This window comes from Zootoca vivipara, chromosome 2, assembly GCF_965207765.1.
Source record: "Zootoca vivipara chromosome 2, rZooViv2.hap1.1, whole genome shotgun sequence".
Taxonomy (NCBI): Eukaryota; Metazoa; Chordata; class Lepidosauria; order Squamata; family Lacertidae; genus Zootoca; species Zootoca vivipara.
The window spans coordinates 7,208,716-7,278,353 of NC_142584.1; the positions used below are offsets into that span (position 1 = coordinate 7,208,716).

The 69,638-nt window shown below is 45.2% G+C and overlaps 1 protein-coding gene across 1 annotated transcript; it reads left to right on the plus strand.

The window, feature by feature from the left end:
* The first annotated feature begins 4,398 nt into the window (after positions 1-4,398).
* LOC118077436 (uncharacterized) lies at positions 4,399-54,441 on the plus strand. Its single transcript, XM_035101053.3, has 9 exons — positions 4,399-4,971; positions 19,631-19,845; positions 31,174-31,234; positions 33,879-33,974; positions 40,879-41,046; positions 42,680-42,805; positions 45,445-45,665; positions 47,362-47,417; positions 48,682-54,441. Exons 1-9 carry the CDS (start codon positions 4,633-4,635, stop codon positions 51,084-51,086), a joined length of 3,687 nt encoding a protein of 1,228 aa, XP_034956944.3. The 5' UTR covers positions 4,399-4,632; the 3' UTR covers positions 51,087-54,441.
* Positions 54,442-69,638: the final 15,197 nt, after the last annotated feature.

Consider the following 69,638-nt stretch of genomic DNA (forward strand, 5'->3'; position numbering starts at 1 on the left):
CTTTCTTGAGGAAAAACTAAAAACCAATACTGTTTATTAACATATTGTTGGAGCTATCAGTTTGAAGGACCCATTATGGGACAAGAGGCCTGACCAATTTGGCCTACTGACCTGGTTTCATAAGTGCTGCTGTGCAGGGCTTCTGCGGGTGCCAAGCCACAAATGGCTAACCATGCTTGCCTTTGGAAAGCTATTGGCCTGCCAAACTTCGTTCAAATCTTTACAACGAGTATTAATTATAATTGGTTCGAGACAGCTTTGGGCCATAGTTTTGCAAAAAGAGAGATAATCCCCTCCTTTCTTTGCAAGTTCAAACTGGCAAGACAAAAAAAATTAATGTGCCCAGTTTTGCGGTTGAGAGAAACAGAGGGCGTTTTCACAGGGAAGAGTTGTGGCCATTTCTTTTCCTTCTCATTCTACTTTAATCAGAATCTGGGATAGGAGGGCAGCTTCCACACACTTCTGAATTTTATGGGAGGAATTCAACGTGGTGCTATGGTGGAATCATCAGCACAAGAATTTCCACTTGCCAGAAGGAATGAATGCTCTTCTCTCTCTGCACGCTGTTCTGTTGGTTCTCCAAACACACACCCAAAGCCAGTTTGGGGAAATATGTGAAGGCCAAGGGGGAAGAGCAAGGGGGGGGGAGCCTGGCTGTGCTATCGGAAGTCCTTGTACGGGCTTCCACCACTATGACCCACTAGTTGAATTTGCCCCTAAGGATTAACATCCTCTGTATCTCATTCAGACCAATGGGTGGTAAATGACTGGAATGTGCTTACTTTGTAATCTGCAAAGACCCTTCCGTTTCTCCACCTGCTTCACCTCACTGAGCATGCACAGAAATCACAAAGTGCGGCAGGACTTTTGGAACTGTGCACCCACAGAAAATGTAGTGTTGTGCAATTGCTGCTATCTGTCCGCATGTCTAATTCCTGCAGCACCTGTGGATGGTGGGATGACAGCATCTGGAATTTTGTTTTCATAGCGCAACAGGGCCTGTGCTCCTTTAAAAAAAAGCTGACATACATCTATGATCTGTTGTACAGATCTGTGGACAATAATTCTTGCAGAACTTCACTTGAGGGTTGTATTCAAAGCAGTGCAAGTACCCTGTTCTGTCAGCACCAGGATTTCTGCTTGCACAATGGAACTAACCCACCTCCCTCAATGTGCCCCCTAAATCTCTTCTCAGGGTTCCCCCAAGCTTCCAGAGTAGATGTGGGCTGTGGGGCATGTGTGGGGTGGGAGAAGGGAAGATTCTGTTCTACAAATGGAAATCCTTGTACTGATAGGATGTGCTAGTTGGATACTGCCCTTGTGGTGGTGGTGGTGGTGGTGGTTGTTAGTAGAAAAGGCAATAATATCGAAAACTGGTAAGATTGGTTTTTCAGTTGTGTGGGAGACCTGGCTCAGGGCCGTCTTAAGCGCCCCTGGCGCCGTGGTGCGCCGGATCTCTCCGACGCCCTCCCGCCCCGTTTCCCAGCGCGGTGGGCGGGTGGGCGCAGCGCGCAGTGCGGCTGCCACAGGCGCTGCTGCGTGGCGGGCAGACACAGTGTGATCTCTCTGGCGCCCTCCCGCCCTGTTTCCCTGTGCGGTGGGCGGGTGGGCGCAGCGCGCAGCGTGGCTGCCACAGGCGCAGCTGTGCGGCGGACCGGCGGGCGCCGTGGTGCCCTGCGCCACCCAGCCTGGCCATAGGGCCGGCCCTGACCTGGCTTGCTAGTAAGATTTTTTAAAAGAAGCTTTGGTAACTGTGAGGGTTTGCATACTTTTCCAATGCAATGAACAAAGGTTGGGGGAGCAGCACTGAAATCTGATAGGACTGGCTTTTCAGTCGTGCTGGAGACCTGCACTCTCCCTCTCTCTCTATATATATGTATGGTAACTGAGGATCGAGCTTCTCTAGACATCTCTTGATGCTCAAAACAATCAAATACTTATGTGGCTACTTCAAAGCTGTTCATGAATTTTTTTTGTCATTCCCCCTGCCATAACAAAGAAATCAAAGATCTCTCGTTGTCACCATGATAAAACTCCTCGATCATTGCTTGCAGCAGTTTTTTTTCAGGGCCTTTTTTCAGTGCCTTCTGGCGGTTCCCTCACTGCGAGAAGCAAAGCTACAGGGAACCAGGCAGAGGGCCTACTCGGTAGTGGCACCCGCCCTGTGGAGATAAACAGCTACCTGACATTTAGAAAACACCTAAAGGCAGCCCTGTTTAGGGAAGTTTTTAAGCTGTGATATTTTAATGTATTTCAGTATTTGTTGGAAGCCGCCCAGAGTGGTGGGGGAAACCCAGCCAGATGGGCAGGGTATAAATAAATAAATAAATAAATAAATAAATAAATAATAAAGTGAAAGCAAAAAAGTTAACTTGCTATGGCTGCCCATGAAAATAAAATGGTGATGAACCAAACTGGGCCAGAGGAGGCATGATCATAAGCCACACTGCCAAGAAGCATCACATAAGATGTCATAAAAGAACCCCTTGCTGATCAGTTTTGCTTTGGATCGGATTTGAAACAGCCAATTTTTTGACCATACTGGTCATTACTATACTCTCTCCCCCCCCCCCACTTTAGGAGAAGCTCATGCAATGCTAGGCCTGCGTGGTGGGGGCCCTGGGATATGTTCAACTCCAGCAGGATGTTGTGATGATACACAAAAAATGAATGCCTAAAACACTGCAAATATGAAATAAATGCCTGGAATGGCAGTGCCCAGAGGGATAAGCAGTGCAAATAATATTCGTCCTATGTCATCAGAATTTACCAAACTAATTTGGAACATCCCAAACTCGGGCATCTGATACCAGTCCAACGGAGGAACCAGTTCACACTCCTCCTCAGCAATATGCCTAATAGTTGTTTTCCTCTTAAATATTTCCTAGCCACTTCATAAGTGTTGGCAGACATTTCCCCTTAAATACCACAGCAGTGAAGTGAATGTAAACAGGTAATTACATATATTTCTTATACTACAAAGGGCTAGACAGAACGAGATTAGCTTCTCCAACGAAGTGTAGCTCTGGTTTGGCCTACCCTTCATGTAATTGACTGTCCCCCTTAATAATATCCAAGCACTTAACAGACCCCCCCTCCCAATGTCTCTATTTTCCAGGGACAATGCTGGATTAACAGAACCTGTCCTGGTTTCTGATTTAATCCCAGAATGTCCCACTTTCCCCTATTTTCATCTGAGAAATGTTGGTGGGTATGGAATAGGATTTCCCCAGGGCTTCCCCCCCCCCAATCTGGAACTCACAGAAATTCAATTCTGGCCCCTCTCAGGTGGGTGCCATTGCCATTATAAGAGAACAAGGGAAATTCACTTAAACCACCTAATTTCAATAGGAAGAGATGTGGGCGTAGACGTGCGCCAGATTGTGGCCACTGAAATCACATGCTTGAGATTGAAATGGCATCTTCATCCGGAAAAACCAGCACCTTCTAATTGTGGCAAGTGCGCTACACAAGCCAAAGTATTACATAGTGCTGTGGTGGGCTACACTACGATATGCACTCTTGGCTTGCCTTTGCATTTTGCTATGTGCATTTTATATCTATATATCTATATCTAATCTACATTTCTCATATTTCTATTTTTTTAAATGCCTTTTGACACTTTAATTGAGCCAAAAATGGAAAAGTGCAAAATCTGCCCATTAGTCCAAGAGGTGCGACTCAGGCCAGTTTGTACAGGCATTTGCAAAGATTGAATTCCTAACCCCTAGTGTATGTTGGCTAGTGGCTGTGTGCTAGTACCAGTGCTTTTTTTTCAAAAAAAAAAAGTTTTGGGTTACTCTCATTTTCCTACTCATAATGAAATACTGCCCCTCAATGAAGCCAAACTTAGATTCACAAAATGTTTAAGGGTATGCGTAACCCTGCCCACCCCCTTGGGGAAAAAAACACCACTGGCTATCACCTATCCCCTTGCATGGAATAATTCTCTACTTTTCACTTTGGTGCATTTAAAATGAACTCACAACCACCTTGTTTTAACTATTAGACAAAAGGAGATAGAAGGCCCTTGTGATATCTCTTAGCATTCAAACAGCCTGAAAAGGAATGAACTGGAAATGCTAAATCACCCCTTAACCAGTGTATAGTTTTTACCACGTGTTTCTTTTGATTCACTCGGTTTGGGTCATTATTGAGAAAACATCCTGACATGCTGTCCTCTCAGCCGGTCGCTCTTCTGTGATCTTTCACTCAACCTTTCAAAGCTCCCTTTTGCCATTTAAGGCTGAGGAAGCCTCTCCACCCTTACTGTGTGTGCATCTAGATGGCTGCAAAGTGAGTAATTTTTTGCTTTGAGTTGTTTTTCTTTTTCTTTTTCAACTACAAGTGCCTGAGCATGTGCGCTCACCTCACAAACAAAACTACAAAAGGCAGGCGGGAAGGAGGAAGGGAGGGGGAGAGAGAGAAAGCCAACAGGTTGATCTGGATTACATCAACAGTCACACCCTCCTTACTTTATGAACATAGCAGAACAGGTGTTTGTAATTCATTAGCTAAACTGAGCTCAGCACAGAGAGGAATTGAAATCTACGCTGCTCCCCGGTGTGCTTCTTCTCTTTTGCAGTAGTACCTAGAAGGGCTTGTGCTTCATCCGGCCTCCTTGTAGCCACAATGACTAGCCACTCGAGGGACTTCCGGAGCCGTAGCAACAGCAGCTCCTTCGCTTCGCCAGGAGGCTCTTTTAGCATGCGGAGAGAGCGTTCGTGCTCCCCTTCTTCAAGGTACGGGGCCTGCAGCAGCCCCACCATGGGTGTGAGCACCAGCAGAAACAACTTCAGCTCTTCGAGCCTCACCGGACACAGCCGCTGCTCTTACCCAAAGGTTTCGGTCAACAAACGGCTCCTGACTCCGCTACACCTGGATATAGATCCCTCCTTGCAGGAGATCAAGACCAAGGAGAAAGATGAGATCAGGACACTCAATAACCAATTCGCCGCCTTAATTGGAAAGGTAAGATTGCATACTATTATTTGAATGGGAAGGTAAGATGATGCCTCTCTTTGTATTGACCAATGTGCAAAACAGTGTGAGAGAGAGCTCCTTTAGGTGGTTGATTCAGGTGGCTACTTCTTGTGGCAGCTTTAGTTTAGAGTACCATTGGAGGGTGGCAAGTTATCACCTGCCTATGTTGCTGTTAATTGCTGTAATTTCAGTTCTCTGCTTCAGGTTACCAGGACAGCTCTGGCACAATCCAAAGACTATCAATATCTAATGCCACACAATATAAGCTTCAAGATTTTGTTTCTAGACTTCCTAGTCCAAAGCCAACAGCAGTTGTGAAGTCCTGTTGTCAGTCCTCAGGTGTAATAGGTGGGGATAGCCTTGGTCTCTGTGTTTATCGGGGATGGATGGTAGCCGTTTACAGGTTTTTAAATGAATGAAATAAGAACAAATATGTTCTCCAGCTTAGGAGACTTAAAGTGTAGAGCTTCAAAGGAATATAATTGGGTTTGCAATAATGGCTAAGCATCAATAAGAACCCTGCTGGTCCAGGCCAAAGTCTAGCATCTAGTCTAGCATCCTGTTCTCGCAGTAGCCAATCAGAGGCCTGTGGGAGACTCATAAGCAGAATCTGAGTGCAACAGCATCCTGCCTGCTTGTGATCCCCAGCAACTGGTATTGAGAGGCAGATTTGCCTGCAATAGCGGAAGTAGAACATAGCTAACGTAAGTAGCCACTGATAGCCTTTTTCTCCACGCCGTTGATTTCCTTATGTTCCTCTTCTGAAGCTGTCAAAGTTGGTGGCCTTTGACACATCGTGCGGCAGTGGATTCCATCGTTTAACTATAGACTCTGTGCAAAAGTACGGTACTTCCTTTTGCCTGTGCTCCCACCATTGACCTTCACCGGATGATCCCCTGGCTCTAATGTTATGAGAGAGGGGTGACAGACTTCTCTCTATCCACTTCCTTCATAGCATGCATAATTTTTGTTATGATAATGTGCTCCTTTACTTGCCTTTTTCCCGCCCCGCCCCCCAGAACTAAGGAAGGCCCAAGCATCATGACCTTTCCTCATAGGGGAGTTGCTCCAGCCCCTCGATAGCCTTAAAAGTTGTCCACAATTTTTTTTGAGGGCTACATAAACACACCCACAGTGGGATGGTACAGAAGAGGAAGCATGGGGAGGGGGGAATATTTGCAGACGGGACAAAAGGTCACAATCCTGCAGACACATGGGGAGAGTGGCTACGTCACTCACTATTCACAAGTAACATTGCAGGCATTATGTAATACGTGACCATAGTCACATGCACATTTAAAGCACATTTATACCATGGCTTCCATCAAGGAATCATGAGAGCTGTGTTTTCCCCTTTAAATATATGTTTTGGATATGATTCATGTTGCATAAAGTAAAATTTCAGTCTGAATGGAGATGAAATGTGATGCAACCACATTTTCCTTAAAAGGAGATGACGAGGTGTTATGTGACGAATGTTAACAACTGTCTATTAGTGAATAGTCACATGAAAGGCCCCCAGGGTGACAAAAATGCACTTCTGAGGATCTCTGTTGAGAAGCTTCCCAGGGAATTGTGGGGACTGTAGTTTCAGGAGAATTCTGTTAAAGATCGTAACCATCCCGCACACAGAGCTACAGCAACTCCATACCCTCCAACATGCAGCTGTGACACTATGGGTTCTGGGAGAAGGTAATGTCTATTAAACAAGTTTTCCGTCAGCAGGGTAGGTTCAGCCTCGTTGTTTGTACCTTGTCCGCTGCTCTATTAGCATATGAACGATTTGCAGAGAAGAGCAAAGAGGACTCAAAAGTTGCCATTCAGCCATCCCTTCCTGCCCTCTAACTAGCCCTTCATCCCTCACTGTTGCCACTGGTAATAAAAAGAGGCATGAAGATACAGTCATACCTTGGGTTACAGATGCTTCGAGTTGCGCGTTTTCAGGTTGTGCACTGCGCCGAACCCAGAAGTACCAGAATGGGTTACTTCCGGGTTTCAGCGCTCGCGCATGCACAGAAACACAAAATGATGTCATGCGCAGAAGCACCGAATCACGGCCTGAGCAGGCGCAGGCATGGCACTATGGGTTGCGAACGCTGCAGGTCGCGAATGTGCCTCCTGCACGGATCACGTTTGCAACCCGAGCGTCCACTGTAAAAGATAACAGAATTCTAGACTGCACCACTTTGGAATGCGGTGGGGTGCCGTATTCCCAAATGCATTCCAAAGTTAAAAGTTCCAAACATGTAATAAACTAACACATCCTAGAGAATATTCCTGGTGTCCTAGTTTACTTCATAGAGGGAGCTTTTTATTTGTGTTGGTGGGGAGAGCTTTCAAAAACATGTCCCCCACATACCACCCTACTGTCTGAAGTGGATTTTAAAAAAGGTTTCATTCATTCATTTATTCATTCATCATGCTTTTCTGCAGACGGTTCTAGGCGCCTAACAAAATTGTCAGGACTATAATAATTATAATACTACAAACATGATACAAACAGCAGAAGCAGCAAATGAACAAAGTCCATGCATTCATAATGCAAAAAAAACACAAAGGCAGTGGGTGAATAAAACCCATGAGCTCCCCAAAAATACCATTCAATCAAAACAATTAATATTTATTTATTGCCTATATATTCCATCTTTCCTCCAAGAAGCACAAGGATGGCATACATAGGTCCCTCCCCACTCACAGCAGCCCTATGAGGTAGCTTAGTCTAACAGCTGGTAGGTGGCCCAAGGTGGCCCAGAATGCAGATCCTGGTTTCCCAGGTTCTAGTGCTTGAGAGTATGGAACAGCCATTATCTGATGCCAAAATATAGTAAGTACCTAGGGAAGGAGTTCCACAGTATTGGTGCTACCACCAAGAAGACACCTTCTCTCTCTGTTAGCCATGATTTGCCTAATGTCAGAGGGCAACAGCATCTGGAACAGAAGGGCCTGTGACGATCTTTGCCGAGGGGCAGCTTCATGTAGGTGGAGATGGTATTTCAGATACTCGAACCTATGCCATTTCCGGCTGAACTGGCAAGCGCAACCCGAGTGTTTTGATGCAAACACCTTTGTCTTCCAGCACATTCTGCTCAATGTGTACAATAGGTACAAGGCCCTACCTCTGATTGACAGGAAGGTCCTTTGGCAGGCACCACATATAGCCTTATGAAGTTAGGCAAACACCAAGAGATCTTCCTTGGCACTTTAAGCACATGGATACTTTTCATAGATCACTGGAGATGTCCTTTAGATTTGAGTGGAATGAAAGTCCTAAAGACTTTGAAGTTTGAAGAAGAAATGTCATTGCAGCAGCATACAGTTTTCTCCCAACCACCTCTCTCCTGTGGTGTACTAAGACCTCATAGGGAAGGCAGAAGGTTGTTTTCAAAGTGAAACAGTTGAACTACCCAAGGCAGGTTCCTGCAAAGCCCTCATGTTCTGTAAACAGATGGTAATCTCCTCAAGGATTGCTTCACTGAAGTGTCTAACGTAGGCAGCGAGTGCCAATCTGAAAACCAAAAAAAATTACACACACACACACACACACACACACACACACACACACACTGGCAGCACTGTGATTTAATTTTAAGAGACACTGTTTATTCCTCAGTTATGTGAATACTACACCCAGTGTTTATGACATGCAAATGGATAAATGTGCAGGCATGTTCTCTGTTGTGTGAGCTACTGGAGACAAATTCAACTGAACTTTGATCTGGCTTTTTGACCATATATGGATTTTTAAACTCATCCCTGAAGAAGCAGGAGGCACACTGGGAGCCAAAGTGGCCATCCTCAATGGTGTCAAACTGTGCTAAGAAACATTCTGGTCCTTGGTTCCATGGAGTTGTATCTAGGATTACTCCATGAAAAATGAACAATGGTTGACAGTTGTCCTTGAAAGGCAGCTTGCCCACCACTAGAGATCTTTCCCTGGAATGTAAAACTACAAGGGGAGGGGTGCTGGGAATGTTTTAGGGTGCAATCACAGCTCATCAAGGGCAGGTCTGGACACCAGCCTGCATGTATAACACTCACCAGAGAATCCTCTGCAACACACATTGTTTTTGTAGGTCTGGAAGTCAAAGTACATGTTAATATGGACTGTAAGGCAGCTGCCAAGCAAAGTCTTTCCTCCCGTGCCTCTCTACTACAACTTTTGTTAACCTGGTGCCCTCCTGATGTTTTGGGCTAAGGCTGTTGGGAGTTGTAACCCAAAATTTCTGGGGGAAACTATGCTGGAAAAGGGTGATCTGCTGTAATCTTTAGAAAATGCATAACACAATAGACCAGGCATCCCCAAACTGCGGCCCTCCAGATGTTTTAGCCTACAACTCCCATGATCCCTAGCTAACAGGACCAGTGGTCAGGGGTGATGGGAATTGTAGTCCGAAACATCTGGAGGGCCGAAGTTTGGGGGTGCCTGCAATAGACGATGCTCAGAGCTTCCCTGCCCCAGCATCCCTTCATCAACTGCTGCTTTTTCTGCAGGGGGGTGGATAGGAAAACTGAGCATGACAACAAGGCAGGCATCTTCTTTAAATGTTATGGGCAGTATGAGAGAAAAGAGAGATGTAGCTGCAGCTCTCACTGGCAAAAGATGCACATTCTGCCCAACATGTAGTTTGGGGTCCTTAAGTTCAAATTGTAGCAGCTCGTTCCCTGGAGGCCAGTTCCCATAATCATTTCTTGCACACAAGTGCTCACATGGAGAACAGAAACAAATCGGCTGAACCAGCCAATCACTGATTTAGTGGACAGCTATTTCTATGATTGGAGAAGTCACCCTGTCCACCTTCCACCTCTTGTGACTAAGATTTCAAAGTGTCGGTGCTGACCTTTAAAGCCCTAAATGGCCTCGGTCCAGTATACCTGAAGGAGCGTCTCCACCTCCATCATTCTGCCCGGACACTGAGGTCCAGCACCAAGGGCCTTCTGGCGGTTCCCTCGTTGCGAGAAGCCAAGTTGCAGGGAACTAGGCAGAGGGCCTTCTCGGTGGTGGCTGGGGAGACCCGGCCAGATGGGCGGGGTATAAATAAATTATTATTATTATTATTATTATTATTATTATTATTATTATTATTTGTGTGCTATATCTGAGATCAGCCAGTTCATATGCCTTTACGCAAAAGTGCATGGCTGGAATTCTTTAAGTTTCGGGAAGTGGGAGGGATGAGCCCTGGGTTATTTTGGCAAGCCAATCTTTCTCAATCTCTGTTTGCCATGTATAAAATGAGTATACTTGCCACCAGGAGTTGTTGTAGGAGATAAAAGAATTGTAAAGCATTTTGCACATTTAAATTACCATAAAAACTATTCACTCTAATACTGCCCCCCCCTCGCCAAATAGGCATGATACAAATGACTTTGTAATCCAACGCTCAGCACTGCTGCACCAGCAAAACAGTACATGATGCCCTTCAGCTACATTGCAGTATCACAGTGCTAGGCAGAATCACTTTGGGGTTGGCGCTTAAGCCCAGTCTCAGCATGTCAGTGTTGAAAAAATTCTCCCGTCTCCAATGTGGCACCAAGCAACATCAGTTCTGCAGCCGTATTAGGGCTGGGCACTAGCTATGCTATGAGACAGTCCATCTTCATAGGAAAGAAATGGTTGGTGAAATTCTGCCAACCTCATGTAACAGTAAGGTAAAGGGTAAAGGGACCGCTGACCTTTAAGTCCAGTCGCGGACGACTCTGGGGTTGCAATGCTCATCTCGCTTTACTGGCCGAGGGAGCTGACGTTTGTCCGCAGACAGCTTCCGGGTCATGTGGCCAGCATGACTAAGCTGCTTCTGGCAAACCAGAGCAGCGCATGGAAACACCATTTACCTTCCCGCCAGAGTGGTACCTATTTATCTACTAGCACTTTGACATGCTTCCGAACTGCTAGGTTGGCAGGAGCACGGACCGAGCAACAGGAGCTCACCCTGTCGCGGGGATTTGAACCGCCGACCTTCTGATTGGCAAGCCCTAGGCTCAGTGGTTTAGACCACAGCACCACCCACATCCATGTAACAGTAGCAGGGTTATAAGTATGGATGCAAATTTACAAATAATTACTTACATTTCAGAGAAAGTAAGCCGATTAATATCCCAGCTAAATCTCCCCAAATAAATTCCCCCGTTAATTTCCTTTCCCAGATTACCCAAATCTCCTTTAATTAATTAAAATCCCAGTTAGTTCCCTGCCCTGCTCCTGTTCCAAAATCACTTTCCATTTTGCTTTGTACCCCTATTCATTGGCAGTCATCTCACTGTTATCCCTTCTGCTGTTTTAAAAATTGAATTAATAAGAAATAGGTTGCATGATTCCTTTCAGGTGGAGGGAGGAATTGTGCTATGAGACAAGTTGGCTGGTGGGTGTCTGTCTATCTTTTTAAACTTAATGAAGCAAAAGGAAAGCCTTCAGCCAGGGACCAGCCTACCATTTAGTCAGAGTGAGGGAGCTGCCTCAGGTAGTAGATGCTGGAGAACAGGGAGCACCAGGAAGCTGCTGGAGACCAGAGACATGTAGGTCAAGTAGTCTGTGAGATAAGCTGCTGCTCTCAGGAACAGACTGCCCTGCCCTGTTGCCAGTGTTGAAATGGGATTCAGGTGGTAGCCCTATTGGTTTTTGTATGTGGAGTAGAGGGGGGGGCTTCTTGTTCTTTGCCAAGAGCATCAAAATGTCTCGGGGCAGCATTGCCACTGTCAGCTTTCCGCTGCACTGTGTGAATTGTCATAGAATTGTAGAGTTGGAAGAATACCCCCCGAGGGTCATCTAGTCCAACCCCCTGCAATGCAGGATTCTTAGCTAATGCATCCATGACAGATGGCCACCCAACCTCTGCCTAAAAACCTCCAATGAAAGAGACCCCAGCACCTTCTAAGGGAGTCCGTTCCACTGTCTAGCAGCATAGCTGCCAAGTACCCCGTTTTCTCCGGGAAAACCCCGATTTTACTTACCTTTTCCCGGTGGCCCCCCGTATCACTTCGTCTCCCGTTTTTCTCCGTTATTTTCTCCTGCCGGCGGCCATTTTTTTTCTTTCCAATTTGCCCTTCTATGGACACCAAAAATGGCCACCGCCGGCTTCAAAAGTCGCATCTATGCATGTCCGGAAGTGCGTAGACGCGACTTCCGGTGTTGGCTGCGGCCATTTTTGGTGCCCATAGATGGGCGGAGCGACACCGGAAGTTGTGTCGACGCACTTCCTGACATGCGTACAAGCGACTTTTGAAGCCGCCGGTGGCCATTTTTGGTGCCCATAGAAGGGCAAAGCGACACCGGAAGTTACGTCGACGCAACTTCCGGTGTCACACAGCTGCCGGTCCCAGATTCTGCAGTCTGGGACTTGGAAGGTAAGGTCTAGCAGCGCTTACCAACAGAAAATTATCCCTTTCAAATTGAAACCTCAAAGGTAGAATCTCCTTTCTGATTGAAACCTCAAAGGCTCCCAAGAAACAATGCTGCTTCCTTTTCCTTCCCTCGACCCTGGAAATGAAACTGAAATGGGTTGTTTCCCCCACCCAGGGCACTTTGAGGCTGCATTTGTGGCTTTCCTATTAAGGTGACCACTTATCTGGTCCCCTTTTCTCATTCTGTATTTCCAGTGTTGGCCACATGGAAAGAGGGCATCTCCCTGGGCACCCCTCGAAATACAGGGCTGTCTGATATGAAAAGAGACTGCTTGGCCATACTGGGTGGCAACACTCAAAGCATCCTTCTCTGAAGCGCTGGAGAGCCTTGTAGATCTCCTACCAGCAGGCTAGACAGACCAGCAGCCTGAGTCATACAAGGCAGCTATGTGTATTAAGAGAAGCATTTGGGGAGAGTTGTTCATGCCAGAATCAGGCGTATATTAAGGCTGTTAAACCCAAAGCATAACAGATCAGTAATGCATCAAGTTTGGGCAAGGGTTAGAATGTTACACTGCCTAAGTAAGGGCATGCCACTGCTAAGTCGTCATAGAATGCACTACTCTTTGGCTAGAAACTCAGAAAATCTGAATTTTATCTTCTATAAATCAGCTAGGTAAAGGTAAAGGGACCCCTTGACCATTAGGTCCAGTCGTGACCGACTCTGGGGTTGTGCGCTCATCTCGCATTATTGGCCGAGGGAGCCGGCGTATAGTTTCCAGGTCATGTGGCCAGCATGACAAAGCCACTTCTGGCGAACCAGAGCAGCACACGGAAATGCCGTTTACCTTCCCGCTGTAGGTATTTATCTACTTGCATTTTGATGTGCTTTCGAACTGCTAGGTTGGCAGGAGCTGGGACCGAGCAACAGGAGCTCACCCCACCACAGGGATTCGAACTGCTGACCTTCTGATCAGCAAGCCCTAGGCTCAGTGGTTTAACCCACAGAGCCACCTGGGTCCCGATAAATCAGCTAGCTGTATGATAATGATCATAGGCTGGATTCACTAAAGGTAGGATAAATTAACTCTGGAATTGGAGCCGTTTCCCTTTTCTTTCTCTTGGTCTATATGTGTACTCCATTTCCTTCCAAGTTTGTGTCTTTCTTTAACAGGAGCTGTTTTTGAACTTGTGCTCTCTTTATGCCTGCACAAGAGATTGCTCAATAGGTCAGCCATCTTCTTTGGAGCCTCTAGGTGCTGTATAATAATGTTATCAGACATATCTCCTTGGTTGTTCATTGACAGTTCCAAACAAACATTGGAAGCAGGAACCAATGGTGGTAATTAAGTAAGGAAGAGGTTGCCAAAAGAGGGGGTGAATTCTCTATCATATGCAATCTTTGGATTAAGAGCGGCAGATGCTCTTCAGAAAGATAATACTCTCTAAGCACAGGTTGGCAGGCTTGTTATCACAGCAGCTTGAGCTAAAGCCAATAATCAAGAAATGTGGATGTGTTTTGATGAAAACTTAACATGTGAGGCTTGCAATGAATTTATAGGGGCTGCCATTTTCGTTCTTGACTCATTGTAAACTTCTTCAAATCTTCATCTGTTGAACTCAATGTGGGTTGTTATTTATAGAGGCTTGTTTAATACATTTTTATTGTTTGCTGTTCACAAACGAGGGTTTTTGTTTTTTCCCTAGAGAAGAAAGGGGGAAACTAGGAGGAGGGTGTTTGATGGAGTAGAACTGGTGCTCCTTTGAGGAGGCTCAGTGCATGGATTTTGATTTAGCTATGCACAGTCCATTTCACCTCTGCTGATTTCCTTTCACTTCAATTTGCGGAGAGGAGTCACTGATACAGATGGGGAGAAAATAGTTTGAGTTTGCATGTGAATCCACTTAATTCAAACTTCCTTAACTGAAATACAGTGGAATCTCGGTTGCATATGTAGACCTTTCAGACCCCCCCCCCCAAATAAATCCAGACAGGACTCAAATATTGGTTTGGTTTTTGGAAGAATTTAGGCCACAACTTTATTGATTACAATCAAGTGAGCATAGGCTCTGGTTCGACTAGCTCCCTGTACCCTTGCAGGTAGCGCTGACCCTGGGCACAGTGGCATACAAGTGGAGGAGCTGCACGGCAGGCTCCCTTTTCCCTCCGCCAGCTGCGCTGCTCAGGATCTCTGCTCAGGGAGGTAAGCGAGCGGAACAGGGGCACTAGGACCCTGTTCCGCTCTGCAGCGCCGGGGTTATCCCTCAGCCCGGCGCTGCTTTTCATTGGCATTCCTGTTGGCAGGAAGGCTCGAATGCCTTCCCACAGTCTAGGACTCTCCCCGCGGCCCGCTGGCTCCATGGCGCCCATCTGGCCTCCGCTGCCGGCGGGAGGGCTCCGGACTGCAGGAGCGGGGCTGTCCCTGCTGGCGCCGCAGGGCCAGGACGCCAGGCCTCTCTGCAGGCCGTGCTCTCTCCTTCCCGGCCCTGTGGCTCTCGGCTCAGCCGAGGCGTCACCCCGAGGCCTTCCGGCCCGGGGGAGACAGCAAGCTCCTCCAGGGAAGGTAAGAGCTTTCCTTTAAAAAAAATGGAGGGGAAGAGCTGGAGGTGCAGAGGTTTTTTTAAAAAAAGAGTGGGGGCAGGGGGGCGCCCGAGGGATCCCTGCACCAGGGCGCCCGATGTGCTAAAGACGGCCCTGCCTGGGCACCAACCATAGGTCAGCAGGGGAGTCTGCTAGGCCTCCACCCAGATGTCCCCTGGACTCAGGCTCAGGGCACAACCCCTCACAGGGAAGACCAACCATGAGTCCGTGGATTCCTTTAGAAGAATACCCAACACATAGGGATGGCTAGGCATCCTGCCACCCCTATCACCTGAACCAGAACCTATCCACAACCTTACAAGTTGTGACGATTTGCTACGTGGCAGGCAAAACCCAAATGGCACCAGTCAATCCTCCAAGTGGGAAAAATTCCTGCCATGCCCCTGTCCCAACGACAGATGACACATGACGGCATAGCAAGGTCATGCATGCAAGTCCTAAATATAGGGAGAGGTGGGCGGGTTCCGATGCACTGACCCAAAAGAGGAAGCTCAGGGACACGTGCATGGGCTTAAATAGAGGTCCCTTGATAGCATTTAGCTGGCATCCCATTGGTCTGATTGCACCCAGCATCGAGGGACCTCCAATAGGGTGTTGTGGCCATTCCCACCCACAACACAGGTTTTTGGTTGCCAGGTCACACCGCAACACGTGCCCTCTTGTTAGGGAGGACCCGATTTATAGAGGCTTGTTTAATACATTTTTATTGTTTGCTGTGTAGCAGTATGTTCACAAACTAGGGTTTTGGTTTTCTCCCTGGAGAAGAAAGGGGGAAACTAGGAGGAGGGCGTTTGATGGAGTAGAACTGCAGCTCCTTTGAGGAGGCTCAGTGAATGGATTTTGATTTAGCTATGCACAGTCATGGCTAACTAAGAACATATCACCTCTGTTGATTTCCTTTCACTTCAGTTTGTGGGGAGGAGTCACTGATACAGATGGGGAGAAAATAGTTTGAGCTTGCATGTGAATCCCCTTAATTCAAACTTCCTTAACTGAAACACAGTGGAATCTCGGTTGTCAAACGTTTCAGAAGTCAAACGTTTCGGCTTGCAAATGCCGACAACCTGGAAGTGAATGCTTCCATATTTGAACACGCCTCTGAAGTCAAACAGCTTCTGAGGCATGTTTCTCCATTTTTTCAATGGATTTTGCCAACCGAGGTTCCACTGTACAGCAATCCTTCAACTTCTTATTTCTCTGAATTTTGCAACTTAGTTCTCCAACTGAGAAATGTAAACATTTTTCTGGATTAGGTGGAAGTGTGTGTACTGATGCACCTGTTGGTGACAATGACACACAGAAATGCATTATACTGGGGAAAATTGCATGCAAAAATGTGTACAGTGGTACCTCGACTTAAGAACGACTCGACAACCGAATTTTTCAACTTACGAGTGGGGCAAATGGGGCAAACATTTACGAATTTCTCGACATCCGAACCGCAAACCGTGGCGGTTTTAGATAGGGTTTTTTCGACTTACGAATTTTTAGATGGGGTTGCTTCGACACGATTTTTTCCATTTCCAATGCATTCCTATGGGAAATCACATTTCCAATGGCGCTTTTCGACACGAATTTTTCGACCTACGAAGCTGCCTTCAGAACGGATTAAATTCGTAAGTCGAGGCACCACTGTATATTAGAAGCACTCTAAAACGCTGACAAATTTTCATAAGGATCTTTCTTTTAAAAAACTTTCAAACTTATGTGGGAATGTGGGGAACTGAACTGAAGACTGGATAAATGAGAAACCAAGATAAACCAACATTGACAGATCCACCCACTGCTAGTCACTGATCTGTGCTGAAATCAGCCTGGATTCTGCTTATCTAATGCTACCAGTGAACCCCATTTAGGTTGTTTTGCAGTGGTGGGTGTCAAGATCTGAACCCAGACCAAGAAGTACTGTAGACTGAAGCAGCTGTAAGACGTCGGCATAGGATTACTGAAAACCGCAGTTGTGTGGTAGTGGCAAGAAAACCTGCACAGCTGGAATGAAATTGTGCCCCTACCCCCAAGCACAGTGAATCTGGAAAAGAGGCAGAGTGGAACTCTGAATAAGATAAGATGCAGAAAGTGAAACTCTTGCTGTACATTATCTGATACAAGCAAGAGATAAAAATCCTTACCTCTCCACCAAGCCCTTTGCACAGAGGAAGAAACAGCAAGTGTTCCTCAGCCTCGTGCCAATTCCTTATCTTATCCAAACCTGGATCTAAGACTCTTCTTCCTGCTCAAGCTTTGAGCAAGTACAGAGGGAAGGCTAAGTTGTCCTTTCCTTACAATGCAATTGGGAGAAAGGAAGAACAGTAAGACAAACACCTGTATCATTTTCTTCCCTTCAACAAAAAGTCTTTGGGAGGCTGCTGGGTCTTGTTCCTCCTCACCAGAGTCCAAGGGCACTCACCTCTTGTACTCTGGCCAGTGAAATTGTGGGTGTGTGTCCATAACTACTTCTTTGACATGCACAAGTTGATATTGGTTCATGGCTTTTATATTCTCTAGCCCAGGCATCCCAAAACTGCGGCCCTCCAGATGTTTTGGCCTACAACTCCCATGATCCCTAGCTAACAGGACCTGTGGTTGGGGAAGATGGGAATTGTAGTCCAAAACATCTGGAGGGCCGAAGTTTGGGGATGCCTGCTCTAGCCCAACCAACAATTATGAGTTGCATTCAACTGTAATTCTATAAACACAGGAGCACAGGAAGCTGGTCCATAAAGCTCAGTATTGTCTACATGGACTGGCAGTGCCTCTCCAGGATTTCAGACAGGATTCTCTCCCAGCCCCACCTGGAGATGATGGGGATTGAACTTGAACCTTCTGCGTGCAAAGCAGATGCTCTACCTTTTCAGAGCTGACCCATTTTAATAAATGGGCCTAAGTTAGCCATGCTTGTTAATTTCAGTGGGTCTGTTCTAAGCGGGATGAGCACTGGATACAATCTTATGTAATTTGCATTGGAGAGCCAATTGTGATAATCCTGTGGATCACTAGGAAGCATGGATCAAATGTTTGTATTTACCCCCACGCATTGTACTCTTGAAAAGTTGAGTTTCAGATGAGGTTCAAAGGATGAGAAGGTTTTTTTCCTGTTCATGAACCATCCATTATTTTGTATTTCAGAATTGAGATTATTATCATTGTGCACTTTGGAAGGGCTTAGGACACCTATTTGTTGTGTGGCAGTCACGTAAAAGCTCATCGTGAGTTGTCTACGGTCACCTATAATACCCTGTTGTACAGTGAGGCATGCTTTACTATACCATCACAATTACCACACATTCAGCTTGGTTTTAAGGTACAGTAAAGTTCAGGTGGCTGTGTGGCCAGAGGCCAGAAGTGACTGGCTCTCTCTCACACAAATTATCAGCTGGATTGATCTCTGGTCTCTCCTCCTTTCTGCTTCCTTTCCATTCTCTACAGTTCTAGAATGAGATGAGTTTAAAAAAACAAAACACAAGAGAAGGGGCTTTGGTTCTTGGCATAGTTCTCATACCTGTGGAGGAAAGTGTGCCTACACCTTCAAAAGATATTGATCCAGAAACTTGCCCAGAGGCTTCTGGTACTACCGTCTTGGGCAAGATGCTCGCTACATCTTTTGAAATGAAACCTCAGTGATGGAGGCTTTGCCAGGATTTGTGTGGAGAGATATGTACTACGGAAGGAGAAGCCGTTAATTAATGCTTTTGAAAAATCTGAAAAATGCTTTAAAGATTCTTGGAATTGCTTCACGAAGCCAAGGTGTCTTTATCTTTACTTTAAAGAGTATTTGATGCAAATATTGGAGAGACTTGTGAGGCAAGTAACACTGTACCAAAACAGACAAATGGTCCTGGAAATATTCACAGTGTGATGTGCTAGGCAGAGATCTAAGTAAATACACAAATGTTAATCAGCCTGAGTGTTCCTTATCGTGAATATTGCTAGGGAGGTATCAGATCCTTGAGGTCTTGGAAGTGGATGAAAGTGATTGGATCTGTAAGGGATTGGAGAGTGGAAAGCACATCTTTACAGTTCCTAAGCAACTCTGAAAGCTGCTGACTTCATTTCTCCTCATCTCTACACCCCCAAAAGGGTTTCAAACAGGTAGCTTTGCATTCAAGGGCAACTACAGCAAGTACGAAGGCATATAGCTCATGTGCCTCTATTTTGGGGCAAATAAAACAAACAAACAAACAAACAAAATGGAAATATCATGCCATTCTGTAATGACCATACATTACGTGTACGCAGTGGGGGTTTTTCTAGAAAAATAGGTGCCACACTTTTTAAAACGACAACCCCCCCCCAAAAGTGTCGGTACTGCGTACCCTTGAGTACCCATGAAAAGAAAAGAGAAAAAACATTGCCTGTACAGTACAATGCAATATACTTAAATGAAATAGCTACGTTACAGGTAGGAGACTATTTGGTCCTGGGTGGCATCCAAAAGTTTACACATAAACAAACCCACACAATAAAAGGGTGTTAATTTCAGATGTCTTCATATGTTTGTTATTGATATAATTTGGGGTAATGGTTTTGCACTGTGCAACAAAACTTAGGTGTAATGTGGGTTGGTGGGGTTGCTGTTGCTGCTTTATCAAAAGGCTGGATAAGAATTTTGAGGACTTATTTTGGATATAGTAACTCTTGTATTAGAGATGAAAGGTAGACAAGAGGATCACCGTAGTCTAATCTTTCTGTTTATTGACAACCTCACAGGTCCAGAGCCTAGAACAGCACAACCAAGTCCTTCTCACGAGATGGAACTTTCTGAAAGAACAAGACAACTCCCTTTCTGAGTTGGATATTAAACTCCTCTACGACCAGTACATGAACAGGCTGAACCTAGAAGTTCGATCAATTGACGCAGAAAAAGAACAGCTGGATTCAGAACTTGATGAAGTGCTAGATGCCATGGATGCCTTCCGCAACAAGTAAGTCTTCTCTTCTTTCTCTAGTATCGGGAACTTGTGGCCCTCCAGATATTGCTGGACTACAACTCCCATGATCCCTGTCCATGGGCCATGATCAGGTTCCCCACTCCTGTTTTAGGTCTTTCACATGTTTGGTGGACATATTTATAAAGCATTTCTCTCCTCCTTGTCTCTTAATTCATATCCTTCTGCATATTCTGTGCACCCCTCAAAGATTACACCTTCATACTTCACATCTGTATCCACTCCAGATAGTCCTGTACAGTATTGAGATGAGATGTCATTACTGAGAGAGAGAGAGAGAGAGAGAGAGAGAGAGAGAGAGAGAGAGAGAGAGAGAGAGAGAGAGAGAGAGAGTTTTTAGAGGGCTTATAAAATGAAAGGTAACCATTCTGTCCTGTGCTGGAGATGCAAGGATTCGCCAACAGACCTTTGGTTGCCATACTGCATACTCATTCCACCACTGCCTCCTAATACATATTTTTATTCTCTAAAGTAAAACCATGCACTTGCATGATTGCACAACATAGGAGTTCAGCAGAGCCAGTTTTGCTGAAGCATTGCAGAAGACCTCCTCCTCCTCCTCCTCCTCCTCCTCCTCCTCCTCCTCCTCCTCCTCCTCCTCCTCCTCCTCCTTCTTCTTCTTCTTCTTCTTCTTCTTCTTCTTCTTCTTCTTCTTCTTCTTCTTCTTCTTCCTTGCCAATCACTCGTAGTGGGGTAAGATTGTCTTCCATGAACACGGCCTTAACAGTGAGTCCGCAAATGACTGTGGAGGCCAATTCTGGATCCACACATCCTTCCACAGTGGGGACATAGATTTCCAGATGGGTGTTGATCATGGTGAGGGTTTGCCAAATGTGCCTTCCTCTTAGCACATTTCTCCCTTTCATCCTGAGTTTGAGTGTCTTCAAAGTCCATGACACCTTTGGTAAAGGCTATTTTCCAATGGGAGCACTCGCAGGCCAGTGTTTCCCAATTGTTGGTGTTTATAATACATTTTTATAGATTTGCCTTAAACTTCTTTTGTTGACCACCAGCATTACGCTTTCCATTTTTAAGTTCAGAATAGAGTAGTTGCTTTGGAAGACGATAATCAGGCATCCAAATAACATGACCAGTCCAACAAAGTTGAGGTTGAAGAAGCATTGCTTTGACACCGGTGATCTTTGCTTCTTCCAGTACACTGGCATTAGTTCATCTGTCTTCCCAAGTGGTATGTAAACAATTCTGGAGACACCATTGATGGAATCTTTTGAGGAGTTGGAGATGGTGTTTATAAGTGGTCCATGTTTCACAAGCATACAGTAAGGTTGGTAGTAAAATAAGGCATAGTAGGGTCCTAGCACAACAGCAATGGCCACAAGCTCATTGTGCCAGCATTGAGCCTCCTCTTTTGTTGGGATCTGCTCAGCTGGGCACTGAATATCAGATTGCCAATGCATGAAGAGCTTTGTTCTCTTTTGAGAAACAAATAAAACCCCTAATTTTAGACTTGGTTTTGTGAACCGTATTTTAATGTCATGTTCCAATTGTTGGGCTGATTGCTGGATAATGCATGTTGGCTGAAAAGCCAGTGTGCAAAGTTCAGCCAAATGGAAAGGAAACATGAGAAGCAAAGGGAGCTTAATGTGTAATTGATTATGTGTAAATGTAGTCTACCTACCCTTCAATCTCACTCCTCCTACAACATTCAGCTATTCTTTCCCTGTTCCTTCCTGGAGTCTGCACTCTTCTAATACCAGCCTAATATTAGTACTTGTATTTCCTGCCTACATTCCTTTTCCTTGGCAGCTTTCTGGTTCTAGGACCCCCCCACCCCACCCCACCCAACAGCCAGTTTTTCCTCTTCTATTAGTATATTCACAAGTGATTTAAAGATGCACTTCTTTGGTCAGTCATTGCTTTACTTCATTTTCCTCCTTATCTTGTCCTGTTATAATTAGATTGTAAGGCTTCAGGCAGGGTTTGAGATGATAGATAGATAGATAGATAGATAGATAGATAGATAGATAGATAGACACCCTCTGTTCTTCACCTAGCAGTTATAGGAGTCGTAAATAAAAATGGATAAATAATATACCTACCTGTGAATAGTCTTAAAAAATAAAAAAGATACATGGATGCAGCCGTTTCTGTCATAAGCCCTATTTGCAAGTAAGTATTCTCAAGGTCACACCAACCTAGATAAAAGAGGAATTGGATTGCCAGATGGAATAGTGTTTGATTTGATGCTGGAGAATGAGGCAGGTAGGATTTTTGACACCATATCTTTCACATCCATTTGACAGTCAATACACAACAAGAGCAGACACAAACTGTGGAACAAAGATCTTGAGAATAGGGATGTAGATCTGGGAGATCATCCAGGTGACCCTATGATCCCAACAACCCAGATGTTCAGGGTCATTTAGGTTAAACCATTGGTATGAGAAGGCATTCCCAGTTCCTAAAAATAAAGCCATCTGGATGTTTTCCTAGATCTGCTTTCCCACTCCTAAGATCTTTATTTTTATTACTCTTGAGCAGGTTTGAATTTTTTTTTTACTTTTATTTTTTTCACCGAGGCAAGAAAAACATGCCAGGATCCAGTTTGAGAACTGTGAAAAGATATCCCCTGACACCATCAGCCATTAAGCAAAGTAATGGGGCTGTTGTTATTACACAAGGGCAATGTTTCCCAAGGGAACCAACAACCATTCACCTGCAAAACCAGGATATGCCAGCAACATATTTAACTGTAGAGTTAAAACCTGTGAAATTTCCTTTTAAAGATATTATGATGTTCTTTTCATAACAACACCTGAGAGTTAATTAAATGTTTCTGTCCAAGGGGCATGCATTTCAAATTGATTCTTAGGGCTTCTGATCACTTTCCCAATCGACTAAAGGTTTCTCTCAGTTTTGGACCAACAAGTTTTATTTAGAGGTGTCATGAAATTCATGATTTTCTGCTCGGAAAATATTATGGGTAGAAAATATGTGGGTGCAGGTGGCGGTCTTGGGCTAGATGTAAGAAGTGTTGCACAATTAAACCAATTGGCAATAATACACATGCAACAATCATTTTCAGGCAGTCCTCTCCTCTTTTCTGCCTCTTTTCTTCCTTTATTCCTTGCATAATGTTGATTCCGAACTGCATTACATATAGGGCTGCACAAATTATGCTCCTGTTTTGCTTTTTGGTCTAGTAATAGTGCTTTCAGTAGAAATACCCCCCCCCCATCCAAACTTTACTTGTAAAAAGTATACACCTATTCTAAACAGTGCTGAACCAAAACAAAGGCTTTTAGTGCAAAAAGACTTGGAAAATGTGCATTTTCCCATTTTGGCAATTGTTCAGCCCTGTGAAATGGATTTAAACTATTCATCTCAGAGGGAGGGCAGGAAGTTTTACTCTTGCTCTGATTTGGCTTCTTGCGATCAGCATAGAGCCAGATTTGGTTGGCTTTGGTATCATCTGGAAGCCTGTACGTAACAAGATATGCCATTGTAGGTAGATTGGATCTATTGGATCAGTCTCCAGCTATTGCAGTTGGTGCCAACGTATCCAAATGTACCAAATCCATTGTTTCTCAAACTTAATCCATTCCGGAAGTCCATTCCAAAACCAAAGCGTTCCAAAAGGTGTGCTTTCTCATAGAAAGTAATGCAAAATGGATTGATCCATTCCAGATTTTTTTAAAAAACCAACAACCCCTAAAACAGCAATTTAACATGAATTTTACTATCTACAAGACCATTGATACACAAAATGAAAGCACTAAACAATGTACTGCAGTCACTCACTCACTCAATCAATCAGTAGCTGAACTGGGTTTCACAAAGTCACAAAAACAAAAAGAGCCTCAAAAACAAAAATGCAAAATAAATAGCAAAACAGAAGACAGACCTCAGCATAACACTCAAAGCGGAAGTGTGGCACTCAAATCGGAAGCGTAACACTCAAAACGGAGCATGTTCGGCTTCTGAAAAACATTCCCAAACTGGAACACTTACTTCCTGGTTTGCAGTGTTTGGGTTCCAAGTTGTTTGAGTACCAAGGCATTTGAGAACCAAGGCACCACTGTATTCAAATATAATGTGTTAACTCTCAAAGCTGTGCTTTTGCTTTTACATATTTATTAACGTTGTTGTAAAAAATTAACTCAAAAACCCGAAGCCATGCTAAAGGGACTTTCTCCTAATATAGCCCTGCACTTCAACTCAAACCAGCTTGACTTGTTACTGGATTGTTCAAAGGCCCCAGTCTACTGTCACACACAAAAAAGCATATCCTGAGTCTCCATAGTAATCTGGATACCATTTTAGATCCAGCCCTGGATTTACAGAAGCTATCCTGGTTTTTGATATAATCCCAGAATGTCCTGCTTTCCCTTAAGAAGCCCCTATTTTCATCAGAAAAATGTTGGAGGGTATGGAGTTATCCAAACCCCCCCAAGCCATCTGAAGGTAGTCCTGTATAGGGAAATTCTTAAATGTTTAGTGTTTTATTGTGTTTATATATATATATGTTGGAAGGTACTGCCCAGAGGGCCTGGAGCAACCCAGTCAGATGGGTGGGGTATAAATAGTAATATTATCATTACTTTTATTATGGAATAGGACGTTCCTATTTTCATTGGCGAAATGTTGGAGGGTATGATATTTGTGTCTTTGGCACACACATACACCAAGTACACAGGCCTTTTGAATTGTGTCAGATACTTTTGCCAATTATTGGATCAGATCAGTAAGCTGGATATAGCTACTTCTGTAGAATCACATGTGCATAACATTGCCAATTTTATACTGCTTACATATGTCACAGTTTCCCATCTTCTAATGAAAGAGAATCCAAACTCTTGTCAGGAGGATATGTTCGATGCTCTATTTCTTTGCGGCAATGTAAAACTGTGATAATGTCCTCATGATAATGTCCACTTGATCACTTGAATTTCCAGGAACTATCAGATCAGTGGGCTTCCAAACCTTCTTCCCTTAAGGAATCCTTGACATGAATTTGCCTTTCAAGGAACTGGCAAAGGTTTGGCGAGCACGTTGTTAGGTGCAGCCCTCAATTTGTGCAAAGCATCAATGCACCTGACCAATAATATTTAATTACCGTATGTGTTCCACAAGAACTGAGAGTATAGCCAAAATGTCTGGCACTTTCAAGATTGCACATCATAGTAATTTTATTATTTATACCCCATTCATCTGGCTGGGTTTCCCTAGCCACTCTTGGTGGCTTACACATTGCAAGGATACAGTGGTACCTCTACTTACGAATTTAATGCGTTCTGAACACACATTCGTAAGTCTAAAAAAATTGTAAGTTGAATCCCATAGGAATGCATTGGGAGAAAAAATATGTAAGTCGAAGCAACTCTATCTAAACCGCATCCAAGATGGCGGACGGAGCTCTGTTCGTAAGCAGAAACATTCGAGAAGTTGAGTTATTCGCAAGTAGAGGTACCACTGTATATTGTTAAAGGCGTACAAGCTGTTGTCCATCACTGCTGCTCTTCTCATTAATAAACCTCTTAGCCCCTAGGGTTCCCTGGAACACAGTCTGAAAACTTCAGTCTTGGATTGAAAATGGCTGCTTCTGTCTTGTGTGTTGATTTGATTGTTATATTCACTCTCTTTGGTTGTTTATTTTTAAATGTGTTAGAGGTTCCTCTGGGCATCCTTCATGACATGGGTTGGAATCACCAGATGTTGCTGGACTGCAGCTCCATTATCCCTATCTAATGACCATACAGAGGGTCAATGGAGTTGATGGGAGCTGCTGTTTAAAACATTTGGAGGGCCACAAATGAGCCCATGCTGAGAAAATAAGAAAAGGCAGCACACAGGAAGTGCAAACATCCACTAGGCTAGGCCTCCTGTCATCACATTTGTGTGCAGACACTAACATGAGAGCCACTGTGGTGTAGTGGTTAGAGTACTGGACTGGGGCCTGGGCAGCCAGGGTTCAAAACCCCACTCAGCCACAAAACTCACTCAGCGATCTTGGGCTGGTCACTGTCTCTAAGCCTAAGCTACCCCACAAAGCTGTTGTTAGCATGAAATGAGGTGGGGAAGAACCATATATGCTGCCTTGAGTCCTTTGTATAAAAGATGGGGTAGAAATGTAATAATAAATAAAATAAAATATTTTAAAATAAGGTATACAATATGGGTTTTAGCTAGTGGCCACTTTACAATTATTCCCCACCTCCACCACCCTTGCCCTGCACATGTGATTCTCGGTGAGGATCTCCAACTGTTGTAGTTGGGAAGGAACCTTCCACGTCCGTATGAGTCAACTCCTGGATACAACTCCTTGATACTAGGGACTCCTATGCAATCAGCCCTGGTTAAAGGAACGTGGATGGTTTGGCAGGCTTTGATCAGGTTCTTCTGCAACCCCATCAAGACCGGCATGCCTCCTGTTTGCTCCTCTCCTACCTCCCTCGGGTAAAGTATGTCAGAGCCTTGCAATACATAAAGCCTTCTCTCAGGGTGGGCTGAAGGCAGGAGGTATCAGAAGGAGTTGCAAAAGAGAATGGAGAGGGATCGGGGTTGTATGCACGAGGCAGGCTGTAATTAAGTGTAGCGTGTGTGCTCTGGCAACAAGTCAAGCATTCCAGCCAAAGGGCAGAAGAACCAGAAGAACCAACATTTCTGCCACTATCCTTGTCATGGGGCTTATGAAAGAGGTAGCTCCCAGGGTGGGGAGGAGGTTCTGTCATCACCCATTCTGAATTGGAAGAGCTCTCTTCCCTCAGCCTCGGGCTGTTTCTGTTCGTTGGGGCTTTTTCATACACAGTCATGGTGTCTGCCTTGTCTACACTGCTGGTTCAGGGGCTTCAGGGTTTGACTTAGCCCAGCAAGTCACCTTCGTCTATGCATGTTCAGGTCCCACTTCAAGTACAGTAGAGTTGTGGAACATGTGGCCACCCAATGTTCTTGGTCTCCAGCTCCCATCAACCCCAGCCTTCCTTGCCAGTGATCAGTAATGAAGGGAGCTCTGGTCCAGGAACATCTGCAGGGCCACAGCTTCCCCATCTCTGGAACAGAGGTTTGCAAGACCAGCTTCTATTATGGCTATCTGTATGAAGCTTCTGTTGTCTTTGTCCATGGAGTTTTCTTGGCAGGGATACTGGAGTGGCTTGCCAGTTCCTTCTCCAGGTGGATCACGTTTAGTCAAAACTCTCCACTATGACCTGTCCATCTTGGGTGGCCCTGCATGGCATAGCTCATAGCTTCTCTGAGTTATTCAAGCCCCTTCGTCACGACAAGGCATTGATCCCATGGACTGCAAGAAGATCAAATCTATCCATTCTTAAGGAAATCAGCCCTGGGTGCTCACTGGAAGGACAGATCCTGAAGCTGAGGCTCCAATACTTTGGCCACCTCATGAGAAGAGAAGACTCCCTGGAAAAGACCCTGATGTTGGGAAAGATTGAGGGCACTAGGAGAAGGGGACGGCAGAGGATGAGATGGTTGGACAGTGTTCTCGAAGCTACGAACATGAGTTTGACCAAACTGCGGGAGGCAGTGCAAGACAGGAGTGTCTGGCGTGCTATGGTCCATGGGGTCACGAAGAGTCAGACACGACTAAACGACTAAACAACAACAACATGGAGCTTCTGGAATGGCCAGGCCTGTCCTTCTGTCCTTACCTGGATTTCTGTTTGTTTAATTTGTTCCCTTACCCCTGCTTGAAGGCTCCTATGCCAGATCTGAAAACTGGGCGAACCTTTCCATGGCCTCAGCCTAATTCTGTCAAAGCACTTCATTGTGAAATACAGTGGTACCTTGGGTTACAAACGCTTTGGGTTACAAACTCCGCTAACCCGGAAGTCGTACCTCGGGTTAAGAACTTTATATCAGGATGAGAACAGAAATCTTGCGGTGGCGGCGGCAGTGGGAGTCCCCATTAACTAAAGTGGTACCTCAGGTTAAGAACAGTTTCAGGTTAAGAACGGACCTCTGGAACAAATTAAGTTCATAACCACTGTAATGGGTAGCGAAGATCATTGTGAAATAGTAAGTACTTCTGGGGTGATAGGCTCTGATATGTCACTGCCAGGGCTTTTTCTCAGCCAGATTTCATTGGAGCTCAGCTCTGGCACCTCTTAGATGGGCACCGTTGCCATTCTAAGAGAACAAGGGAGATGTTTGTACTGAGCTCCAGCACCTCTTCTTCTAGAAAAAATAGCACACATTAGAAAAACACCCTTTTAATGAAGGGCACAAAAGAACCGCTAAGGTGACCAACCATGTGGAGATTGTTCCGTTACCCTACCCAAATTTTCTGTGTTCTGCAAGAAATGAGAGAAGCGTGAGGAAAACAGAAGACTACAATAGTGCAATGTTGATGGTGTCCTGCAAACGCCCTGGAGAAAGACAGTGAACAAAGTGTGGCTATTGCATAGTAAATGCCTAATGTAGAAGTTATAGATGGCGTTAAAAGAGGATTAGACAGTCTGATGGAGAATAAAGCTATTATGGCTACCAGCGGCATAGCTAGCCTCCTGGCCGCCCAGGGTGGCATACCCGAAGGCACCCCGCCAGGGGTCGGGGTGTCCGTTGCACGCATGCATCACACGTCATGACGCGCACATCATGATGCACGACGCACGACACACCCACACACAGGAAGCATACGATGCGGCACCATGGCAAACCCTGTGAGCAAGCCGCGGAGTGAGGCAGTCTTGCTTGCACCGGGGCTTCTCCTTGATGGCAGTGGCCACGTCATGCAGCAGCCGTAGGAGGTGGTCAGCCCCCCCCCCTGCTGCCAGCCTGCTGCCCACCGCCCAGCCTGCTGCCCGGGGCGGCACGCCCACCCCCCATTACTATGCCACTGATGGCTTACTAGTCAAGAGCCTGCATGCCTCTGAGTACCAGTTTCTGGGGAACAACAGCAGAAGAAAGCTATTGCCCTTCTGTCCAACTTCTGTGTTTCCCATAGGCATCTGGTTGGGGACAGGATGCAGAAGTGGATCGACCAATCTGTCTCTGCAGAGCTCTTCTTATTTGTGTTTATGTTCAGCCCCCACTTTGCCCCCAGTCTGGCACATTTAAAGAGAGATGCTTATTCTCCAGGTTGCAGCCTGGGAATCCTACTGTGAGGCACTGTGCAATGCTAAGGCACAAGGTGCAAACTGAAAGCAACATCTTAAGGTTAATTTAAGGAGCTTTCTACCTGGCAAGGTGTAAATGCATTTTCCTGATTCTGCCCAGAAACCTAAAGGCAGGGGGCAGGAGTAAAATGTATCATAAAAGGTAAAGGTAAAGGGGCCCCTGACCATCAGGTCCAGTTGTGTCCGACTCTGGGGTTGCGGCGCTCATCTCGCTCTATAGGCCGAGAGAGCCGGCGTTTGTCCGCAGACAGCTTCCGGGTCATGTGGCCAGCATGACAAAGCTGCTTCTGGCGAACCAGAGCAGCGCACGGAAACGCCGTTTACCTTCCTGCCGGAGCGGTCCCTATTTATCTACTTGCACTTTGATGTGCTTTCGAACTGCTAGGTGGGCAGGAGCTGGGACCGAACAACAGGAGCTCACCCCGTTGCAGGGATTCGAACCGCCAACCTTCTGATCAGCAAGCCCTAGACTCTGTGGTTTAACCCACAGTGCCACCTGGGTCCCTAAAATGTATCATAGCCGTATTGATAATACACAACACCTGCAGCCCTCCAGCCATGCCTCAACACCACTCTCATTTGATCTCAGGAAAGGCATGTTTTTTATTACTTAAACAATAACAAGATATTGCATTACTGAAGAGAAAGCATTCTAAGTTGTTTGGGGATATTAATGCAGTCCATTGTGTTCAAAGCTTGCCTCAGGGGCCCCTGTGGGACCTGCATGTCACCCAAGGCTACATTCAATTGCTTCCTGTTGAAAATAAAATGGATCACAAGTGTCTTTATGACTGTAGGCTGCCAGCATCACAAAATGGAGTTGCCTCACTCCCATCCCATCTTCTTTAGCTCCTTAACAAACCTGTTTAGAACACCAGCAGTGATGGGGCCTCTTCTGGGAACTTAGATGCCAAGGGGGCGCCACCCTGTCCATCCAGTTCTGTTAAGCCTGGAGATGCTTGCATTGTCATCCTTTGGCAAGGCTGTATGTAAGTTGAGCAGATGAAATTGAAGATATAGGGCTTTGAGACCTTAGTCATTGTAGTTCTAACATTTGCTGCTGCACGCTGTAGAAATGATGGAAGCAGTAGGTGGTGGTGAGCTTCAGTCAACACAATGCATCTCTTCCAATCATAATAATATAAAATGGCAGCAACTGCCCTAGGTGTTTGCTCTGTATTTTGTGTTCTCTAGAAAGGGTTCCATTCGTTGAGCACCTTGGTTCACATTTTGAGACACTATAAATATTGTTCCATGCAGGAGGGTGGCAGATGGATGCTGTTTCTTATACCATAGGATATAATATAAGCATTCTTGATGCAGATAAGGTAAAAGAGAAGCACTGTCATGGGAAGTAACCATATGAAATGGGCATTTGATGCAGAGTTTCCCAAACTTGGGTCTCCAGCTGTTTTTGGACTACAATTCCCATCGTCCTTGACCATTGGTCTTGCTAGCTTTGAATGATGAGAGTTGTAGTCCAGAAGCAGCAGGAGACCCAAGTTTGCGAAACCCTGATCTGATGTGATAAGGAACTGCAGTGTGGTGTTAGAGAGGACCACAAAGAACCTACAGCCGCCATGTCACAATCGTTTTGCACTGTGCTTGGGAAGAAGAAAATGGGGTGCTGCAGATGAAGGAAATCTCTTTTGTTCTTTGAGGCAGTGGGATGACGTGATTAGCCACACGCTAATTAGAGATCATTTCCCTAGATCTTCTGCACTTACCTAGTGCCCTTATTTCACCTGCTATTATTTCTCACATTAGTTCTCCTCCCAAATATTTTCTAGTCATTCTACAGACTCTTTAGGGCAGGGGCAATCTCTTACTGCAGCATTATCTGTACAGGATCCAGCAGAATGGACCCATAATTCAAAATTATGTCTCTAAGAGGTATGATAATTCACAAGTTAATGAGATGATAGCTCAGGGGCGACTTTTTTTTTGTGGCGTGTGAGTGCGATGGGATGGATGTGAGGGTAACACTGGTTCTGTTTCCTAAACAGAAAATGGAAATAAATCTAGAGCAGCTAAATTATATGCACTGTTTAAATTATACCTTCTGCCATTCCGTTCATTCCAGCCACCCCTCTTTTCCTTTAGATATGATGAAGAAATAAACAAACAGCTCTTGAGAGCCTAAATTATATACGCTGCTTAAATTATACCTTTTGCCATTTCATTCATACCAGCCATCCTTCCTTTCCTTTAGATATGAGGAAGAAATAAACAAACGCACTGGGATGGAATTCACCTTCATGACACTCAAAAAGGTAAAGTACACCCAAAATTCTTCAGCTTCACATCCATGCAGTGATAATGCTGTTTCCCAGCCCTATACTCACCTCCCTCGATGATAGCTGCATCACTGGCATGTTTACATATAATCTTGTATGAAGAAGAGAGAAAACTTTTAAAGGCTTTTCCATTTTGGGGGGTTGGGCCACTTCTTTTGTTTTAAACCAGGAACCCCAAGATAGTCCCTTGATGAGATTGCCTGCTTTGGAATGGACACAGACAGGCACGAGAGAGAGACAAAAAGAGAGAAAATGGACTGGTTTTGAATGGGGTGGTTATGGTTTCAAAGAGGAAGAAAAATGGAAATAGTGTGGTTAGACCTGACTAAGTTGTGTCTGTCTGAAAAGGATGGTCATAGATCCACTTGGCTGCCACTTACAGGACATGTGAAATTTGCACTGCGATAATTGTCAAATCCTTACAGCATTTGTTATTTCTCGATACTACAGTGGAACCTCGGTTTATGAACACCTCGGTTTATGAATTTTCAGTTTATGAATGCCGCGGACCCATCTGGAATGGATTAATTCACTTTCCATTACTTTCAATGGGATAGTTCGCTTCAGTTTATGAACGCTTCAGTTTATGAACAGACTTCCGGAACCAATTGTGTTCATAAACCGAGGTACCACTGTACTGCAAATGAATCATTATTTTGGGCAGCAGCCATATTATTGTATTGAATAATTTTGGCCTCTGACCTTGATTATAATTGTTCTTCTGAAAAGGAGGTTTTAAAAACATTGGAACCAAGACAACCTGTAATTGGTCATTGTCATCTGGCACTCAGGCAAGCATGTCTGGAACAATCCTGTATGATTATAAGAAACTTGTTCAAGATTTCCATGATGTTTTAAGTGCAAACAGAAATTTCCAGCCTTTCCTGTTCTTAAGGCATAATGACGCTCTTGTGTTACTTCTAAGTTGCCTCACTCCACCTCTTGATGGACAGCCTTGAATGTTCATTGAAGGTGATTGCTATAGGGACCTTTAAGTACGAAACAAAGTTGGGCGTCAAAAATATTCCCTGTGATATACTGTACTGCTACTACTGCTGCTATGAATTACGAATTCCTTTTACATGTGTTCATCCTGCATTGAAACCAACTTGCAACTACCTTTCTGTTTACTCTGCTGGTGCTATTCAACAGCCTAATTTTTTCTTCTAATTGAAAGATTAATTTGTGGACCAGCCCAACTTCCTTCCTTCTGTGATCCACCTAATTTCCAACAGAACGAGGAGTTATATGCAACAATGTCATACCATTTGGGCAAGGACCAGAACTTTCCCTCCCTCTCCTCCCCCCATCCCTCCCAGAATCTCTTTATGGAGTTCCCCCTAACCAGAGGCGCCAAATTGCAAGTTGATTGAGGGCCCCAATCGACATCCTGATGTCACATGTGCGATGTCATGCTGTGTCCTGAGGAGCTGGGGGCAGAGCCAAATGTTCTCTGAACATTGAGGGGGTTTGGTCCCATCAAAAAAAACATTGGGAGGGAACTGGATTAGCCCCTAGGAGTTGGTGTGTATGCCCTTAACCCTCCAGAGCAAATGGCAGCATGAGGAAAAGGAGAGGGAAGGGAAGTTTGTTGCAGAAGCCCTTGCACAAATGGAACAACTTGGCTGGATGCATCCCTAAAGTAATGATAAAAATCTTATATATATTGTGGGACATGGAGCAAAAGGGAAGTGTATAACCCAAACCCTAAATGAGGGCAGGTGCACATACCAATCTGTGATTTTGGTTTCCAAACAGGAAATTTGGAGTTCCTCTAAAGTAGGGATATGGAACCTAAAGTTCCTCTAAAGTAGGGATATGGAACCTGTGGCCCTCTGGATGCTGTTGGACTCCAACTCCCATCAGCCCCATTCAACATGGTTAATGGTCAGGGGTGATGAGGGTTGTGGTCTAACAGCATCTGGGTGGCCTCCTCAAAAGCTTCTGAAAAGTTTCCCAACAAAAAGATAGGTGGAGGAGGAAAAGCAAATCTGGAAAGTAGATGGTACACATGTGCTCTTCCATAGCAACGTGCAGCTTCAGAAGAGGGCTGGGTGAGTGTTGGACACAGCTCAAATGTGGCAGCAGTGAGACTGAATATGCTTGTCATCACCTGATACAAATTGAACATCCCCCAGAATAATCTGTACTGCCTGGAGATGCAGTAGTAAATGTGTAAGAGGGTTCATTAACAAATAAGTCAACATGGAAAAGGTTCCTGAAAAGCAGAAGGTTATTTTTTAAAAACAAACAAACAAACAAATCCATTGATCTTTGACATGGGTGTATGTTTTTAAGCAGCTTGCATTTTGTAATGGCGCATATGGAAGTAAGAGAATCAGTATATGATTTATTCAAGCCCTGTGATACTGAATGGGGAAGGTCAGAGTTATGGTGGGAATGTTTAGAGAGTATCTAAACATTGGTTCAGCAGAGGGTATTTCTCCCCCTCCCCAACAATATGTTGCGGCACTCTTAACTTTTGGTCAAAAGCGAAGACGGGCTGCCTCAGAGCGAGACAAAACCCCGCCGATCGGCACTGGCATTGGCCGGAAGTCTCGAAAAGTTCCAACTCAAATGAAAAAAACACAAACTCTTATTCTCTTGCTGTTCTACTCAGGATCTGGACAATGGCTTCCTGCACAAAACTGAACTTGAAGCAAAACTGAGTGGACTTCTTGCTGTAGCAGAATTGATGAAAAATATCTATGAACAGGTAAGAGGAAGCATGAAAGAGCAAGGTGGGCTACAGGTGTGTTTTGCTTGCACAAAGATTGGACTGTTGGTCTATGGTAAATTTCCAGAGAGAATTCAGTTTTCTGTATGTTCCTACATCAGTGAAGGTTCTCCGTAGTGCTTGTTCAGTTTTTAAACAAAACACAGAGACACCTGAGGGTTACAACTCATTCTCCATACAAAATCAGTGCAAAGTAAACAATGTTGCCGCATAATAATTGGTGGGAACCATGCAATTTGATCTTGCAACAACACTGTCTGAGGCGTCAGAGCACACCATGTGACACTTTCTCAGCCAAGGTTGATCCCTTAAGAACAGCCTCGCAAGACAAGGCAAACTCTCTCTTTTTTTTCAAAACAACAGCACAGTAGCTTCAATGATGGCCAGAGACAAATTAGGAAGACAACTGCAATTTATAATTTTTAAAAAACAGCAAAAGGGTTTGTTTACTTTGACAAAATGCATAGAGCATGTACCGTAGTTGTGACGTGTGCCCACCCTTCCGAAACATATTACACCAGTTACGGCCCAAGCTGAGAAGCAAGACCTCTAATCCCCCCCAGGCACCGGATCTGCAACCAGGGTGCAATGACAGCCCTACTTGTTTGAGACACAAACATCTTCAGCTGCTTCGGGAAGGAATTCCCCAGCAGCACTCACTCTCCTGCCCACATCGCCCTCATTGCATTTGGCCTAGATACATAATCAGACGGTGACTTTTCCTTAGGAATTCAAGATATGCTCTCCGCAAGGAGAGTCTCAATCTGGCATGACAGTTCCTCTCAGTTCTGCAGACTGGCCCAGCTATGGAAAGCCCATTCTGTTGAGGACAATCTTTTGCACTCTTGTTTGTCAACCCATTTCTGTTTTGCTCTTGGAATCCTGCTCCAATGCCTCTTTCTTAAACCAAGCTTTTCTGCAACCACTCCGACCCTATCTACCACCTTCTACCTGTGCCAGATACAGCACCTTTGCCCTGCCCTCTCTTGAAATGCATGCTCACTTCAAGCCACTTGACCTTCCCTGCTTTGTCTGATGCCAAATAAATTAAGGAAGAGGTGTTTCAAAGCTTTCCTGAGCTTTATCGTGCACATTGAGGTTTAGAACGCCCATTTATTGCTCCCATTTCACAGCCAGCAATCAGCATAAAATGACTCCAAAGTTATTACGGTACATTAATGGAGTTGCCTGTTAATTAAAGTAGTGTTAGTTTGTCACCATGTCTTCTTTGTTTTCATTTTTCTTGTGCATTGGGTGCTTCAGCCAGAAGGTAGAAGCCATAAAGTTTGCTAGGACTGGCAGAGATTACTTTTCATAGGCTCCCTTCTTTCCATGGATGTCTTGCATCCTCCTGCGCCTCTGGTCCTCTTCCTCCCCACTTTCTATTTCACAAGCAGTGTTAGTAGGCAGAGACATACCTGCCAAGTCTCTCGCGAAGAAATCCGGGATCAGCAGCTGCGCGACACCGGAGGTTGCGTAGACGCAACTTCCGGTGTCGCTTTGCCCATCAATGGGCACAAGAAAATGGCCGGCGCTGGCACCGGAAGTCGTGTCTACGCATGTCCGGAAGTACGTAGGCGCAACTTATGGCGGCACTTTGCCCATCTATGGGCACCAAAAATGGCCGGCACCGGAAGTCATGTCTATGCATGTCCGGAAGTGCGTAGCCGCACTTCCGGTACCGGCGCCGGCCATTTTCTGGTGCCCATAGATGGGCAAAGTGGCACCAGAAAAATGGCTGCCGCCAGGAGCGAAAATAAGGGAGATTAACGGGAGAGGAGCTCGAACAGGAGACCAGCGGGAAAGGGTAAGAAAAAACGGGGGTTTCCCGGGAAATACGGGGTACTTGGCAGCTATGGGCAGAGAGCCAGCAGAAGTTTCCATATACAAATGCAAATGTCACCAGCAGTAAGAGATCATAACAGCAGCAGTGGATTCCCCTACCCGCTGCCCGCCTGCTTCTCCCTCAAATTGCACCATACACATTTTAGCATCCTCAGATCCTCAGCTTCAGGGTGCTTTATTTATTTCAAGCAGCTTACTAGACCTTAAGGTTACGAAAGTAAGTTTGAAAATGTGTGGCCAGTGTCTAGGACAAAAATTCAGAAGACAAAGTAGAGGCTGAATAGAATTTCTGGTGTCCAAGACACATAGCTGAATATTCTGGGTAAACACTGGGAGGGGCAAATGGCTATCAGAAGCAATATGTGAACAGACATGTGCACAGTTGTTTGACCTGCTTCATTCATAACTGCTGTGAGATCTACAGGTGGAGGGTGGTACACAAATTTAATAAATAATAATCTAGACATTTTAAACACAAATAGCCCCAAGTCAGAGTTATAACCACACCTAGCCTGCAGTAGCGTTAGGAGTAGGAATGTACAGATGTCTCCAGGACCAGATTTAGGTTTGATGAGGCCCTAAGCTCCTGAAGGTAATGGGGCCCTTTATATGTCCAACTGTCCTTTGTCAACAACAAATTGTCACTGTTTTTTGTGTTGAATATATGCTATATGGTAATTTATGGACTTAATAGGTTCTAAAGCCATTTGCACATAACAAAATATGTATTTTATGAAAGTAATTGATATAGAAATGAGCAAACCAGTGATATTTTAGGGAGCAGGCTAGCAGAGGGGGCCCATTACTTGCATCCTAGGAGCCTACACAACACAAAACACTGTTGCTGTATGTAGTTGTTTTTATCAAATTTTGGAAATGTACATCCAGTTCTTTTTTCCTTTAAATATTTTAGGGGCCCCAAGAGAGTGGGGCCCTAACTATAGCTTGTTTAGCTTATACGTAAATCCGGCACTGGATATGTCTCAATCCACTTTCCTCTAGTATTTTCCATTTCACCGCTATTGGTTAATTTTGCACAAGCCTTTCTTCTGTTTCTCTGTCCAACATTATGGAAATAACTTTTCTAAATATATCATAGCATTTGAGGTGGGGGAGAAATTCCATTCATTCTATAGGGAAATCTACCAAAATTGCACTTCCCAAACCTATATGCAAATACAGTCATACCTCATGTTACGTCAGGATGTGTCTTTGCGGGATACGGACGCGCCGAACCAGGAAGTCCCGGAACGGGTTACTTCCAGGTTCGGCGTGCGCGCATGTGCAGAAGCGCTAAATCACGCTTTGCACATGCGCAGAAGCGCCGAATTACGTCATGCACCTGCGTAGACGCGCGTGTTCAGGATGAGGCCTTTTCAGGTTGCGAATGGGCCTCCAGAACGGATCCCGTTCTCAACCAGGTGGCCTGCAGTGAAATTTCTCCTAGGGGAACAGTTAGGGCCAGAGGCGCCAGCTTGTGAGTGTGATGGGTGGGTGGGGCGACGTCACGTTTGTGAGTTTCCTGGGCTTTGGGGGAGAAGGCACTAGGGGAACATTTAGGGGACTAGCCTAGTTTCCATGTCCCCTGCCCGCACCCCACTGATGCAAACCAAAATACAGCTATCTTTCAGCATTTGCAGTTATCCAAATTTTGTGGTGCAGTTATCTAACCAAACAATGTCTACCAAAAAAACAAAACCAGTATATGCATATATTAGGGGAAATTGTATCAAGGTGGCATTGTTTGTGCTTCAAGTATCTAGATTGAAGATTCTGGGCCATGAAAAACAGGATATGAATGAAAAGGGTCAAGCAAATGCAGTTGTTTAAAATTTTGTTGAGTAGCCAGACATGTTCATTATTATTATCTGCTGTTTTAATGAGGTTTAAAGAGTGTACACTGCCCTGATATTTTATCAGAGGGCGGTGTATTAATACTTCTACCGTATAAATAAAAACGTGCACACATGTCTATCTGATTTGCTCATATATGTTTATATATTGTGTTCTGATAGCCATTTGCCCCTCCCAATCTTTAAACAGAACCTGCAGCTAAACTGGAAATTCTGTTCAGCCTTCATTTTGTCAGAGTTCATGAATTTACAGAGGGGGAGCCCTGTTGGTCCATAGCTGCCAAGTCTCCCGTATTCCCCGGGAAACCCCCATTTTTCCGGTTGTTCCCAGCCGAAAAAATGGATTTTTTTGTTTTTCCCCGGTTTATTCTGGTGCGGCGGCCATTTTGGAACTGGGCGGAGCATGCTCAGAAGTGACTTTTGATGCTGCTTTGCCCAGTTCCAAAATGGCTGCAGCGTAACTTCTGGTGTGGCAGCCATTTTGGAACAGGGCAGAGCAGCATCAAAAGTAGCTGCTGAGAATGCTCCGCCCAGTTCCAAAATGGCGGCAGCGCTACTTCCGGTCTGCTACTTCCGGTCCAGTCCCTTATTTCTCAGGCCGGAACTTGGCAACTATGTGTTGGTCTTTAGCAGCAAAATCAACTACCTTAAAGATAAAATTAATGAAGTGGCTAATGGCTCATCACAAAGCTATCTGCCTGGCTCCGCCTTCTGCCACGACTCTTCCTCTTGGCCCCTCCCCAAAGTTGCCAACCTTAATTGCTATAGAGTTAACATATCCTGTAGCCATTCTTCTGTGAATGCTTCAAAACTGTGCACACATACTTCTCTCTGCATCTATACCTCTAGGCTTTAGTTCCTTTTAAAATGAGGGTGAGGGGTGTGCAAAAATTCTTGTTTACTTTACTCAGGAAATAGGTATCTGTGGAAGAGACAGTAATTTGAGAACTCTGCTTGGTGGCAAGCAGTTTTTTGCTACAGGTGGGCAAACCATGGATTCCAGCCTCTGCCTTTGTTCCTTCCCAGTGAGGCAAGAGTCAGGGCAAGAAAAACTGCAACACTCTATGTGGAAACAGTTTTAAACTTCCCATAAAATTGAGGAAAAACAAAAGCGCTGAGACTGGTGGAGTTAATCCAGGGGTCCCCAGACTACGGCCTGGGGGCCACATACGGCCCCTGAGGCTCTTTTATGCGGCCCCCGGGGACCACCACCGCCCGCTGCCACCGCCCGCTCTTACCAACACAGTGCAGTGCGGCTGCCGACTTCCGACCCGGAAAAGCGACAGAAATAGCTTGCGCGCACACGCAAACGTCATTTCCGGTGTACTTCCCGGTCAGAGGAGGCTTCTGCACATGCGCACAAGCTATTTCCGGTGCTTTCAGGTCGGGAGTGTGCCAGAAATAGCGTTTGTACATGCGCATGAGTGCACACAGCCGCACGCTCCCCCACCCTCCGGCCTACCACACAATCGGTGCGGCGGGCATCCGGCCCAAAGCCGGGTAAGTTTGGGGACCCATGAGTTAATCCATTTGCCCAATGGAGATTGGCTGTCATAAACCCAGGTTGTTTGGAGAAAGGCATAGGTTGGAGGAGGAGGAGGCTGGACGAAAACACCCAGGGTGTTCTGGCTTTGGAATCCTTCAAGTTAGATCTTGCCTGCCCTTCAGCCATGTGTGGTTTGCTAGCTGGGATTATGATGCCTTTGAGAGTTACTGAGCTGGATCCCGTCTTTATTAGGTGCAGCCCGGGCACCCTTCCTCTGTATCATGACAGCATCAGTCATCCTGTGGGTATGTGCCAGAGGTCAGGGAGCTGCTACATGTGTGTGTCAGTGAGAGAAGGAAGGAAGGAAGGAAGGAAGGAAGGAAGGAAGGAAGGAAGGAAGGAAGGAAGGAAGGAAGGAAGGAAGGGTCGATTTTGGATTTAAAGTGAATCTAGGTGTAAATAGGAAATAGCTCATGGGCAGAGCTCATGTTTTCATGCAAAAGGTCTCGGGTTCATTTCCAGATGGTATGGGAAACACCCCTTCTTGCGACCCCAGTGTGCTGCTGTTGGTTAGTGTCAGGGGGTTGTTGCAGCTACTCTCGAGTAAAGACACTCCAGTCCGCACTGTCTTTAAGAGTTTTATTGTGCATACAGAGATAACAGAGAACATGACCACCTAGTCCGATTCAGAACCCGGCAATGGCTGCCTCCTGCTTTTCGGCCAGCATAAAAGCCTGGGCACCCCAAAACGCCGCCCCTTCGCCCTACGTTTGTGCACGCGCCTCAATTTGGGCACCGGAAGGAGAGGTTTCCCCTCTTGCTGGCTGGGGCGGCACCTGGGCTCCGACGTCTCGCTGAGTCCCTCATACGCTGACCCTCAACCAGAGCAGTGCCAGGGCTCTGACACGTCTCTTAGCCCTTCCTGCACTCTCTGTCCTCCATAGCGTTGCCAGGGCTCAGACACCTCACTGAGCCCTCTCTCCAAACCGCTCCATTCCGCATTCCCTCCTCCCGACTCGCTGCTTGTGCTGTCACTGGGCGAAGTGCTGGTCAGGGTGACTGGGGGAGGCTCCCTGTAGTGATTCCCCCGACAGTTAGCATAGACATTTCTGAGCAAGATGACAGTGGTATGATACTAACCCACCTTGCAGAGTTGTTGTAGGGATTACTGAGGTGTAGGAACATATTTTGCACCTTACACAGGATGGTCCTCTAGTCACCATCTTCCCCACTGTGGTAAGATGTATCATATTTCTGTTTAAATTATAGTAATTATTTCTAAACTTGCTCCTGCACATATAATCTTTGTGTGTGTGCACCTTTTATCCAAAGCTGTGACCTCCTTTTCCCTCTCTTTGGGCATTGTGCTAGGGTTACCTTATGCTAAGATAATGTTGGTGAAAAGTTTTGAATATCAAAAAGTGATAAGTAATGTTAACTAATATTACATCCATGCACAGCTGAGCTTCCAGTTCAGGCATCCCCAAACTTCGGCCCTCCAAATGTTTTGGACTACAATTCCCATCATCCCTGTCCACTGGTCCTCTTAGCTAGGGATCATGGGAGTTGTAGGTCAAAACATCTGGAGGGCCGCAGTTTGGGGATGCCTGTTCCAGTTCTTTGTTGCAAGCTGTAAATACCATGACCTTGCATATGCATGGCAACAACTCAAGCCCAGTTTTCTTTCTGTTGTACCTAGGAACTTGATGAGGTGATGTCACAAATCAAGGACATCTCTGTCGTGGTGGGAATTGATAACAACCGATACAACCCTGACCCTCACCGGATCGTGGAGGATGTGAGAGCTCAGTATGAAGATATGGCTATCAGGAGCTGGGAAGAATTAGAGGCACTCACACGAAGCAAGGTACACACATGCTTGTCAATGAGAACTGCCCCCCAAGTCCTTGATGGTGACACCAGTCCTAATGGGAAGACACAGCAAAGGTGGAGGGCTTAAAATGCCAGAGCTGCTTAAAGAGAGAATGCAGAAATGGAGGGGTGAAGAACTTAATATGAACCGACCTGATGGATGCTCTAGTTATCTCTTGCTTGGACTACTGCAATGCGCTCTATGTGGGGCTACCTTTGAAGGTGACCCGGAAACTACAATTAATCCAGAATGCGGCAGCTAAACTGGTGACTGAGAGCAGCCGCCGAGACCACATAACACCGGTCTTGAAAGAACTGCATTGGCTCCCAGTACATTTCCAAGCACAATTCAAAGTGTTGGTGTTGACCTTTGAAGCCCTAAATGGCCTCGGTCCAGTATACCTGAAGGAGCGTCTCCACCTCCATCACTCTGCCCGGACACTGAGGTCCAGTGCCGAGGGCCTTCTGACGGTTCCCTCGCTGCGAGAAGCCAAGTTACAGGGAACCAGGCAGAGGGCCTTCTCGGTAGTGGCACCCGCCCTGTGGAACGCCCTCCCATCAGATGTCAAAAAGAAAAACAACTACCAGACTTTTAGAGGACATCTGAAGGCAGCCCTGTTTAGGGAAGCTTTTAATCTTTAAGAAATTAGTATATTCTAATATTTCTGTTGGAAGCCGCCCAGAGTGGCTGGGGAAACCCAGCCAGATGGGCGGGGTATAAATAAATTATTATTATTATTATTATTATTATTATTATTATTCACCTCCCAGACTAATGTGTGGAGATGGGATAGTCTACTAATACATACATATCTGATGTACACCAGCGAGTGGGGGAATTTGGTCTGATTCCCACAGAATGATTATCTGTTCTGAAATATTAACTCATAGAGGAGTTTGCTGGATGTTTTACAGCCGGCCAGACTATATTTCTCCCAATATTTATCTCTTCATACAACATGTTTCTTAAAAGCCTGGAAAAGTGGCGTGAATTTAGGCAGTGTTGGATCACAACCCGAATAGCCCATGGACAGGGCTATTCTTTTTAGTATATGCCCCACACTTAGGAAAATGACAGCTGCTTGGTTCCACCATGGCACTTCATACCCTGCAAAAATATACAGATAGGACAAGTAGCAACAACAGATAAATGGAAAGGGGTAGACCTGATTCGTCCTTGGTGGGCAGAATTGATTGTCATCTCCCAGTGATGGCAAGGAAGTAACAGACCTCAGGAATTTGGCATGAATGGCGATACCCAGATCAAACATGCTGAAGCGGCAAGGAAAGGGGGGAAAGGAAAGGGGAAGAAAATAAGGATGAATGATGGGAAAGGGGATGTACAAGAAGAAAACAGATTTATCATTCAGTTGGGAAGGATTAGATGATGCCACATTGGTCAAAAGGGTAATTCTATATGTGTGTGCTTAATCCCCAGGCCTCAAGAGTTCTTAGGAAGGAAGGAAGTTTAACATGGAAAGTCCCAGCGGTAATGAGTACAATCATTGTCGCAAGTTTTCTCAGAAGGGTGTCTTGTTTATGGCCCCTCCATTCCTTGATCCTCTTACTTGGTGCCCATGCGTTGCTTTGTTAACAGGAGGGTAATATATTTTCATTTTCTCCTCCAGCTGAATGAAAGAGAAGTGCTGTCTGCTAAGTATGGTGACCATCTCCTTAAGGACCGGAGGGTGATTGCTGAGTTAAACATACAGATCCAGAAAATGAGGTCCTGCATTGTGTCCTTGAAAAGCCAAGTAAGATGTGGCTGGTGGGAGGCGGGGAAACAAAAATGGGGGGGGGGGAATTAAGACATATGCCAAATCAAGATTTCACATAGATGTTGTACTCAACACACACACACACACACACACACACACACACACACACACAATGTAAAAGTGCATGCTTTTTGCTATTCTAATACATTCTAAATAGGTGTATATATGGCTGCAGTGCTTGACCTGTCAACATTCATGATGAAAGTGATGCAATATGAACAGCTGAATGTTACAGCAACTATGAAGAAAGACAGCAGGCAAAACAGGGATGTGGTCTTGGCAGTATTCATGCTAGAGGGGCCCTAGCTTAGAGCACATCTTTTACATACATATTGTCCCTGGTTCAATCCAAGGCTTCTCCTAAAACTGAGCCAAGGATGAGGAACTGTGATCTTCCTGGTGTTATTGGTCAAGAACCCCCACCGTCCCTTGACCATTGGCCTTGATGGCTAGGGCTGATGGGAGTTGAAATCCAACAGTATCTGGATTCCCCAGCTTAAACATTATCCCCCATTCCTGGCCTTAAGAAATGTACACACTACAGTGGGACCAGCCTGTCCTTGGGGTAGACCAAGGCAGTTTCCTTGGGCTATGGAATCCAAAGGGGAGGTTCTTAGAATTTTGAAGTGTCAGGCATAGCTCTAGTGGCTTTAGCCCAAACGTAGCAGAGTTTTCCTGCACAGCGCAGAAGCTAGTTGAGGTGGAAATGACTAGTCAGCTAGACGCAGAATAACTATTTACAGGATTTATTAAAAGAAAATAAAAGCAGCAGAGTTTCTGCATACAAAGCAAAGCAAAATAAATCCTCTCTGTCTCTCTCTCTCCAACCATACGCAGCACTCCTACTCCTAACACCCAACAAGAAACAACTGTGCTAGCATTCCTAGATAACAGAGTTCAGTGCTGGTCATTAACCAATCAGAGAGTAGTTTCCAGGCCAGGCAGAACTTGGCTTTCTGCCAAGAGTAAATTGACACTGCCTTGAGTTAATTGTATGAAGCAAGGATCTGTAAGTTTCCCATGAGAACCAATTAACAGAAACTGAACAGAGGTACCCCTGCAAGCACCCCACCCCCACCCCTGCCACTGCCAGAGAAGCAAGGAGAAGCAGTGGTGGCTCTTGCAAGATCTCACTTCTGCTTCTCCTTACTTCTCCTGAGGTGGGGGGGGATACCTCCAGCCCCCACTGCTGCAACGGGAAGCAGCTGCGGCTTCCAGGTTCCAGCAAGATATTGTGGGCTTCTTGCAAGATCTCAATGAAAGCCACAACTGTGTGACCCCAGTAAGTGAAGCTTTGGTGGGAGAGGGAATAGTGGCAGTGGTGCTTCATCTTCCTGGTTGCCTCAGGTGGCGAAACAGGATGGGCCACCTCTGCACTACAGGAATGTGGGGATTTTGCCTCACTGAACAGGGAAAGTGTGTGGTGTGGAGGAACATTAGTAAAATTTGTTACAATAGGATCAAAGGACGTCATTTTGCCTGCTACATTTTGTTAACCTGCTTGGCATATCTGATTTATTGCGAGCAGGCTCTTCCTGATGATCCATTTATTCAGCATTCTGATCTGCGTGCACAAAGTTTACACAGTGGTTAGACTATATTTGGTCTTTATTAAGCATTCATTCTAATTAGTTTGCAGGGCAATTACACGCTAATGAGGATTCACCCTGCATTTGCCTTAATTTTCTTGTTTACACTTCTTCCTGTTAGTCATTCCTTCACCTCACACATTTCAATGCATCTCTCCATTACTCTCCAACCTTCTTAAACTCTGAAGTTTTTCCCAAGTGGGTTTGTTGTGACAGGGTGACAGAGACCTTTAATCCACTTTAAATGCATAAACCCAAAGTTCTGGTATGCACTTGAATCCCTCCTGCAAAATACTGGCAGTCTGGAGGGACCCAGAGCCTGACAGATTTGTTATTGTTAATAAATGAAATTATATATGGGTGTCTCCAGACTGTCTCTCTATTGCTGGAGGGATTCGAGTGCATACTTGAAATTTAGGTTTGTGCAATTAAGGAAGATTCAAGCACTCTGTCACCCTGGTGCAACAAATTCACTAAAAACAACCAGGAATGTTTTTGCAGTTAGTAAAACAGCAGGAGAAATACGTTGAAAAGCGTGCTATGAATGCATCAGTAACAATGCAAACAAACCTTCATGGAAATGAGGATGAATGCTCAATAAAGTCTAGATATAGTCTAACCTCCACAGAAGCTCTGGGCAAGCAAACCAGGATGAATGCTGAATGAACTCAGTATTGTTGCTTTTCCAGTGTGGTTTGGGAGTGGTTGTTCTCAAATTTCACAGCATGATTTGTTACTGACAGAATACTTCAAGTGGTAGAGCAGGCTGGTAAGTCTATCTCTTCCCACCCTCCTCTATCTCTCCATCCCTCTCATGGGAAGTGCTGTAACTTCAGACCCTAGTCTTGCAAGGGACCTAACATCCCCAGGGAGTGCCCACCTCCAGAGATAAACATACATGCGAGTGACCCATTCAGCATTTCACTTGGGTCAAATGGAAGGCAGTGAGCAAGAGGAGAGCATGGAGAACTCCCAAGCCATGTGCCCTCATTCATCACCTTCCGTGTTGCCTTCTGTCCATTCTAGTGCCTACGTCTCGAGGAAAACATCAAAGAGGTTGGGACACAAGGTGAATCTGCACTCAATGATGCCAAGGCCAAACTGGCTAAGTTGGAGGAGGCTCTTCACAATGCCAGGCAGGACTTGGCTCAGCTTGTCAAGGAGTATCAAGAGCTGATGAATATCAAACTGGCCCTGGACATAGAGATTCTTACCTACCGGAAGCTGATGGAAGGGGAAGAAATCAGGTGTGTATACTGATTGGAAGCCACTATGTGTGTGATTTGAACAGAGGCCAGAGCTGAAAATAATTTCTGTTCAAAATTCTCCTCTGGGAACTTTGAGACTGAATGTCCTGCAGATAGTATTTGTATATTCAGCTGTTTGACATCTTATGACATTTCATGCTTGATGTTTTTCAAGAAGGGAAACAATCAAGAAATGTCTGCAGCTGCGCTCCCGAGAGTACATCCCACTGAAAACAGCGAGATTGCACTGCACAGAACTTGATTTTTCAGAATCTGAAGTACAATGTCTCATTCTAAATGCAGCTTTGAATTTCAAATATAAAATCACACATTCAAAATGTAAATGTGGAAATGACGTTTCAGCAGATTTTTGACATGGAACATTCTGCATGTCAGTATTCTGAAAGGCAGGGAGGTTCGACGCTTTCCTCGACCTGGAGTTTGTAGCTTTGCCTAGGGATGGCATTCAGAGTGGGCCCATTGAAATGAAAAAAACATGACTAAGTTAATTCCCTGAATTCCAATGGGTCTGCTTTGAGTAAACCTTAATTAAATGCCACCCCGCCACCCCTAAGGAGCTAAGGACTGAGATAATAGGTTCCAGTTTCCGGCGCACGACAGACATCCTGGTCTGAGATCCAGCAATGCTGGGCTACTTACCGAAAGGCATACCTCTGAAAAAGTATGTTGTGAAACAGCAAACCAAATCCAAGGTCTGGTTCAGAGATTAATTCCAACACAGAGAGAAGAGTTCTGTGTGCATTAACCATATGGAGGGATCTGTATCTTTGCTGCAGAGTACATGGGCTCTGCTGATGCCTCCAACCCTGATATTATATCCATACCTGCCAAGTTCCGGCCTGAGAAATAAGGGACTGGACCGGAAGTAGCAGACCGGAAGTAGTGCTGCCGCCATTTTGGAACTGGGCGGAGCATTCTCAGAAGCGACTTTTGATGCTGCTCTGCCCTGTTCCAAAATGGCTGCCGCACCAGAAGTCACGCTGCAGCCATTTTGGAACTGGGCAAAGCAGCATCAAAAGTCGCTTCTGAGCATGCTCCGCCCAGTTCCAAAATGGCGTCAGCGCGACTTCTGGTGCGATGGCCATTTTGGAACAGGGCAGATCAGCATCAAAAGTCGCTTCTGAGCATGCTCCGCCCAGTTCCAAAATGGCTGTCGCGCCAGAATAAACCAGGAAAAAACAAAAAAATCCATTTTTTCAGCTGGGGACAGCTGCAAAAACGGGGGTTTCCCGGGGAATACAGGAGACTTGGCAGCTATGATTATATCTCTTCCTTACTCAACTTCCAAGTGTCAAGATGTTGATGCCTGCATAAATGAAGCCTACATGGGTAGACCTTTACCTGGCTTAGAACCCTGATTGAACAGGTTTCACCCATCAGGCATCCTTGCTCAATGCATGGACACTGGCAACCCAGTGAAGTCAATGGACGACCTTAAGGGCAGGCCAACTTTGCAGCCCTTGTACACCTGAAGCCCCTTCACATGAGTAACATAAGAAATAAGCTTCTAAGTGTTTGGAACTCTGAGGGTTCCTGATCCACCAGCATTCTAAACATTTAGCAGTGACGACTCCTATTCAGATCCCAGACTTTTTAACCAAACTGTTGAACTGGACTTATTTAGATGCCTTTCCTTTTCTGTACCTTAGTTCATTTGGTTGTTTCCCCTTCACAGCATGGAGTCCCCACAGCCCGCTGTCATTAGCAGAATCTACTCCATGCCAAAGTTCTGTAAGTTTATTTATTTTTTAGTTGTTTGATTGATTATCAGCTATGCTCATTATTCTGAAGAGCATCCTACGTTTGACCAAGTCTTTCTAAAAGCTGAAAAGGAGATTGAGCTGAGAAGATGGAGAAATATATCATATGTGGTGGCAATGTGAAAGAGTAAAAACATTTTGGGAATTAATTTATAACGAGATAAAAAAGACGTTAAATATACATTTCCCAAAAGGCCAGAAAGCTTCCTATTAGGACTAATGGGAAATGAAATCAAAAAAGACGATCAAAGGTTATTCATGTATGCCACCACAGCAGCCAGAATGGTGTTGGCTCAAAGATGGAAATCAACAGAAACTCCAACAATTGAGGAGTGGAGGGTTAAAATGATGGACTACTCAGAGTTAGCTTAGAATGACAGGAAAGATAAGGGAACAAAAGGACCAGAAGTTCCAAAAAAGATTGGAGTAAGTTTGTGGAATACCTAAAGCAGTACTGTAAGAGTATAAAGACACTAACAGGATTGACATAAAAACCTACAACAGAAACAATATAGATATATTCAAAATATGGTAATGTAATTAAAAAGATGACAGAGATATGGATGAAGAAAGCGCAAAATATATGAAGATGACTTAGAAAACCGAGGTGGTAAAAGGAGGAAGTTGTGTTTGGCAGAACAATAGAATGTATATAGTAAACAGTAATAGAAATGTCAAAGATGAATTGTTTTATTGATGATCATTTTTCTTTTCTGTATATTTGTAACTTTGTGTTTGAGAAAACAATAGAAATTTACTTTAAAAAGAGAGAGAGAGAGAAGCAGCAGCAGCAAGAAGGACTTTGGGCACCTGCCAAGGTCCAGGTCCTTGCAGGAGGCCCACTATCAGCACCTAAGGCATTCAGGAGCCCGCTCACTGTCACTGCTTGTTTACCCTGCCCTCTAGAGGCATGCAATTATTGACAAGACAGAGCAGATAGAGCTCCCTTCAGTTGCCTTGCTCTCTCCATCTGAGTGATCCCAAATGGAAAAAGAACAGCAGTTAGGAATGTGGGGACAGTAACAAGGAGGTGGTGAGCCCACTCAGGGAGGTCCCACTAAGGTCATCTTGCCCAAGCGATCCCCCCCCAAAGAAAAACCCTGAAGCCAACACTGGAGAGATACTTTAGATTCAAATACTTAAGTAGAATGCCCTTCAAAATGAAAAACGCTACAGTAAACGTATAAGAGAAACCTCCCCAAACTGCAACCATCCTCTCTGTTTTTCCTTCACAGCTCCATCAAACACCATTATCACAACAACCTCAAATGCAGCAAGCGTAGCAAAAGAAGTTTCAACAGATAACATGAACCGTAGCAGAAGCAGTTTGGAAAGTGGACTTTCCAGAAGTCACAGTGGTGGAAGCAGAGGGTTTTCCAACGATGATTTCTCTAGAAGCCATAGCAGTAGAAGTGCAGGCCCTTCAGAGGGTATCTCAGAGGCTTCAAGAAGTCACAGCAGTATCCGCAAAGGTACCTTGGAGAGTAGTAGTACTACTAGAAGCAGTAGCAGAAGTGGAAATTTTGCAGACATTGAGGACACCATGGATAGCAATGTTTCTAGAAGTCAGGGTCATGGAAGTGGGAGTTATAGAAGCCACAGTATCAGGAGTGGAGATAACCTAGAAGGCAGTCTCTCTAGAAGCCAAAGCAACAGAAGTGTTGGTTTGACTGACAGTGTATTTGCTAGAACCAACAGTGGCGCAAGTGAAGGTGTCCAAGAGGGCAACTATTCTAGAAGTCAAAGCAGCAGAAGTGGAGACTTAGCAGATAAAGTTTTTGCTAGAACTCATAGTGGTGAGAGTGAAGGTGTCTCAGGGGACAGCCTTTCTAGAAGCGATAGTGGTACCAGTGCATCCTATGTGGAAGGTGGCCTTTCTAGAAGCCAAAGCAATGAAAATGAAATCCATGGAAACCATGGAAGTGAAGCATGTGTTGAGCCTAGTGTTTACAGAATGAACAGTGCTGAAGACGGTGGGGTCCCAGTGGGTGGCATATCTAGAAGCAATAGTGGAGCAAGCAGCTATGTCTCAGGTGGTAGCCATTCTAGAATCCAGAATGATAGTAGCCATGGAAATGAAGGGTATGCTGAGCCCATTGTTTCTAGAACCAACAGTGCTGAAGATGGTGGAGCCCCAGTGGGTGGCATTTCTAGGAGCAATAGTAGGGCAAGCAGCTATGTCTCAGGTGGTAGCCATTCTAGAATCCAGAATGATAGTAGCCATGGAAATGAAGGGTATGCTGAGCCCATTGTTTCTAGAACCAACAGTGCTGAAGATGGTGGAGTCCCAGTGGGTGGCATTTCTAGGAGCAATAGTAGGGCAAGCAGCTATGTCTCAGGTGGTAGCCTTTCTAGAAACGAGAATGATAGTAGCCATGGAAATGAAGGGTATGCTGAGCCTACTGTTTCTAGAACCAACAGTGCTGAAGATAGTGGAGTCCCTAGCATATCTAGAAGTCATAGTGGGGCAAGCAGCTACATCTCGGTTAACAGCCCTTCTAGAAGCTACAGTGATGAAAAGGAAGCCCATGACAGCCATGGAAGTGAAGGTTATGCTGAGTCTGCGGTTTCCAGAAGCAACAGTGCTGAAGATGGTGGAGTTCCAGTTGGTGGAGTTTCTAGAAGCAGCAGCAAGGCCAGCAGAGATGGCTCACAAGGTGGTTCTTTTAGAAGCAGGAGTGGAGGCTTTGCAGACACTGTCTTTAGTAGGGCCCGCACTGAAGGTACACAAGAGGGCAACCTTTCTAGATGCTCCAGTGGTACTAATGCAACCTTTATAGAAAGTAGTGTTTCTAGAAGTCATAGTAGTGGAGGCAGAGGCATCTCGGAGGGTAGTCTTTCCAGAAGCCAAAGCAGCAACAGTGGAAGATTTGTAGGTGGTGGCCTTTCAAGAGACCACAGCAGTGAAAGCAAAGAAAGTCATAGTGATGCAAGTGGAAGGTTGGTAGATGATCACAGATATAGTGAGGCCCATGAAATTGTCTTAGAGTCTGGTCTTTGTAGAAGTACAGAAGCCAAAGGCGATAGTTTTGCTAGAAGTCACAGTGGAGAGAGTGGAGGCCCTGTGGAGACATCAACTCCTATTTGGATTCACAGAAGAAGTGGAGATGCTATAGAGCCAAGCTTTTCTAGAAGCCACAGTGGAGAAAGTGGGAGCTTTAAACCAGCTGATTTTTATAGAAGCTCCAGTGAAGTAAGCAGAGGTGCCTCAGAGGCTAGTCTATCTAGAAGCAGTAGCAAAGAACCTGAAAATATTCCAGAGGGCACAGTTTCTAGAAGCTACAGCTATAGATGTGCAGTTATTTCACCCCCTAATTTGTCTAGAACTGAAAGCGAAGATGCTCCAGAAAGCAGCCACAGCTCTGAAAAAGAAAATGTGCCAGAAGTTAGTCTCTCTAGAAGCTACAGCGGCAGAAGTGAAGAGGGCCCAGTGGATAACCTGTGTATAAGCCACAGTGGTGGACATGAAGGCTTCCCAGAAATTGGACCTTTGGTGGAAGGAGGCCTTTCCAGATCCCAGAGTGATGAGCCAGCAGTTGGGATCCCTGTCTGTATGGTCTATGAATTTAGCTCTGATGAACACCACCACCTTCCAACTGGTGAAGTATGCTACTATGTTGAGACTGGCTCTATGGAGTAAGTGTCCCAGGAGCACATGACTGGGATCCAGATACCTTCTTCTAGAAGCCTCATTCCATCCATTGACTCATGGTCCACAGATGGAAATCCACATTAAGCCTTACATTACTGAGGTTAACAGCTGGAAATAAGACTCCACCAGGTGGCAACGAAACCTTCCTTGTCTCTTAGGGTGTGTGGGGGTCAAGTTCACAGAGTAGTATTCTCTGTGGTGAGGGAAAACTAGTATTGGAGTTATAATACCAGCATTACCTATTAGAAGAACCTAGAAGCCAACGGAATCGTCTTTTGACTTATATTATAAACAGTGCTCTTTCCACCTTCTTTCTTTTACTCATACTCGAAAAAAATAATATGTAGATTAAATTATTTCTGGGTTTTTTGAAATACAAGTGTTGCGCAGCAAGGGATTTTTGTGTGTGTGAAATACAACCAGTGGGGGCATGTCACTGCTCCTCTTCTGGCTGCTTTTAGGGACACCATTTTGAGTTTTTCTGCTGGATTCTTAAAGGCAGAGCATCCCCCCCCCCCAAGTTCCTCAGAAGGCTCTGGAAAACTAAAATATGTATCTCACAAGTCATGTCATGGTTGGGCCTTGTCTTGCTAAAAATGTGTTAAACATGTGTGTGTTTTTAAATAGGCCCATGTTGCACTTCATACACTTCAGTTGTCTACAGTTTTTTGCTTGTGAGCTATTTCCCCACTCTTGCGTACAGATAAGCACATGTCACATAGGGTCTAAACTTGTCCCCATCTGGACAAGACCTAGTGTATAACGGATGTAGAATTTTGTTCTTCCATCCCAGTTCTTCAGAGTGCCTGCCAGTTGCATGAGACAATAGCACAAACTTTTATTCCCTTGCACTCCTAAAGCAGAATGTGAGCATATACAATCTCCAGGTTAGATGCCATGAAACTCCTGGTGCAAAATAGATGCAAAATTAGTGTTTGTAACCATGCTGCCATTAGGAATATGAACTTAATTTGTTCTGGAGGTCCGTTCTTAATCTGAGGTACCACTTTAGCTAATGGGGCCTCCCGCTGCTGCCGCACTGCCAGCGTGCGATTTCTGTTCTCATCCTGGGGCAAAGTTCTCAACCCGAGGTACTACTTCCAGGTTAACGGAGTCTGTAACCTGAAGTGTTTGTAACCCAAGGTGTTTGTAACCTGAGGTACCACTGTAGCTGGTAAGGAATTGCCTATTTGTATTCGCTTTGAGAGAGCACCATAAGAGCCAGACAAAAAGAAAGTGAAGTACAGTCATACGTCGGGTTGCAAATGTGATCCGTCCAGGAGCCGCATTCTCCACCCGCAGTATTCGCAACCCGCAGCGCCGCGTCTGTGCACGCACGTGACGCGATTCGGCACTTCTGCGCATGCGCATGATGTCATTTTGTGTTTCCGGGACTTCTGGGTTTGGCGCGGAGTGCAACTGTAAACACGTAACCCGCAGCGTTCGCAACCCGAGGTATGACTGTAAAGCAGGCATCCCCAAACTGCGGCCCTCCAGATGTTTTGGCCTACAACTCCCATGATCCCTAGCAAAAGGACCAGTGGTCAGGGATGATGGGAATTGTAGTCCAAAAAAATCTGGAGGGCCGAAGTTTGGGGATGCCTGCTGTAAAGCAAAGAAGGTGCAGCTCAGTGATTCTTAGCATAAATTTAGGGCTAACTGCCTACCCAAACATAGTCACATGCTAGCATGTTGTAGATTCAGGGAACAATGGAGTAGGTAGGTAGGCAGAACTTTGCATGTCTATATGAGCTTAGATAGGTGTTGGTGTAATGACTATAGATAGGTGTTGGTGTAGTGTTTTGTTTTGTTTGTTTGTATCAGCAAGTTGTAAAGCTGAACATGTGTACATCCAGGGACTGTGGAGCCCAGTGATTAGAGACTGAGCAGTTAACTTAAGCCTCATTGTTTACTTCAGCTCCACTGCTGCTGCAATGGCACCATTCCATTGCCCCTCTATTTCTGCTTATGGATTGGACTAGACAAAGTGACAGAAGCTGATCATAATTAAGCCTGGAATCCTGTGCACCCTTACCTGGCAGTAAGACCCAGTTGGACTTACTCATGAGTAGGCATGCATAGGATTGCACTTGCAAATATAGATGAATATATTCTTTTAAAAAAAGAAAAAACCCCAAACAAATTAAAAACAATATGCACATGATAGTTAATCCTAGTTGGTCAAGGAGGAAAATATTTAGGCAGTGATTACTAACTCAGAAGAGGTCCTGTGAAAGTAATGTCAAGAAAACTGAGAAGAATGTGGAAAATTACAAGGGGGAAGGGGAGAGAGAGAGAGAGAGAGAGAGAGAGAAGGCGAAGGCAGGAGGCTGACTGTGGAATGTGAAGTGAGGATTATCTCCAAAGAAAGAGAAAATGGGACCTTTCCAGTTTGCCTTGATCACAAGTCAAGGACATCAGCAATGAAACGTATTGGCCCATTTCTCAGGTGAGGATTTTGCTGCAGGTGTACACATTGCATATGAAAGTCAGCTGTTAAAGTAAAAGACAATTATCAGATCTGAGGTTAGGTGCTATTCTCGTAGGATATTTATTAGTATTTGCCGAGATGATACCATTAGCATTACTCATATATTTTGTATAACTTATTTTGGTTCTTCTTAACTTAAGGCTTAGTTTTTCCTTTGTTTGCAACTAAATATATATCCTATAGGGGGAGCATTTCTACACACTGGGGGCAAACTTTGCCATCAACCTGCACTCCTGCAACCTTATTGGTATTGGATCTTGATAGGCTTTGTGCCACAGCCCATAATGGGCATTTATAGGTGAACAGGCCAATGAGACCACAATTGATTTTTCCCAATGAAAATTTCTAGGTCAGTGAAGACACCAATCTTACGCCATGTTGCGGAAGGGGAACATAGTTAATACAGGTGTTGCATATTTTTTGCTCTAAGAGGAGTTGGATAGATGCAACAGCTTACTAAAAAGAGGATGTTGACCTCCAGTGTTTGGCAGTTTTAAAAGCACACTGGGCTGGAGACTGGGGAGTTCAAATTTCACAGCCACTAACCTGTGCAGTGAAATCTGTTGCCAGATTTGGGTTTATCAAAAATTTTAACTGGGTCTCTCCTCATCACCACAAAGTTCGAGAACATCACAATAACCAGGTGGCAACTTAAAGCAGATGAGATTTCTGATTCTTTGCCCATTGTTCTCACTTGTGTAAATTTCTGTGGGCAAGGTATTAGTTACTTGGGAAGCCTGGTCCATAAGGTTGCATGATGCTGTTGAAGAAAAGATCCTCTTTGTTTATTTCTGTTGCGTTGTATTAAAACATGGCTGTGTTAATAAAAGTTCTGAGCTATTTAAAAACAAAGTGTGAGAAGTGTCATTCATTCCTCAAAAAGATCACATGCCTACTTCTCTGGAAGGAACTAATATCAGTTACTGAGGCTCGTGACCCTCACCTACTTGAATTATATTTATTACTGTATTCTATTTATTGCAATGAAATGTATAGACACCATATAAAGTCCATAATAATGGCCATTTTGCCTGTTCAATAGTTTCTCCAAGCAGGTAGCAAGCAAAACTAATTCCCTTGCTTTCGTGGTTCATCCCACGTAAATTGAGAAAAGTCAAAATGTCAAGTTTTTGGCTGTCTTTCGAAAACAAACATCATCATCCAGGGATCAGGCATTAGTTATTCAACCGCAGTGTGTATTCTTAGTCACCATAAAATGCAGATACTCGTCTGCAGGGCAAGGAACTTTTGAAAGATTAACATTGTGATAGGTGTACGTATTTCCAAACGGAAATGGCGAGGCAAATAAGGTGCGTCAAAACAGCAATAAGAGGCTCTCCAGAAGTGACTCATCAAAGAATTGCCTTCATGCTTGTAGCCACTATGGGGAAAGTTTTGAGCCAGCCCTGGATGGTTTGCATTCTGTTCAGGGAAGGTAAGTGAGCCTGAGCTGCTGCCTTGAAGCATTCTGGGAAGAGATCTCGAAGAGGAGGACACATAGACCTTTAATTATCTATTTTTTTTGTTTGAGATTTGCACGAAAGGGACTTTCTGTTGTTCAAGAAAGGAGGTGAAATATTGCTAGTACCTCATAGCAAACAGCAGGGTTGGGTTTTTTAAAAATACAGTGGTACCTCTACTTACGAATTTAATGCGTTCTGAACGCACATTCTTAAGTCGAAAAAAATTGTAAGTCGAATCCCATAGGAATGCATTGGGAGAAAAAAATTCGTGAGTTGAAGCAACCCTATCTAAAATTTCGTAAGTAGAAAAAATCCTATCTAAACCGCATCCAAGATGGCGGACGGAGCTCCGTTCGTAAGTAGAAACATTCGTAAGTAGAGTTATTCGTAAGTAGAGGTACCACTGTACTGGAAGATGGGGAGCAGCAAATGTAAAAACAATTGTGTTGTTAGGATGAGCAGTGAAATTACCCTAAATTAATCCTGGGGACATCAGATTATGGAGAAAGGGGCAGGTTTAAACATACTCACAAGCACACTCAATTCTGCCCCTTACTCTCTCCTACATAAATCAATAGTTGCCACTGATCTGTAAGGAGTAATGTATATGGCAGCCTTTCTCAAACTTGGGTCCCAAGATGCTGTTGGACTACAACTCCCATCATCCTTAGCTGCCAGGACCAGTAGCCAGGGGTGATGGTAGTAGTAGTCCAACAACATCTGGGGAACCAAGTTTGAGAGAGGCTAGTGTGTGGGTCACAATAGTTGACTGAGGGGAGCCTCAGTCATGCAGTGGATCCCACCAAACATTGACTCAGCTATATTCCTTTATTTTCCTCCAACAGAATGGCTACCATTTACTTTTATGAAAAAAATAAAGCATTATGCCTGGAGGTAGCAGTTGTGGTGGGAGCAAAAGTGCCCCTCTACCCTTGGGTAGTCTGGCCTGTACAGAAGGGGCAGGGTCTCTGTGTGCTTTGTACACAAAAGGTATCTTGCACACAAAAGAGAGAGAGAATTGAATACGGTGGAACCTGGGTTTATGAACACCTCGGTTTACGAATTTTCGCTTTACGAACGCCGCAGACCCATCTGGAACGATGAATTCACTTTCCATTACTTTCAATGGGAAAGTTCGCTTCAGTTTATGAATGCTTCAGTTTATGAACAGACTTCCGAACCAATTATGTTCATAAACCGAGGTACCACTGTACTGCCTTTTCCCTTATCCTAAGAGCCCTCTTGATAGGGTTACAATCTATCTGTTTCTAGGCCAGCTGAATGTGGATGTTTCTGGATGGAAGTTGAATAATGCAGGCAGGTCCCTGAAATATCACAAATGGTTCATTGACAATAAGGGTTGTTGTTGTTGTTGTTGTTGTTGTTGTTGTTGTTGTTGTTTTATTTTTTTATTTTGCAAATAAAATTCTTTATTTGTTGTTGTTGTTGTTTTAAAGAAAAACCGAAATGTAGTGAATTTCCCCCAGAAATGGAAAATCTGACTTTAAAAAAAGTACTGTTCAGCACTTTGATGGCAACAATGTATAAGTGTTGCAAAAAAAAGTGTGCATAAGGAGCACCCTTCTCATAATAAATACTTGTCCAGAAGCGCCCTAGGAGGAATGCATATAACAGCAGCACACATAAATAGCCCAGTCCCAAAGTTGCATCCATACATTTTCCCTAATAGAGCAACTAGCAGCTTGGGGAAGAGAGGTGATTTTCATCAGGAAGTCAGCATGGGTCTCTTAAAACACACACACACACACATGTGCACAAATATTCCATTCAAATCAGGCACACAGCAATAGGGAAGGTTTTTTGTTTTGTTTTGTTTTGTTTTTTAAGCATGGGTCTCTTAAAAAAACCTTCCCTATTGCTGTGTGCTCGATTTGAATGGAGTATTTGTGCACATGTGTGTGTGTGTGTGTGTGCGCGCACACACACACACACACACACACACACGCTTCTAGCCTGGCCACAAGACGAATGAAAGGGTGGTGAGGCCCAGCTGAGAATGTCTCCCTCAACACACTCTTCATTCATTCATTCATTCATTCATTCATTCATTCATTATGCAAGAGCAGGCAGATCAAACAAACAAAGGGGGGGGGAGCCTCTGGGCTCATATTTTCCTTGAGGAATATTGCAAGGAAGAAGACCACCCTACCCCTTCATAAAATTAAACAATGTGGATGTCTGGACACCCAGAAGCATCAATCAGCAGAAGGAATTCCTCCTGGGCTCCCTCTGCCTGGCTTGTTTCCCCCCTGCTGTACACAACTAAGTCCAGAGGGGTGCACAGTAGGAATGCCAGGTACAAAAGAGGGCAAAGCTTTTGCACCTTTAATGGTTGTAGAGGTGGGGGAGGTTTGCCATGCTAGCATACACAGGAAATATTAGAAGGGAGGGCAGAGGAGGAGTCTGTGCTCATTGAAGCAACCGCTTGCTGCTCCCTTTACCACAGGTTCACACCCACCGCGCACCCACCCTGCCATAGACCTCAGCCTATGGGAATGAAAACTCGCACGTATCTACAGTGCCCTCTAGCCTTGAGAAGTAGGCATTCACTCCCTTCCAACGACGAACAATGCAGGACTTGTTTTGTCGAGACACTTCCTGGAATGAAAAGGGGCATGGAAGCAAGAGGATTAGAAGCTAAGCTCTGAATAGCATCTCTGTAGACTGAAAGGTGGGGGCGAGGAACTGGAGTGAGAGTGAGGGAGTGACTGGCAGAGAAATGCTTAAGTGTTCAATTTGCCCACGAATTTCTCCTTGCCAATCGATCCTTTCTCTCCTTCATTAGCCAACTTCAGAAGAGTGCTTCCACAAATCAAACAGTGAATTATTTGGAAACTGGGAAGGGTGGGGGGGGAGCAGGGGACACGTTTTAATTCGGCACCAAATAGAGAAGCTAAATATTTGAACTAGTTTAGCAGAGCAGGACTGGGGCCAATATTGAAATGAAAAATAGCAGTTGGCTGTAGACAAGGAGGACAGGTTGCTAGCAAGGCGCGCAGGGCTGCGCGCAGCAATACTCATAGCATTGCTGTGAGCTGTCCAGGTATGTGCTCCTCATTCCAGCTCCCAGTGGTCCTTGAGGCCTGTATGAGTCACTGTTTACCTCCAAGCTGTTACCACACAGAGAAGCTGGACAGGCCATAGCAACCTGGAAGCTAGGGTCATAGCTGCCAAGTACCCCGTTTTCCCCGGGAAACCCCCCGTTTTTATTTACCTTTTCCCGGTAGTCCCCCGTATCACTTCGTCTCCCGTTTTTCTCCGTTATTTTCTCCTGCCAGCGGCCATTTTTTTTCTTTCCGATTTGCCCTTCTATGGGCACCAAAAATGGCTGCCGCTGGCTTCAAAAGTCGCATCTACGCATGTCTGGAAGTGCATAGACGCGACTTCCGGTGTCAGCGGCGGCCAGTTTTGGTGCCCATAGATAGGCGGAGCGACCCCGGAAGTTGCATCGACACACTTCTTGACATGCATACAAGCGACTTTCAAAGCCGCCGGCGGCCATTTTTTGGTGCCCGTAGAAGGGCAAAGCGACACCGGAAGTTACGTCAACGTAACTTCCGGTGTCACACGGCTGCCAGTCCCGGATTCTGCAGTCCGGAAGGTAAGGCTAGGGTGGAACTGAGATGCGAGCATGCACTGTATTCATTTGTTGCCCTGCATGCATTTAAAATTGTGTGGGCCGAAGAGGTGCCATCGCTGCTATCATATTCCTTGCTGGCTCAGCCCCCGCCCCCAATGTGCATGAGGGATGACCAAAGCAAAGAGCTTGTTCTACATCGGTAGTGCTCCCTGTGCAACGTGAAGGGGTTTAAATCATAGGGGGAACCTATATGTAAAGAGCAGGGCCACGGTGCTCTCAGTCCTGAAGTTGGCTAATGAAGGAGAGAAAGGATCCATTGGCGAGGAGAAATTCGTGGGCAAATTGAACGCTTAAGCATTTCTCTGCCAGTCAAGTCCCACTCAAGACACACATCCTTACAGGGCAGTCTTAAGGTCATCGGGCGCCCGGGTGCAGGGATCCCCTTGGGCGCCCCCCCACTCTTAAAAAAAGGAAAACTCTTACCTGGTGTGCCGGGTGGCGGGAGCCTCACGGCGGCCCCCGCACCTCACAGCAGGGCCACGCTGTGCCGGAGGCCGCCTGCCTGTCCGATGCCACCAGATTGAGTGGGGGAGGGGGCGCCGCTGCTCTGCGCGGCCTTTCTCCCTTCTCCCAGCGGAGCGGGGTGCCTGGGCAGGCCAGGCCATGCCGGGTTCCTTCCCGCCAACAGGGCGCTGCGTTTCATTGGTAGCGGTGCTGCCATGTGGCATCACCTCTACCAATGAAATGCAGCGCTGGGGTGAGGGATGACCCTGGCGCTGCAGAGCGGAACAGGGTCCTAGTGCCCCTGTTCCGCTCTGTCCCTGCTCTCGCAGCGTGGCTGGTGGAGGGAAAAGGGAGGCCGCCGTGAAGCTCCCCCACTTGCTGTGGCGCCCCTCAGCACCCCCTGATCGCCCAGGCGCCTTGGTGCATTGCGCCACTAGAGTCAATGGGCGAGCCGGGCCTGCATCCTTACTTATCTACTTCCCCCCACCACAGTAAATGCTCCACGACGACAAATAAACCCAGCCGGGGAATCCTCCTGCTCACCGTCTGCCCTGAAATTCCCCTCCAGCTCATTACTGTTAAGAAGCACCAGGAAAAAAAAACTGACTTCTACCAGGTCCCACTTATTTCTCCATCTATCCCTGTATTGTCAGCTCTGACAGGCTCTCCAAGGCCTGCGGCTCAGAGGCCTATCTCATCAGCTGAACACTTATTCTTTTACATGGAGATAGGTAAAGGTAAAGGGACCCCTGACCATTAGGTCCAGTCGTGACCGACTCTGGGGTTGCGCGCTCATCTCGCATTATTGGCCGAGGGAGCCGGCGTATAGCTTCCAGGTCATGTGGCCAGCATGACAAAGCCGCTTCTGGCAAACCAGAGCAGCACATGGAAACGCCATTTACCTTCCCGCTGTAGCGGTTCCTATTTATCTACTTGCATTTTGACATGCTTTCGAACTGCTAGGTTGGCAGGAGCTGGGACCAAGCAACAGGAGCTCACCCCGTCTCAGGGATTCGAACCGCCGACCTTCTGATCAGCAAGCCCTAGGCTCAGTGGTTTAAAAACAGCGCCACCTGGGTCCCTTACATGGAGATGCCATGGATTAAACCAGGCATCCCCAAACTTCGGCCCTCCAGATGTTTTGGGCTACAATTCCCATCATCCCTGACCACTGGTCCTGTTAGCTAGGGATCATGGGAGTTGTAGGCCAAAACATCTGGAGGGCCGCAGTTTGGGGATGCCTGGATTAAACCTACGGGTTTGGGCATGCATGCATGCACTCCACTACTTAGCTAGAAAATAATAATATTTTGGCAAAACTGACTTCCGTGGGAGAAGGGAAGGCAACAGTGCTGAAACTGCCCCCTTCAGGACAGGAGGGTGCAGAAGAAGATATGAAATAGGGAAGCTGGAGAATTCTGTCAGGAGCAGGAGCAGGAATTCCTGCAATTTGCATGTTTCTCTGAGGTCAAAAGCAGCAATCATGCAAGCATTTTTTTTAGTCCACAAACATTGTAATTATGTTGTGCATTGTTTTGTTTTGTTTTTTTGTCTCTCTTCAATTGGAATGCATTGCAATTAATTACACAATTAATTGTGTGCATTTTGGCCATCCCGAAAAGCAAGATGAAGAAAGGAGGTTTTAGAGGAAGACAAGGGAGGAAATTGGTTCCTGGTTACATTCCTAGTATGAAGCTATGCACTCCTTAATTTTGCTCCCAGCGCTGTGAGAAGAATGAGGCCAAGTGAGGAATCATTAAGGGAAATGAGCATTACCGATCACCACCTACTGGAAGGGACGCCGTGTTGTTGTGAAGAGCTCAGAAGAGGCCCGCAATTCCAGCTATGTTGCTGGGGGAGTCAACACTCCAGTTTCACTCATCATACCTGAATTCCATGGCCCAAGAGCTGTGTGCTTTTTCTTCCTTCCCTGCCCCCTCCTTGTGCTTCTAAGCATGCACTCAGGCTGCCATCTAGAGCTTTCCAACGTTACTGTCATGCATCAACGTTTGGCCTTTGCATTCCAAGCTGCTTTAACAAGTCTGTCTATCATCTCAAGTTGCCAAATGTACATGCTGAAAAATTTAGCCGGATTTATGCTTTCATAGTACAGGGTATGGGGAGAGAGAGCTCTGCCGTCTCTCCTGCCTCATGGAGCTGGTTAAATGATTCAGGAAACATTTCCTCCTCTATAAGCTATGCTGTCTCCCAGGACCCACTCTAATTTTCATCTTTGCATATTGTTTGTCTTTCTTACTGTACCTTGGAAGCAAAGCTTTGCTGAGGAGCCAAGCCGAGGTGAGAGCTAAGATTTAATGTGTGGGAAGAGAGAAGGTTGAGGTTGAAGCTAAGCCTTGAGAAGACCGCTTCTAGTTCTTCTACCATCCTGTAATATTATTGTTGTTGTTTATTAAATCTATATACAAGCCTTCATCCAAAGATCCCAGGGCGGTTCTCAACAGAAAAAATATATAAAATGAGAGCACAAAATACATAATAAAACAAGAAAAAAAAATGTACTTAGGTGTTTTTGTATTTCGAATGTTTTTTGTTGTTATTTTTGTTGTATTTGTTGTCTGTTATAAAAATCAATAAACATATTTTTTAAAAATACATAATAAAACAAAAGCAAGGCAATAAACCCCACACACATACACACAATATTAATGACCAGTGTCATTTTTTTGGTACTAGCTTCCCCCTTTTGAATTAATTTTCAGATTCAATATTGGACTGCCTTGACCTCACCCCCACCCCCCACCTTCAAAACACATTATCATTAACCTGCAATGGTTCCTTCCACACCACACGTTTAAAGCACATTTGTGGCACTTGGATAGTCATGCGTGTTAACAGGAAGGAACAGGGTGGGGAACCTGAGACTCTCTGCAAGTTGTTGGGCCGCTTGACCTCTATCATCCTGGTCCATTGGCCATGGTGGCTGGGCCTGACTGGAGCTGGAGTCCAACAAGATCTGCAGGGCCAAAGATTCCTAACCTTGGAATGAAATATTGTATGCTCTACATGTTACACACTGAATAATGTGGTAGAATCCTGGAATGCTCTACTTCAGATTGGGGATGACAAGGGGTCATACTTTGAAGATAAGGAGCATGCCATGGAGATGGGTTCTAACCCTAATTTTCTCCTAGACATGCTAATGTTCTAAACGTACAGTATAGGAATGCAAAATTTTATCCTTGCGGGAATATTCACATGTGCAATATTATTTATCATTATTATTCATTGAACTTCTATACCGCTTTATCATAGAATCATAAAACTGAAGAGTTGGAAGGTAACCCAATCCCATTTTTAAAACATCAAATAAAACATTATAGAAGAAAGTCAAATATATACGTTCAAAGCATTCCACGCAATACTACCCCCACCCTACCCCCCATTGTCCCTTCAAGGAGGTTGTAAAGTCTGGGAAAATCTTTGCCACTTGATTCTAGTAATGATGAATTAGTCTTTTGTAAATGGAGACGATGTGGTTAGCATTTGACCTGTTGGCAGAAGGAATGAGTCAATTAAGGAGCTTTCCCCGTCTATTGGGTTTGGTCAGCGATCTAAACAATCCTAGCTCTTCAAAGGAATCCACTCCAATCAGAGCTTGTTGCATCTGAAAACAAAGATTGAGATGTCTGGAGTTGACTCTGAATGATTCATTTCTGAAGAAACAGTCTTGCATTCTGTGGATTCCAATCAGGAGGACGTGTTGCCTTTTCAATGAGATGGGAAGCTGGTGCACTTTAGTGACAAAGAGGGTGATCTGGTTTCAAATCACACCTCAGCCATACAGTAAGCTATCTAGGTGGGCCTAGATAAGGCACTTCCTTCTAGCCTCAGCATCTCGTCTGCAAAATGGGGAGAATAACACTGACCTTCCTTTGGAGGTTGATGGTTGATAGATGATCGGAAGACTGTCTGTAAAAAGGTTTGAAGGCCAATAATGCTATTGATTTATTTGATGAAAAGATTGGCTCTTCAGGGCTTGGGAGAACCCCCAACATCACTACAACATTCTCTTGAAAATTACTTACAACTAGATTTTAAAAGCCTAGATGAACAAGAGGTAAAAACAAAACACCACAAATAAAACAGTTTTAATGGAGAGTCGTAAAAGTTCTTGGTGGTCCAGATCGAAAGACAGAATATGTGCCAAGGAGAAAGCTAAATCAATTTCAGAGAGTTTCCAACAACCAGAAACAATTTGACAGCATCTCAGGGACTTCAGAATAAGTACAATCCCATTCTCATGTAAGTGAAGGGGTAGTAAAGGTCAGGCTATGTGGATTTTTCTTGCAGTGAATGCTAAAGTCTTAACTTGATGTGCCTTTAAACTCCCCATGTAGATGTATCTCCTGGCCCAATCAGATAAACAGACATACATTATTTTCAAACTTCACATAGTTGCTGCAGGAAACAGTGGGGTAATGTTAGGAGTGGGTGACAATGGCAATTCTGGTTTCCCTCTTTATCACTTTTCCACTTCTAAGTTCAATTCTCCACATCTCTACATAAGTATGCAATTAAACAAAAATCTTCATGACAATTCATCAGCATTTCATTGGAAATTCTCCTAATAGAGACACTTTAATGCATTTTTATGCAATTTTTGCAAAGCTAATATAATGCATTTTTGTACGTTATTTTTGCTAATATATGCAATTATAGCCACACTTTCACCTAATATATGCATTTTTGGTACATCCTATTTGGCTGGCGAACCGCACTGCAAAATTCAGAGTGTGAATTTTGAAGGCTGTCTATATTTTTACTTTGTGGATTGGTTCAGAAAGCATGAATTGGGTATGTTTGCCTTTAATTTAGAACTGGATCAAATTTCTCCCCCCAACCCTAATATTTATATTGCTAATATTTATGTAGGCAGTGGAAGACAGGAGTGCCTGGCATGCTCTGGTCCATGGGGTCACGAAGAGTCGGACACGACTAAACAATATTTATGTATCACTGCAGATATCAGAGCAGGAGAAGAGGTGGGATTCCTGCAGTGTGAAGGGGTTCAGTGTCCTGGGGGCAGGGGAAAAGCAGAGGTCTTTATTTAACACGGTAAAGCACCAATGTTTCATATAAGATTTCTCTGGCAGGTAAGGTGTGCTGTGATTTCCCCTACATGCACATGATCTTTTTCCCCTGCTAGAAAGAAAGAAAGAAAGAAAGAAAGAAAGAAAGAAAGAAAGAAAGAAAGAAAGAAAGAAAGAAAGATCTTTTTAGAAGAGACGGAGAAAGCAGCTCCACCCAACTGAGAAAACGATCACCATTTTTCCAGACAAGTCCAGTCTCTTACATGGGTGTGGCAAAGTACGGCAAGTGTTCTTGTTTGCCTTATAAGGCCATCTCTTGCGCTTCTCGCTGATCAGCCGGCCAATCAGGAGAGGAATGCCAGCATTCCAACCATAACCGAGTCTCACAACATCTGCCAGGACTTAAAAGAAAAAAACTTCTTTGAGCTCACCAGGTGCATTGGCAGCAGCGCACACAGGCTTGGAGGTGGTGATGTAGCCAAAGCCACTCCCCGGACCTCAGTCCATGGCTTTTGAGCAAGGCTGAAATTCAGCACTCAAAGCCTAGTGCCCATTTTTTTCTTTTTCTTTTTTGAATCCCACCAAAACCAATTCCTTGAGTAACAGATTTCCCAGGCCTTTTGCAATCTTACTGGGCAGTGTGAGAACTGAAGTTTCTTATTCAGGGGTGTGGAATACATGATATCCTGAGTGCCTATGAACTGGTGCTCACATCGCAGCCACAACATGGAAACTGCTTCAATTTCTTCCATGTATCAAAGGATGAGTCCTTCTTGAGCAGTGTCTTGCCACGACCACCACACCAATCAGGCAATTTTCCCCTCCCCCACCACTCCATGCAACACCAATTTTGTGTGATGTGTGATGATGTGCAGAAAATTCATATAATCCATGTGTGAGCCACTTCACACATCTGACCACCACAGGGAGTGTGTCAGTCACACCATGTGCAGCAGCCCTAATGCACAATCATAAAATAACATAGCTGAGCATTCTGGTCTCTTTTTAAACACTTCGGTACATATTTTAATGCCCTGAGTGTTTGGAAGTTCATCTTTGCGGTGTTCTTACCTACTACCCATGAAAGCTGTATCTTTACATATGAATATTAGAAGAGTCTGCTGGATCAGGCCAATGGCTTGTCTAATCCAGCATCCCGGTTCTCACAGTGGCCAACCAGATCCCTATCGAAAACCCACAAGCAGGATATATCTAATAGACCTACCACTCCTTTCAAAAGTTCTGTGCTCTGGCCGAGGCTGATGGGAATTGAAGTCCAATAACCTATAAAAAGGGACCCCTGACCATTAGGTCCAGTCGTGACCGACTCTGGGCTTGCGCGCTCATCTCGCATTATTGGCCGAGGAAGCCGGCATATAGCTTCCAGGTCATGTGGCCAGCATGACAAAGCCACTTCTGGCAAACCAGAGCAGCACACGGAAACACCGTTTACCTTCCCGCTGTAGCGGTTCCTATTTATCTACTTGCATTTTGACGTGCTTTCGAACTGCTAGGTTGGCAGGAGCTGGGACCAAGCAACGGGAGCTCACCCCGTCACAGGGATTCGAACCGCCGACCTTCTGATCAGCAAGCCCTAGGCTCAGTGGTTTAACCACAGCGCCACCTGGGTCCCATTAATAACCTATACAGCGCCACAAATTCATCACCCCTACACTAGAGGCAGGGATGAGGGGAAAGCAATGCTATAACAGTGCTCAGTGAGAGGGTACAGAAAGGTCGGCATCCCCTAGTTGGAATCTGCAATCCCTACCTTTCTCCTAATGCATGCCCTATAGCTTTCTGAAAACAGTAGCTCTGGGAGACTGCACAAAAGGTAATGGGTCTCACACACACCAAATTAGAGCACGGTGTCAATAATTGTATATCCCTTTTAAAGCTCCTAAATGTTGCTGATTTCCTGGTGGTTGCTTCCACTTCCTGATCCACAAATCAGCCGAGCGGCTCTCTGGGAAAATGAGCTGGCAGCTGTTCCATTTCCATTCCATTTCCACGCAACCCTTCGCACACAGGAAACTGAGGCTGACCTATAGCGACTTGCCCACGCCCATCCAATGAGTCCATAGCAGAAATGAGATTTGAAACCAGGTCTTCCAAATCCAACTCCAGCTCTATCCACCTCTATCGTGGAGTCTTGCTTTTGGGGGCTGTGTCTTGCCTTCCATTTGGGAAATGTATGCTTGCACATGCACAGCTGAAAGGCATGTGCCTGAACAAACATGACCAGGAATTTCCAGCCAGCTAATAACTTCCTTGCTGAACTTCCAAGTTACATAGCTATCTAGCCTTGGTTAGATCAGAAGGAACATGTGTCTGCCAACCTCTTACACACTTTTTTTTCTAGGAGGAAGGATGGAGAGGTTCTTAAATGTTGTTTTTAGTTCGTGAATCTGTGGGCAGGGACTTGTGTGTTTTATATAAAATGCCTAGCGCATATTATGCATGCAATGTCACTTCCTGGAGGGACATCTGCCTGCCTACCCCCCCCTCTTTCTGAAACACACACACACACACACACACACACATCACACACATCACACATCTGAATTCCTACAGAAAGGCATTCTGCAAGGCCCCAAAGAACTTTGTGCCCAATGTAAGATGGTAACAGGCACACCCTTCTAGGGTGGCCAAATGAAAAAGAGGGCTTGCACCTATAACTGTGTAGAAAAGGGAATTTCAGCAAATCCAATTTTGTTATGCGGGAGGTGGGGGGCTCTTATTTGCCTTCGGTACTACTGTACTGGCAAAAGTCTACTGATAACCAAGGATCGCCACCAGCACCTTCACGAAAGTGCGTGTGTGGGTGGCTAAGTTTCGTTTCTCTCTATGCAATAATAAAACAGATTGGACAACCTGTTCTCACAAGGGTGGAGTCCTTTTAATTGCATACTTCACATCCTCCTCCAAGCTTCAAGTGAACTAGAACAATAGCGCCACCAAGTGGCCTCCTGAAATTTGTGGACAGGCAGCAAAGGAACACTCAGGCAAGTTAAGATACAGCTGTTGCTTTGGGACACTATGCTCCAAGGACAGATGTGCAGCCATCTTGCCTTTCCCCTTTTCTCCCACTGCCACCCATTCATGAGAACCTGATTTTAATTTCTTTTCAGTTTTAAAGTTCCAAGCCCTCATGATGTTGTTGACAATGCACTGAGAAACATGAGGGCAGTAATGGAAAGAAGAGGGGGGGGGACCTCACATTTAGATGGTAAGGTGAGGTCTTTTACTGCTCCCTCATGTTTCCTTGAAGACACTGAATTATTCTGTCCCTCCTGCAGCCACACAATGTCTTTGCAGGATGTGAGGGGACCCCGACCTATACAAACAAAAAAATCAAATGCCTGGGCATCGAAGTAAAAAGCAATGTGTGTGCAAAATAAGTAGCTTAGCACAAAGTGCTGTGGCTTGTATATGTCATTCTGCGTGCAAACATTGAGGTTTCTTGGTGCAAAGTATGGATTGCTTAGACACGGACTTTAAATTTAGTTTGCTGCTACACATACAATGGAATGAAAGCCTTCTCAGGTTCCTAAGCAGGCCAGTTTCTTAATTCGGTGTGATGCTACTTTAAACAGCCATGGCTTCCCCCAAAGAATCATGGGAAGTGTAGTTCATTAAGGGAGCTGAAAGTTGTTAGGAGATGATGTTGCCCTCACAGAGCTCCAGTTCCTGTAGTTCCCTGGGAAGAAGGATTGACTATTAAACCACTCTGAAAATTGTAGCTCTATGAGAGGACTAAGGGTCTCCTGAAAACTCTCCGTACCCTTAACAAATTCCTGGGATTCTTTAAGTACAGGTGGGGCCCACATGCTTCTTTTTTCTTATTTTTGAAGCATGCTGAAGTTTTCCCCTGGTGAGCAGCAGCCTCACAGGTATCCAAGAGTGGGATTCTTTCTTTCTTTAAGTGACTTTAGGCCTTCAAACCAATGGTGCTCCGAGCCTCTTGCTATTTTACGGAGGGATTCAATCACATACTGGCAGATTCAAACCTGTTCCCCAACCGCCCGCCCACTGGACTTCTTGTGGTAAGGAAAGTGGAACAACTCTTGCTTGATGCAACTTTGTCTAAACCGCCCACAAACAAATCTGAATGAACGCTCATTAGTTTAGCCAATTCTGTCTAACCTCGCTGCAAACAAATCAGGATGAATGCTCAGTAAACAGCTTGTCTAGAAGCAGACTGAGCTGGAGAAAAGATGAAAGCATTATTTCATTGTTTGCACACAGCCAGCTAAAGGCTTCCGTGATGATTTTGAGAATGCCTATAATTACCGTACTGGAGACTTTGTGTTTAAGTTTCTTGCACGGATTTATATGTGATGACTGTATCTGGTTGTTTCAATCCTTGTTGTACAATGCCCTGAGCTCAGGTTAGGTATAAGAATGCAGCTGGTAGATAAAGAAAGTTAAAAATACCACCAAGCAGCTATTTTGTAGGGTGAGATGGGAGCCGAGTCTAGTCTCCAGTTCCCTTTCCCAGGGGTGGCCAACTCCCAAGAGACTGTGATCTACTTACAGAGTTAAAAACTGGCAGTGATCTACCCCCTTTTTTTGGGGGGGGGTTTCAGGTCAAAGTTGTTGAGCTTTTTTGGGGAGGAGGAAAGCCCTATTTTTGGGGAGGTGCAGGGCAAAAAAAATTGAGCTTTTTTTTAGAAGAGCCAAAGTTGTTGAGCTTCTTTGGGGGAGCCAGTGATCTACCAGTGATCTACCACAGACGTCCAGTGATCTACCGGTAGATCACGATCTACCTGTTGGACATGCCTGCCCTATCCCACACAGCTGACGTGCAGGATATTAACCTTTCGTAAGTGGCTCTGTAGGTTTGACAGTGAATGGTAGAAGTGCTGGGAATAGGAAATGCAGCCCTATCAGTGTTGAAACGTGTTTGTGTTGAGGTTGAGGGGATTGTCACCTGCCCCATGGACCACCCCTCTCACCATGGGCATCTACAGTGCTTTGCCAGTCTATACCTGAGAGGCTGCTTCTGCAATGGAGCTGAAAAAGCGGAAAAATCACTGCAAACCAGTTCTTTGAGAAGGCAGAAGAGCAAGAAGGGGGAATGAATAGAATGCACTGGTTTGGTAGCTTTATAGCTTGGCTTCCCTGTAGTAAGTGGGGGGGGCATAGCTGCCAAGTCTCCCGTATTCCCCGGGAAACCCCCGTTTTTCCAGCTGTTCCCAGCCGAAAAACGGATTTTTTTGTTTTTCCCCGGTTTATTCTGGCATGGCGGCCATTTTGGAACTGGGCGGAGCATGCTCAGAAGCAACTTTTGATGCTGCTCTGCCCAGTTCCAAAATGGCTGCAGCGTGACTTCTGGTGCGGTGGCCATTTTGGAACTGGGCACAACAGCATCAAAAGTCACTTCTGAGCATGCTCCACCCAGTTCCAAAATGGCGGCAGCGCTACTTC

Bases quoted from the DNA above. Each gene is read 5' to 3' on its own strand.
- LOC118077436 (XM_035101053.3), top strand. From the start codon at position 4,633: ATGACTAGCCACTCGAGGGACTTCCGGAGCCGTAGCAACAGCAGCTCC. The intron at 42,806-45,444 runs GTAAGATGTGGC...TGTCCATTCTAG, and splicing joins TTGTGTCCTTGAAAAGCCAA to TGCCTACGTCTCGAGGAAAA. The intron at 47,418-48,681 runs GTAAGTTTATTT...TTTCCTTCACAG, and splicing joins CTACTCCATGCCAAAGTTCT to CTCCATCAAACACCATTATC.